This window comes from Meriones unguiculatus, chromosome 7 (genome assembly GCF_030254825.1).
Source record: "Meriones unguiculatus strain TT.TT164.6M chromosome 7, Bangor_MerUng_6.1, whole genome shotgun sequence".
Lineage (NCBI taxonomy): Eukaryota > Metazoa > Chordata > Mammalia > Rodentia > Muridae > Meriones > Meriones unguiculatus.
The window spans coordinates 52,823,241-52,895,329 of NC_083355.1; the positions used below are offsets into that span (position 1 = coordinate 52,823,241).

The 72,089-nt window shown below is 40.1% G+C and overlaps 1 long non-coding RNA gene and 2 pseudogenes across 1 annotated transcript; 2 read left to right on the plus strand and 1 right to left on the minus strand.

Moving 5' to 3' along the window:
- Window positions 1-10,118: 10,118 nt before the first annotated feature.
- On the plus strand, window positions 10,119-54,536 carry LOC110539610 (DNA-directed RNA polymerase II subunit GRINL1A-like; annotated as a pseudogene).
- A 2,498-nt stretch (window positions 54,537-57,034) lies between these two features.
- On the plus strand, window positions 57,035-58,951 carry LOC132655416 (uncharacterized). The gene is made up of 3 exons (XR_009593222.1): window positions 57,035-57,230; window positions 58,391-58,461; window positions 58,856-58,951. It is a non-coding gene; the product is annotated as an uncharacterized LOC132655416 (long non-coding RNA).
- Window positions 58,952-71,179: 12,228 nt separating this feature from the next.
- On the minus strand, window positions 71,180-71,264 carry LOC132655676 (small nucleolar RNA SNORA17; annotated as a pseudogene).
- Window positions 71,265-72,089: the final 825 nt, after the last annotated feature.

Sequence of the window (72,089 nt, forward strand, 5' to 3'; positions counted from 1 at the left end):
TTGAGTTGAAGATACAGAAATAAACCCACACACTTAAAGACATTTGATTTTTGACAATGGAGCCAAAAGGATACAATAGAAAAAAATATAGCATCTTCAACAAATGGTGCTGGTCTAACTAGATGTTTACACACAGAAAAAAGCAAATAGATCCATATTTGTCACCCTGCACAAAACAAAAGTGGATCAAAGACACACTAAATGTACTAGAAGAAAAAAATGTACTTGAACTCATTGGCACAGCAGACAACTTCCTGAATAGAACACCAACAGCCCAGGCTCTAAGATCAATTAATAAACAGAACCTTTTGAAACTGAAAAGCTTCTGTAAAGCAAAGGAAACTGTCAATAGAGAAAAGTGTCAGCCTTCAGACTGGGAAAAGATTTTCACCAACCCTACACACTACAGAGAGCTAATATCTAAAATATATAACGAATTCAAGAAATTAAATACCAATAAACATAAACCCAAGTAAAAAATGGAGCACAGAGCTATACAGAGAATTCTTAATAGAGGAATCTCTAATGGCAGAAAACACTTAAAGAAATGCTCAACATCCTTAGTTATCAGGAAAATGCCAATCAAATCTGAGATTCCATCTTACACCAATCAGAGTGGATAAGGTCAAAAACTCAAGGGACAGCACATGCTGCAGAGGTTGTGGAGAGAGGGGAACCCTCCTCCACTGCTGGTGGGAATGCAAACTTGCTCAATCACTTTGGAAATCAATCTGGCGCTTTCTCAAAAAAAAAAAAATTGGAACACCTCTACCTCAAGACCCACCTATACCACTTCTGGGCATATACCCAAAATATGTTCCACCATTTAACAAGGATACTTGCTCAAATATGTTCATAGTGGTTTTATTCATAAAAGCCAGAAACTGGAAACAACCCAGATGTCTCTCAACCAAATAATGGATGAAGAAACTCTGGTACATCTGCACAATGGAATACTATTCAAGTATTAAAAACAAGGACATCAGGGAGAAGTGATCAAGGAGCAGACAACCAAGTTATGTCAGAGACTGTCTCTTCTCCCCTTACTAGGAAACATGGAGAGTGAGCTGTCTATGTGCTACATGTGAGCAGAGGGTTTAGCCAGCTCCCAGAAGAAGAGGATCCAGGCAGTCCTGATGGGACCTGATTGGTTAGGGTCAGACAGTAGGGGAGGAAGACTTCCCGTATCAGTGGACTAGGGAAGAAGAGGGAGGTAGGGTGGGACTGGAAGGAGATGGGGGAGGGGGCTACAACTGGGATACAAAGCAAATAAGTTGTAAATAATATTAATTTAAAAGAAGAAAAAAATAATCCCCCCCCAAAAAAAACAAGGACATCATGAAACTTGCAGATAAATGGATGGATCTGGAAATGATCATTCTGAATGAGACTATGCAGCCCTAGAAAGACAAGCATGGTGGTATATAATCACTTATACGCAGATATTAGCCATATAATACAATGTAACCATACTATAATCCATTGACCTAAAAAAGGTAAGTAACAAGGAGCACCCTAGGGAGAATGATTAATTCTCATTTAGAAGGACATGAATAGACACCACAAACTTTTAGAGAGAGAGAACAGGACAGGAGCCTACCAGAGATGTCCTCTGAAAGAATCCACCCAGCAGGGCATTGAAGCAGATGCTGAGACTCCCAGCCAAACTTGGGCAGAGTTCAGGGATCCATATGAAAGAGTTGGATAGAAGGACCCTGAGACGGCAGGAGCTCCACAAGAAGACCAACAGAGCCAACAAATCTGGCCACATGAGGGCCTGCGGAGACTGATGCACCAACCAAGGACCATGCATGGAGAGTACTGAGGCCCCCTACTCAGATGTAACCGTTAGGCAGTTCAATCTCCACGTGGGTTCTCTAGTAATGGGAAAAGGGAGTGTCTCTGACATGGACTCTGTTGCCTGCTCCTAGATCACTTCCCCCTGTTGGGTGGCCTTCACAAGCCACAGAGAAAGAATATGAAGCCAGTTCTGGTGAGACTTAATAGACTTGGATCAGTTGATAGGGAAGGAGGGCTCCCCTTTCTGAGGGGAGGGTAATGTGGGTGAAGAGGGAGAGAGGGTGGGGCCCGGATGAGGTGACCAGGGGGCTATGATCCAGATGTCAAGTGAATACATTTTTTTAAAAGAAAAAAAAAAAAAAGAAATTTCTCCAAAAAGTCAAGGGTACATTTATCCATTTTTTCTTTCATTTGCTGTCATCTGGGTTGGGACCCAATGAGGAGCATTCTGGATTTAAATGATTATCACATTTACCACTTTGTAGCAAATGAGTATATATATATATATATATATATATATATATATATATATATATAAATAAAAATTCAAGTGTGATTGTAATGTGCTATTCCAATGGGTTCATGTTTTTTTTTTTTTTCTTAAATGGTTACTGTAATAAGTGTATTTGTGTGAGAGGAAAACCCTTAACAGGCCACCTGGTTAAAGAATGACTTTATTAAAGGAACACTTTGGCTTTTTTGGATGATACCATTAGCTTTTCAAGTAAGTTTCTAAAGAAGATAACACAGTTATTGGAAGGAGAAGCCTACATTTCCATGGATGATGGAATATTGCTTGAATTAATCATATACCTGTTGCATGAATTTATCTTACACAAATAATTCATTGCAATATTCTACAAGAGGAAAACCAAGAAGAGGAAAGGTGTACAGATGTATTTTCAAAAACAGGCTGCAGACAGGTTTGACCCGCAGGCTCCTAGAATTTCATTCCCTGGTCTAGAAGGATGAAGAAAGACAGAAAGAGACAATGATGTGAAAATTCTGCACAACTTGATTTTCAGAATTCATTTATGTATTGTCCACACGTGCATATAACTAGTTATGTATCCATAACAAGACTGTATGTTCCACAAAGCTAAATTCTAATGCTATGTCACTTCACAGAGAATGCTTACCATCCTCCATCCTGAAGCAGTGGTTCTCAAATTTGCAACCATTTGACAGTATTGCATTAATTGGTCTGTGGAGACGCGGATCACATCAGGATACATGACACTTGCACCCTCCTTCCCGTGATCCTGAGCAGTAGCCAAAGTTAGGAATAGCTGGCATGATATTCGACATGGTCTTGTGCAGCCCAAGCTGGCATACAACTTGCTAAAGTAGCTAAGGATGACCTCTAACTTATGCTCTTCAATATCTAATTTTATGTAGTGACAGGAACTAGGGCAAACATGATTCTTCTGGGACAGCAGGGCAAGGAGCCTGGGTTCGTTCTGTCACACCCACCGTTTTTTTGTCTTTTTTATGGCTGTCATGGGAGAAAGGGATACTTAGTCCTAATTCCTTACCTGGCAAGCTGGTCAATGACAGGGAGAGGGGGTTCTGAAGGGCCCAGAGCACCTCCATGCCATCCCCATTCTGCCACCTCCATTCGGCTAGGTGCCCCCTACTCTAGATTCTCCCTAGTTACAGGAAAAAAAACAACAACAAACAAACCTGCATTAGCCCATACAGTTGAGATAAACTGCCGCATTGTTAAAATAGCTTTGAGCTAGCACACTTTCCCTCTCTTTGTGCTCCCTCTTGCTATGGCTAGCTTCCACATCCTGAACAGGCCTGTTCTCAAGGAGAGTCCTATCAATTTAAAGAATAACTAAATTCTTTCCTAATGGTATCTTAACATTCCTTTCCGTTTTTTTTTTTTTTTTTTTTTTTTTTTCTCTTTAAAAACTCCTGCTTGCTCCAGCTAAGGATGCAGCTTCAGCCTTCGAGAGTCTGCCTGTGTTTATAGGCTGCTAGTAGCACTCCCCACAAAGAATAAAGTTGCTACCTGGTTTACTTTGAATTTAGTGGTCCTGTCCTCATATTTTCACTACCTCAAGATGAAACAGTGATGGATGGACAGCTACATCTTGTAAACCAGTGAGCAAATGTTAGATCATTTTACCCTGTCATGTGAAGATAACATTTCTCTGCATCTGTAGAACCTAAACTCTAGTGCCATCTGAGGGACCTCAAGGCTGACTCCCTTTGGCAATTTCTAGGAATCTTTGGCTTGGGAAACCAACAGCAGACTATACTGATAGGTAGCAATGGTTTATTTAGAGTTGGGTTTTGGTCTTTAGAATCTTCTTTCCATTTTTCTTCCTTTGTTTCTTTTTTGAGATAGGGTTTCTCTGTGTAACAGCTCTGGCTGTCCTGGAATTTGCTTTGTAGACCAGGATGGCCTTGAACTCACAGAGATTTGCCTGCTTTTACCTTCCAAGTGCTGGGATTAAAGAAATATGCTACCACTGCCTGGCAAATCTTCATTTTGTAAACAAAATATAAACACCTAAATGTGCAAAGAATGTGTCATAGTAAAGAATCCAGATACACTTTCATGGCTCTGAATTTTTTATGTGAAATTTAACTTTTCCTGGGAAACTATCTTTTTTTAATTTGTAAATCATGCTCTATGAACAAACATTAGTAAATAAAATAAAATTTAAATATGTTTGCTAAATAGCTTATACCAAAGAACAACTCCAACCATTTTCCTTTAATATTTCCAATAAAATGATTCTCTTGTGTTTATAAAAGGGAAGATGTTACTGTATCGTACTAAAATGTGAAAGTTGAGGACTAGAGTAGCCAGACTATTATTCTTGAAGTTCTAGCTAGAGCAGTAAGACAAGTAAAGGAGATCAAAGAGATACAAATCAGAAAGAAGCCAAAGTATCACTGTTCACAGATGATATGATAGAATACATAAGCGACCCCAAAAGTTCCAGCAGATAACTCCTGAAGCTGATAAACTACTTCAGCAAAATGGCTGGATACAAGATTAACTTAAAAAAAAATTAGTAACCCTCTTGTATACAGATGACAAATAGGCTGAGAAAGAAATGAGGGGAACCACATCCTTCATTATACCCACAAATAATATAAAGTATATAAGGGTAATTCTAATCAAGGTCAAAGACCTGTATGACAAGAACTTCTAGACCCTGTAGAAAGAAACTGAAGAAGATACCAGATGATGGAACGATTTCCCACGCTCATGGATCCATAGGATTAACATAGTAAAAATGGCCCTCCTACCATTGAATCTATGGTAATTGCATTGGTATTTTGATGGCAATTCCCATCAAAATACCAATGCAATTTTTCACAGACCTTGAAAGAACAATTCTAAACTTCATATGAAAGAACAAAGGGAAGTTCAAAGATGGTGGCAACCAGTGTGTTCCATATGTGAGGGACAGAAGATCAGAAACTGTGAAACTGGTGAGTTCAGGCAACTGGATCCAAAACACCTACTTTGGTGCTTCCTGGACCAGAGGAGACACCCAGAAAGTTGGGGATGACAGGATCCAGACCCCCTGTGACTGTCTCCCCAGTCCTGGAGTCAGGAACTCTCAGACCGTTGTCCTTTTTGCATACTCTAGGAAAATGCAAGCAAATTGAATTAATCCAGAGTTCTTTACCAGATCACCAGGAATTAAAGCTAGACCTTAACAACAACAGACACAACAAAAAGCCTACACACTCATGAAACTGAATGATCCCTGCTCAATGATCACTGGGTGAGGGAGAAAATAAAGAGACAAAGACTTCCCAGAATTCAATGAAAATGAGGGAACAGACTTATGGGACACCGTGAGAGCAGTGCTAAGAGGAAAGTTCTTAGCACTAAGTGACATTGTAAAGAAATTGGGGATATCCTGTACTAGCAACTTAACAGAACACCTGAAAGCTTTAGAAAAAGGAGGTGGAGGAGGAGGAAGTGGAGGAGGAGAAGAAGCAAACATCCCCAAGAGGAGTAGACAGCAGGAAAAAAAAATCAAATTCAGGGCTCAAAATAATAAATTAAAAACAAGGAGAGCAATACAAAGAATCAATGAAACCAAGAGTTGGTTCTTTGAAAAAAAATCAACGATTTTGTCTGTAGTTCAGCTGGAGACCTCTTCTGCTCTGCTCTGTGTTTGAATGCTTCTGCATACAAGTGAAATCAAGCCACCTACCCACTTGTCTGCTAAAAAACTGGCTACTACAGGTGTTTATGTAAAGAAACTATTTTGCTGCATTTCAAGGGCTCTCTAATTTGGCCAGTGAAATCCTAAATCTGCCAGGTCATTTATACTCATATACTAAGAAGCACACAAAAGGAAGATTGTGTGTGTGTGTGTATGTGTGTACATGTGTGTGTGTGTGTATTAAGAGTCAGATGTAGTTCCATAATGAATTAATTTTCCTTTGAATCTTGAGAGTATGAATTTCCCTTCTGGCCACTCACACAAGAAAGAGGCTTTAAACTAAATCTTCCACAGAGGTCAGAGACAGAATTAGGTTGAAACTTGAGTCACCTGCCCAGTGGCAAGGACACAATCCTCTGATGAAAGTAGGGACAAGGTCAACAGAAGAAGCCCCTGGCCAACACTTCTGTGGTTCTTTCAGCTCCTCGTGTTGACAAGTCCACAATGCCATTCTTCCAATCAGCTCCACATGCACATGTTTCACAGAAGAAACAATTCATTTTCCTTTAAGTCCGGAGAGGATGAGATTGTGGAACACACCCACAAAGGAATTTTATTGAGCTATAAAGAAAAGCAGAATTATGATATTTCTGGGTTTATGGATGAAAACAAGAAAATATTATAAAGATTGAGGTACCAAGGCCCAGAAGTCAAATAGAAAAGAAGCATTGGCTAGGGAAGACTAAAGAGAAACAAGAAGCTACAGAGGCTCACTCTGGAACCAGCGGAAGTTACAGCAAAACAATTTAGTGCAAAATTTGAAAGAAGTCTTTAGTAGAAGGAACAATGAATGATTTTCTGTCAGGAAAGGTGATGACTTTGCAAAATGAACAGCATTAAAAACAATCTTATAGACATTATGTTAAGAGAGAGAAACCAGAACTTAATAAGGAAATATAAGATTGTTTAAATACATTAACACTAAAGACCTTTCACAAAAAGTCACTTGGAAATATTCTCTGGAGAAGCTACCTAAAATGTATATACATGTAAAAAGATTAAGTAGGATTAATCTATAATAGGGTGACAATGTTCCTGCTACATATGACAAACAAAAAGTCCAGTACAAGGAACAGGTGACCTCCTTTAGAGTTGATGGCTAGTAAGCATAGACCTCCAAACATTACAACATATTAGCTCTTGATTATTCTCCAAAACTTTTGAGTAAGTCTCCATTGCTGAAGACATTGCATACTTGATTCATAGAAATGAATAGATCAAGCTTGTATTGACTTAGAAGCTTCCTAAGTCATGGCTTAGATTTTCTTAGTGTTGAAGGTGCTATGCATGCTGTAGGAGGAAAAAAAAGTAACCATTATTCTTTCCACTTGTGAGCCATGGAAGCTACAATAATGATTGGCCCAATAAGACATGTCCACTGATATATAATGGTGTGAACATCATGGAAGCAACCAACCACTTTCTGGTTGGATTTAAGGCCAGCTGGACAAGATGAAACTCATACCTGATACTGTGTTCAGGCCAAGAGCTTGTGGATAAATGATAGGGAAGAACTTACTACAATTATGCTGCATATTGGACATAGTATTAAACTGACTCCTAATGATGTATCATTATACCCAAAGATTAACACATCTCTCAGTCTTGATCAGAGAAGCTTCTATTTGCAGTAGATGATAGTTAACATAGAGACCCCCAACTGGTGAAGGTGCATAGAGTGAGAGACTGCAGAGTGCTCAGCTCTTAATGGGACATCGATAACACACCTTTCTTTTTCCAAGGCTCAGGAATCACCATAGAAGAGGGGAAAGATAATAAGGGACAGATGCAGTAGATGATTAGAGCGAATTAGTGTTTTCCATACACAACAGGGTAGTTGCACATATGAATTCACAGTGGTTGTGCCAACGTGCACAAGACCTATTGACTCGAGCTAGACAAATCCCAAAATGGAGATAGGAAGTAGACAGGAAGTCCTATGCCTAGCTGAGGAGCTTCTGGCAAGTGACAGCTGTTGGAAGATGTTGAAAAAAGATGGTCTCTTGAAGGGTGTGGCCCATGGTGGTTTGGACACACTTAAGTGGATGTCCAGAAAACCAAGAGTACATGGGTAGCACAAACTGGACACAAAGTTGGGTACACAGGGAAGGTGGAGTGCATCTGCAAGAAGTTGGGGGAAGAGATGAATGTGAAAAAAATGTATGAAATTTTCAAAGAACTAATGAATAAAAAATAAAATATGGAGCAAAAACAATATTTTTATAAATTAAAAGTAACTAAAGTCACTACTAAGCTAGAAAATTCTATGATTTCTTTAAACAATAGAAATAGTCCACTCTATATATGTTATGTTTTCAAGTCTACAGAGCTTAAATAAGAAGATACAATTATAGTTAAATATTTGATGCCATAATATATAATAAATATTAATATTTCAAATGGCTAGATAATTTGGGAGTGTTTAAAATAAATGCAACAGAGGTCATCAATCACAAAATCTTAAGGTTAGAGCAAGATCAACCAACGAACAAACAGTCACCACCACTTACAGCACCTTTGCTGGTCATCAGTACTTTTGTTTTGGAAGTGTGCACATACTGTGACAATGGCAAAGACAACAATGACATGCACAACATTAACCCACTCTAAATTATGAACCGTGCAGAAGTTTAGATTAAGTGATAGTACTAAGGAGAGCTTTCTTTTGGTCAGAACTATTTACTGGTTAATAGTAACTGAGGGAATGGTAGTGCCATCCCTTAGGATTCAAACTTGGGAGGAAACAGCCAGGAGAAGGAAGTCATTTTCCAGTATGACCCTGGTGAAATGCTTGTTTAAACCACAAGTAGATGATGCTCATCTAATGTGCAAATAATCATAGACGCCCACGGGCGCCTTCAAGGAGAGTGCTGGGAACGTGGACGGGGCTCCTCTACTGTGGCTCACAGTGAGAGTGCCAATACTAGCTTCCTGTCCTGCTCTGTGGCTCCGTGACTACACTGACAAGAAGCAACGCGGAAAGGGTTTGTTTCCGTTTACAAGGGAAGCCAAGGCATGAGCTGAAGGCAAGAAGTTGGAGCCAGAAACTCAAGCAGAAACTATTACTTACTGACTATATCCTTCCAGGCTAATGTTCAATCACATTTAAAATTGACATAATTTCCCAGAGAAAAAAATGAGTTCTAGGGTCCATGAGAAGTAAAGGAGGAAAAGTTAAAATGTTGAAGATATTCCTAGCTCGAGGAGACACATCTGACACCATGGTGACAGCAAAGGCAAGACTGTTCCACAGCAGAAAAGGAGATAGGCATCATTGGTCACTACAGCTTCACATTTCATCAGGCAAAGAGGTGCACGTATTTCCACTGAAAAATATTACAAAGATAGCTGGGCATGGCGGCACACTTCTTTAATCCCAGGAATGGGAAGGAGAAGCAGGCAGATGGCTGAGTTCGCGGCCAGTACAGGACAGCCAGAGCATGATTTCACGAAGAAAGCCTGTCTTGAAAAACCAACCAACCAATCAAACAAAAACAAAACCAAAAAAATCAAAGATGTCGCTCTAGCCACTGCTTCCAGATCACCGAAGTCATCTTCCTTGCCTGGTGGCACCCACCAGGTTCCCATAGACATTAGTGGGGGCTCAGTGGCATTTGCCTTGGAAGCTAAGTCAAAGGGTAGTTTGACTTACAGGTTTTAGTAACCTGCTCCAGGAGCCGAAACCACTGCAGTCTCCAGGTTTCCAACAAAAGCTCGGCTTCCAGAGCCTCTGCTGTTTGAAGACCAGGACAGGTTGAGCTATTAAGCTGATTTCCCAGGTCACGTCTTGCGCGTGCGCAGTAAGCACGCTGAGAACCACTGACCTGTCACAGCTGTTTGACCCAGGGTGTCCTATTGGCGGGAGAGCTCGTGTCTGTGTTTCCATACGTTGCTTGGCGACAGTGGGATTGACTTCAGTTGAAGCACCTGTGCTGCTTGGGCTCTGTCCTACAGAGTCCACTGTGGGTGCTTCGCCGTGGCCCTGGGGGGAGTGGCGAGACTCCCTTGGCTTCCTTTCAGATCTACAGCACTGTGTTGGTTCTGAGGGGGGCCAGCAGCCCACGGGGAAGGCCAGGGGCTTTGGGGTGCCGGGGATGTGTGGGGAGCTCCACCATGGAGAAGTTCTTGGGCTTCTGGAATCAAAGGCAGTCTTCCTGGGGCTCATCCGCCAGCCGGAGGGAGCGCTTCCCAGGCCCTGGGGGTCAGTGTTGGAGTGCTACTAGCCTCTGCTCCCATCGACAGCTCAAAAGCTACACAGCCTTCGGAAAGATCCACAAGGCTGCGAGCCTGGGTGATGCTGCCATGGTTCAGTGCAGACTCAAACGGGGGAAAAATGGTGCCAATGACCGAGACAGAAAGAACAGGTGACCGGGCTTGGGGGTCAGAGGCAAGGGGCAGGCTGGGCGGCATGTAAAGAACTAAAAGAAAGCATCATCTTCCCTAACTAGCCCGGAGGACTCGGGGAGGAACTGTCATCACATTCAGTGGCGGTGTCTAGTAGTTGACTTTGTCAACAAAGGCGGGACTTCCCGTGCTTGTCTGTTATTCTAGTGTTCCCTGAGGAGGGCAGGGCCACTGGCAGTAGAATGTTCACCATCCAACTCCCTTGACACTTGAGTTTCTTTCTTTTGTCCTCTTTTTTGGTTTATATTTTAGAAATTACAGTTTCTTCACTTTGTATCCCCGATGTAGCCCCCCATCCCCTCCAAATCCCACCCTCCCTCCCCGACACTTGAGTTCCTTAATGTTTTAATATCTAGCCCTCCTCTTTTCTGTGACTGCCTGATGCACGTGTTTCTCAACTAAGCAATATAGTAGGTTGACCTCATGCTCACACACTTGTCATTAAATTGTCTTCTTTAGATCCCCCAAAGAAACTCAGTTTAGAGCAACAGGAACCTTTCAAGATGGAGCCCCAGTACAGCCATGTGAAGAATACAGAGAACCAATGTGGACGCCTTCAGGGCTAACTTCACTCTCTGGAGTCATTTTCAAAGGAAATTTTCAGCTAGATTTCAGGATTGTGGGAATTCGGCTTTATCGTGTGGCACAGGCAGACTTCCAGGGCCACATGGCTTATCTTTTAGAGTCTTAGTTCTCCTTGGCCAGGGGGAGAGACCCTTAGCTGCTTCCTCTTCACTGCTACCCACCTTTCTATTTCTCTGTGCTTATCACCATCTGAACGCTCTACTGTGTTTTCAGTGTTTCCCCCACCTCTCTCTTTTGCATACAGTCTTTGATTCATTAACAAAGAATTCACTTCCCATATGCCATTCTTGTAAGATGGAAGCTTCCTTTTTTCTTGTCTATGATTTCTGCCATGAACACATGAAGTATTATTACACACACACAGTCACATACACACAGTTGTACACGCACGTGTGTGTGTGCACACACACACACACAAACACACACACACAAATGACTTCAGTTCAGAGAATCACTCTAGAGAAAAAACAAATGCTAACAGAGGTTTTGCGTTTAAATTCATGGACTCCTTTGTGTATGTCATTTCTTCACCTTAAGGGAAGAGAATGATTACACACAGTATGTTACCTTATACCTCATATGGCCTGCTGATAACATATGTACAATTGTTATCTCACTCACTCCTGATTTATTATTTGAGTTATAATTAATAAAAATTTCAAATTTACTTAAATTATTACAATCCTTAAATACAAAAATGTTGAACTCTGCAACTTTATCAATTTTTTACCCACTAGTTCACCAAATACACTTTGGTTCTTCATTACACAGCACATTTAAGTGCCTCTCACACTTAAAGTGTTCGCATTTTCCCTTGAGTAGAAAGTTTAAAGATATAGGACTCAGGTCCAATTGAATGTCACACTCTTCCTTTCAAATAACAATATTCCTGAAATTAAACTGTAAAACGTAGCTATTTTGAAAAATTATAGCACTATCAGGTACTCGTATTAATTATTGAAACATCTTATTTCTGCACATTATATAAATCTAAATATTAAATGAAATGGACCAAACTCTGTCACTCGAGTGCTGATTTTTTTTAGCTAAAGATCATAGAAATCAAAGAAAGAGTTAGTTCTTCAGATATAATTTTATTAATGTCATGCCCTCATTACCTACCACACTTTTCACATAATATTGAAATAGTAATATTTAAATATTTAAATACTATTTAAATATTATGACTAGAATTTCCGAAATCCTTTAGACTACACCATGTGTGATGTAATACAGGCACCATGGGTTGTGAAACCCACCTACTTTCCGCATTATGAAATCTGCTGTCAAGCAAAGCTTATTACATCATGAATGGAAAGTGGCATTCTAATGCAGTGTGCGAAGAAGCACGTCAGAAGCCAGGCACAGTGTGCTCACTTGCAGCGCCAGGTACCAGTTGCCTAAAGTGGGAGGACTGCAAGTTTAAAGCTCCTGAGATAAGTGGTGAATTCAAGAGCAGCCTGTACTCTGTAGCAAGACCATGTCTCAAAGCAAAATACTGAAACATCTAAGTTCTCTGAAAACTTGTAGTACAAACTGTTCTTAATGCTTTGCATGTGTGTTTGTTCAACTGTCCCATAATGTCCTCTGAGATGGGTATATTTTCATCCTCATTTTATGAATGTGGGCTTTAGGTGTAAAGAGAGTAAATAATGATAGCAAAAGACTTTAAGGTAGGATTCAAATCCAGGTTAAGTTCAGAAAGGTTGCTTTGGCTAAGTGTGCTGCATAGTTGCAGGTCAACTTGACATAAGCTACAGTCATCTGATAGGACGGAATCTCAATTAAGAAAATGTCTTCATAAGATCTGGCTATGGTAAACCTACAGGGCATCTTCATAATTGCTGACTGATCGTGGAGGCCCAGCACATTGTGAGTGGTGCCATCCTTGGGCTGCAGATCCTGGATTCTGTAAGATAGCAGGTTGAATAAGATTTGGGGAGCAAGCTAGTATGCAGCACTCCTCCTTGGCCATGGCATCAGCTCCTGCCTCCAGGTTCCTGCACTGCTGGAGTTTCCTGCCCTCAGTGCTATTGGTGATTAAGTGTTATGTGGAACTGTGAGTGAAATAAACAAATTGCTTTGGACATAGTTTTTCATCAGAGTGATGGAAACCTTAAGACAAGTTGGTACCAGCATAGTGGAGTATTGCTGTCTGTGGGAGGGTTGTGGAAGGACTTTGGAACACTGTGCAATAAAAGCCACTGAATGTTCAATGCTTGGTGAGCCTTTCTGAAGGAGCTGGGACAGTAAGAATGTTGAGGGCAGTGCAGAAGATGGAGGTCTTATGAGGTTTCAGAGGGACGTTTAAAGACTACCAGGGCCATTTGTTATTTTCCTCCACATGTTCATTTGGTCAAAGTGTTTCATTGTGGCAATGGAAATCTAACTGGGATAGCAAGCATGTAGCCCAATGGTGGCACTCTTGCTTCCCAGGCAGAGATGCATGTACCATGTGTCTAGCACTGTGAAAAAAATTCCCTTAATTACTGGGATGTGTGGTAAAGGCAGATATATATTTTATCAGTACATCAGAAGAAAATTACTTACATGCTAATAATATTTACATTTTGACTTAGTCTTGTAAACATTCTTTAAAAGTCTCATTTTCACAGAACAATTCTGCATTATGCCTGTGCATATGGCCATCCTGATGTGGTGACCCTCCTAGTGGAGTGGAACAGTGACACTGAAGTCCGTGACAGTGACAACAGCACAGCACTAATTAAGGTAGATAGTAGCCAACAGCATGACAGGGATTTGCTATAAGTGCTGAGAAAAAAAAAAAAAAACATGATCTCAATTAAATGGAAATAATTAGTGAAATCCATGGATTGCTTGTTTTCAGTTTCCCATCTCTAATCTATTTCTTGATGTAATAACCTCAGGCTTCACAATATGAGCATGAAGAATGCATGGTCATTTTATTAGAACATGGTGCTGATCCAAATGCTATGGACAGCAGTGGGAACACGGCTCTGCACTATGCTGTTTGGAATAACAACGCCTCAATGGCAAGAAAACTGCTGACATACCATGCTAACATCTGTGTAAGGAACAAGGTAAAGACTTTGATTTCCAGATTATTTGCACAGGAGTTGCTTTACAATTACTTATATGCATACAGTTTGATTCCCAAAACCTAATAAGGGTTGCACATGGATATTTGAAAATGTCATTGGGATTCTTATATAGCTCTGACAGAAGAATCTCTGAAAAGATAAATATAATATATGAATTCTCAAATTTCACAAACCTAAGACATCTCTAAAAGAGTTGGGTTTGATGGGAACACCTTCCTTCCAAGCTCTCTTTCCCAAAGATGCTGGACTGCCTTTCTTATCTTTACTTTCCTAATGAACATTATAAAGAGAATTAGTGCCTTCATTCATGGCAATTCCAATTTCCTCATGGGTACTCTTGTAACTACAGGCTTTCAGGATTTCGTGTTGTCTCAGTGCATTTGATGAACAAGCATCAATAGCATAGGGTTTCTACATTACATTTCTGTAAATCACGAATCTTTGTCAGTTTTACCCACATGGTATCCATCTCAGCCTGTTAAGTTTGTAGAGCCCTGGCAACACCAGTCTGGCAGTTGTAAATAGATAACCACAGAGTTTGTCTATTACTTATTTTATGAGACAGGATCTCATCCAGTTCAGGTTGTCCTTGAAGGTTCTATGTAGATGAGGATGACACTGGACTTGAATCTTCTTGCTCTCACCTCTGAAGTACTGGGCTTATGGGCATTCACCATCATAGTTTACCTTGACATCAACTAAATCTCAGTGACAGCTGAGGATAATTCAATATAAGGGGAATATGAAGAAGTGTTGGAGAATTTGTCCAAGGGCATATTTTCAATTTACTACATTTTATGTAGATTTTTATTAGAGAATTATTGTAAGAAAACTTGAAAGAAAAAAGTCAGACACTGAAATTAACCAGACCATGAGTCTGAACATCGCAATGAACTCCTGTACAGTGACAAGTGCTGTTCTGGAGTTGTAGAGCTTCACATTAGACTTGAACTTTTACTCTAAAGCATATTTTCATGCACTTATTTATCCACCACGAAATGATGAAAGTAACCTGTGGTAGATTTTTTGTTGTGGGTAGTTTTGCTTTCAATTAAACAATGTTAAAGAAAGATTTCACATGTAAATACTTGCTTTGTTGCCAACCAATCCGAGAGCACACTGCATTGTAAAACTCGGGTGCTCTGCACTCGATGTGGCCCATAGAGACACTTGGTGTTCTCTGTGAACTGGATCTACATTTAAAGTTCAGGAGACCTCTGCAGGAAACTGCTTTGAAAGAGAACTGCACCAGTTGTTGTTTCAGCCCCTGTACACGAGGCCCACGTGTGCTTCAGTTTTCCAGGAACGGACCCCGTATTCCCTCACACCATCAGCCTTACTGCTGGAAGTTTTTGAATCCACAGCCTCTCTATATATGGGGTATATTGTCAAAACACTGACAGGAGTTTTAAAAGTGCATTATTTGATAAGAAAATGTTGTGCAATTTATAATGATCTTATAAATGGCATTATATTTTAATAGTTATAACATGGTATTTTTAAAGACTTTTATCTCTCTTTTTAAATTTTTCTTTATTATTATTATTAATTACAATTTATTTACTTTGTATCCTGGCTTTAGCCCCCTCCCTCATCTCCTTCCAGTCCCATCCTCCCTACCTCTTCCTCCCCTCTATCCCCGCTTTGTCCACTGATAGAAGAGGTCCTCCTCCCCTACTATCTGGCCCTAGCCTATCAAGTCTCATTATGACTGTCTGGATTCTTTTTGAGGGGCCTAGTTAGGTTACCTCACCAGGGGTAGGTGATCAAAGAGCTGGCCACTGAGTTCATGTCAGAGACAGCCCTTGTTCCCTTTACTAGGGCACCCACATGGAGACTGAGTTGCCCATGGGCTACATCTGAGCAGGGCTCTAGGTCCTCTCAATGCATGGTCCTTGGCTGATTCATCAGTCTTTGCAGGACTCCCTGAGCCCAGAGTTTTTGGCTCTGTTGGTCTCCTTGTGGAGCTGCTGTCCAATCCATCTTTTTCTCTTTTCTTGTGTTTTTTATTTTTATTAATTACAGTTTATTTTCTTTGTATCCCCCCTCTAGTTTCCTCCCTCTTCCCTTCCCAATCCACCCTCCCTCCCCCTTCTCCACCCATGCCCCTCCCCAGTCCACTGATAGGTGAGGTCTTCCTTTCATTCCTTATGATCCTAGTCTATCAGGTCTCATCAGGACTGGCTGCATTGTCTTCCTCTGTGGTTTGCTAAGGCTGCTGCCCCCTCAGGGGGAGGTGATCAAAGAGCAGGCCAATCAGTTCACGTCAGAGACAGTCCCTGTTCCCATTACTAGGGAAATCCACTTGTACACTGAACTGTCATGGGCTACATCTGTGCAGGGTTTCTAGGTTATCTCCATGAATGGTCCTTGGTTGGATTATCAGTCTCAGAAAAGACCCCTGTTTCCAGATATTTTGGTTCTGTTGGTGTCCTTGTGGAGCTCCTGTCTTCTCCAGGTCTTACTATCTTCCCCTTCTTTCATAAGATTCCCTGCACTCTGCCCAAAGTTTTGCTATAAGTCTCAGCATCTGCTTTGATACCCTGCAAGGTAGAGTCTTTCAAAGGCCCTCTGTGGTAAGCTCATGTCCTGTTCCCTGTTTTCTCCCTCTTCTGATATCCATTCTCTTTGCCTTTCTGAATGGGGATTGAGCATCTTAACCATTCTTCCTTCTTAATTAGTTTCTTTAGGTGTATAGATTTCAGTATGTTTACCTGTATTATATATCTAATATCCACTTATAAGTGAGTATATACCCTGTGTGCCTTTCTGCTCCTGGGATACCTCACTCAGGATGATCTTTTCCAGTTTCCACCATTTGCCTGCAAATTTCGTGATTTCCTTGTTTTTTTATTGCCGAGTAATATTCCCTTGTACCACAATTTCTGTATCCATTTCTCAACTGAGGGGCATCTGGGTTGTTTCCAGCTTCTGGCTATTACAAATAAAGCTGCTACAAACATGGTTGAGCAAATGTCCTTGTATACTTGAGCATCTTTTGGACGTATGCCTAGGAGTGGTATAGCTGAATATTCTTTTTCTCAGTCCAAAAAAGCATCAAATTTATTGTAACACAATCTGTGCTTCACTAAACTACATGTTGCTTTTGCAGATTAAGGTTGTAAATAATTGTTAGTTACTAAAGCTAACACTGTCAATTAATAATAGTGAAAATACACTTTGCCACTAGCAACAGGGTAAGTTCAGTATTGTTATCAAAGCATATAAACTCAAATTACAAGAATAAATTTAAAGAAGCATTCATTATTCACTGATCATAAAAATATGATCTGGAATTTACAGAAATTCATGAAGAATATGAAATATGACCCTGTAGAAATGCATGATTAGATCAGCTGAAAGAGTTCTTTAAGTAAAGATTTTTTTAATTTTTATTTTTTTTATATTACTTACAGTTTGTTAACTTTGTACCCCTGCTGTATCCTGCTCCCTCTTTCTCTCCCAATCCCACCCTCCCACCCTCATCTCCTTCCTGCCCCTTTTCAAGTCCACTGATACTGGAGAATCTCCTCCCCTTCCATCTGATACTGGTTTATCAGGTGTCTTCAGGACTGGCTGCAAAATCCTCCTCTGTGGCCTAGCAGGGCTGCTCCACCCTGTGGGAGGGAGGGAAGAGTTCAAAGAGCCCGCCATTGAGTTCATGTCAGAAACAGTCCCTGTTCCCCTTGTTAGGGTACCTCAGATGTAGCTACCAAGGGCTACATCTGAGCAGAGGCTCTAGGTTGCATCCATACATGGTCCTTGTTTGGAGAAACAGTCTCATAAAAGATCCCTGTGCCCAGATATATTTGGTCCTTGTGGAAGGAATTCTTGTCCTCTCCAGGTCATATTAACTCCCCCCCCCCCTTTTTTTTATTCCCTGCACTCTGACAAAGGTTTGGTTATGAGTCTTAATATCTGCTTTGATACACTGCTAGGTAGAGTCTTTCAGAGACCCTCTGTGGTAGTCTCCTGTCCTGTTACTTGTTTGCTCCTACATCCAATGCCCATCCCATTTGTCTTTCTAAGTGATGATTGAGCATCATACCCTGGGTCCTCTTTCTTGTTTATCTTCTTTTTTTAATATTTTTTATTTTTAAATAATTTTATACATTCATTTGTATCCCAGCTGTAGCCCTCTCCCTCTTTCCCTCCCAATCCTCCCATCCCTCCCTCATCTCCTCCCTGCCCCCTCCGAGTCCACTGAGAGGGGGTGTCCTCCTCTCCTTCCGTCTGGCCCTAGCTTATCAGGTATCTTCAGGATGGTTGCAATGTCCTTATCTGTGGCCTAGAAGGCTGCTACTCCCTCAGGGAGGAGGGGAAACTCATGAGTTCATGTCAGAAACAATTCCTGTCCCCCTTACTAAGGAACCCACTTGGATGCTGAGCTACCATGGGCTATGTCTGAGCAGGGGTTGTAGGTTATATCCATGCATGGTCCTTGGTTGGATAAACAGTCTCATAGAAGATCCATGTGCTCAGACATATTTGGACGTTGTGGGGCTCCCTGTCCCCTCTAGATAGACTAATTCCTCCTTCCTTCATATGATTCCCTACACTCTGCTGAAGGTTTGGTTATGGGTTTCAGCATCTGCTTTGATACACTGCTAGGTAGAGTCTTTCAGGTGACTTCTGTTGTAGGCTACTGTTCTGTTAATTGTTTTCTCCTATTTCCAATGTCCATTCCCTTTGTCTTTCTAGATGAGGATTGATCACCTTACCCCTGGACCTCTTTCTGGTTTATCTTCTTTAGGTGTACAGATATTAGTATGTTTACCCTATCTTATAGGTCTATGTAAGTGAGGACATACCATGTGTGTCTTTCTGCTTTTAGGATACCTCCCTCAGGATGATTTTTTTCTAGATCCCACCATTTGCCTACAAAATTCATGATTTCCTTGTTTTTAATTGCTGAGAGTATTCCATTGTGTAAAAGTACCACAATTTCTGTATCCATTCCTTCGTTGATGGACATCTGGGTTGTTTCCATGTTCTGGCTATTACAAATAAAGCTTCTACAAACATGGTTGAGCAAATGTCCTTGTTGTGTACTTGAACATCTTTTGGATATATGCCTAAGGAGTGATATAGCTGCATCTTGAGGTAGCACTATTCCTAATTGTCTGAGAAAGCACCAGATTGACTTCCAAAGTAGTTGTACCAGTTGACATTCCCACCAGCAATGGCTGAGGGTTCCCCTTTCTCCACAGCCTCTTCAGCATGATTTATCTCTTGAGTTTTTGATCTCAGCCATTCTGATGGGTGTCAGGTGAAATCTCAGGGTCGTTTTGATTTGCATCTCTCTGAAGGCTAGGGATGCTGAACCTCTCCTTATGTGTTTCTTTGCCATTCTATATTCTTCTACAGAGAATTCTCTGTTTAGCTCCATACCCCATTTTTTAATTAGGTTACTTGAATTATTGCCTTTTAACTTCTTTAGTTCTTTATATATTCTGGATATCAGACCTCTGTCAGATACAGGGTTGGAGAAGATCCTTTCCCAATCTGTAGGCTGTCGTTTTGTTCTAACGACAGTGTCTTTTGCTTTCCAGAAGCTTTTCAGATTCATGAGGTCCTATTTATTGATTGTTGCTCTTAGGGCCTGTGCTGATGGTGTTCTGTTCAGGAACTTGTCTCCTGTGCCAATGAGCTCTAGGCTCTTCCCCACTTTTTCTTCTAACCGATTTAGAGAATCTGGTTTTATATTGAGGTCTTTGATCTAGTTGGACTTTAGTTTTGTGCAGGGTGATAAATATGTATCTATTTTCATTTTTCTGCATGTAGACATCCAGTTGGACCTGCACCATTGGTTGAAGATGCTGTCTTTTTTCCACTGAATGGTTTTGGCTTCTTTGTCAAAAGTCAAGTATTCATAGGTGTGTGGGTTTATTTCTGGGTCTTCTATTTGGTTCCATTGATCCACCTTTCTGTTTCTATGCCAGTACCAAGCAATTTTTATTATTATTGCTATATAGTACAACTTGAGATCAGGGATAGACATACTTCCAGAGGATCTGTTGTTATACAGGATTGTTTTGGAAATTCTGGGTTTTTTGTTTCTCCATATGAAGTTGAGAATTTTTCTTTCAAGTTCTGTAAATAATTGTGTTGGTATTTTGATGGGAATTGCATTGAATCTGTAGATTGCTTTTGGCAGGATGGCCATTTTCTCTATGTTATTTCTACTGATCCATGAGCACGGAAGATCTTTCCATCTTCTGATGTCTTCTTCAATTTCTTTCTTCAGAGACTTGAAGTTTTTGTTTACCTTCTCTAGGTGTATAGATTTCAGTATGTTTATCCTATCTTATAGGTTTATATAAGTGAGTATATACCATGTGTGTCTTTCTGCTTTTGGGATACCTCACTCAGGATGATCGTTTCTAGGTCCCACCATTTGCATGCAAATTTCACAATTTTCCTGTTTTTTTAATTGCTGAGTGGTATTCCATTGTGTAAATGTACCACAATTTCTGTATTCATTCCTCAATTGAGGGACATGTGGGTTGTTTCCAGGTTCTGGCTATTACAAATAAAGCTGCTACAAACATGGTTGAGTAAATGTCCTTGTTGTGTACTTGAACATCTTTTGGATATATGCCTAGGAGTGGTATAGCTGGGTTTGAGGAAGCACTATTCCTAATTGTCTGAGAAAGCACCAGATTGATTTCCAAAGTGGTTGTACAAACTTGCATTCCCACCAGCAATGAAGGAGAGTTCCACTTTCTCCACAACCTCTCCAGCATGTGTTGTCACTTGAGTTTTTCATCTTGGCCATTCTGGTGGGTGTCAGGTGAAATCTCACGGTCATTTTGATTTGCATCTCTCTGATGGATAAAGGACGTTTAGCATTTCTTTAAGTGTTTCTCTGCCAGTCTGTATTCCTCTACTGAGAATTCTCTGTTTAGCTCTGTACCCCATTTTTTAAATCGGATTGCTTCATTTGCTGCTTTTTAACTTCTTTAACTCTTTATATATTCTGGATATCAGCCCTCTGTCAGATACAGATATAGAGTTGGTGAAGATCCTTTCCCAGTCCATAGGCTGTCGTTTTGTTTTGATGACTATGTCCTTTGCTTTACAGAAGCTTTTTAGCTTTATGAGGTCAATTGTTGATCTTAGAGCCTGTGTTGTTGGTGTTCTGTTCAGGAAGTTGTCTCCTGTGCCAATGAGTTTCAATGTCTTACCCCCTTTTTCTTCTAATTGATTTAGTGTGTCTGGTTTTATGTTGAGATCATTGATCCACTTGGACTTTAGTTTTGTGCAGGGTGATAGTATGGATCTATTTTCATTTTTCTACATATAGACATCCAGTTGGATCAGCACCATTTGTTGAAGATGCTGTCTTTTTTCCACTGAATGGTTTTGGCTTCTTTGTCAAAAATCAAATATCCATAGGTATGTGGGTTTAATTTTGTGTCTTCTATTTGCTTCCAATGATCCACTATTCTATTTCTATGCCAGTACCATGTCGTTTTTATTACTATTGCTCTGTAGTACAGCTTGAGATCATGGATGGTGATGCCTCCAGACAATCTGTTGTTGTACAGGATTGTTTTGGAAATTCTTAGTTTTTTGCTTCTCCATATGAAGTTGATAATTTTTCTCTCAAGATCTATGAGGAATTGTGTTGGTATTTTGACGGGAATTGTGTTGAATCTGTAGATTGCTTTTGGGAATCTTTCCATCTTCTGATGTCTTCTTCAATTTATTTCTTCAGAGACCTGAAGTTTTTCTCATACAGGTCATTCACTTGCTTGGTGAGAGCCACTCCAAGGTACTTTATGTTATTAGGGGCTATTGTGAAGGGTGTTGTTTCCCTAATTTTTTTCTCAGCCCTTTTGTCTTTGGTATACAGGAGGGTTTCTGATTTTTTTGAGTTAATTTTTGTATCCAGCCACTTTGCTGAAGGTGTTTATTAGCTGAAGAAGTTCTCTGGTTGAATTTTTAGGGTCATTCATGTATACTATCATATCTGTGAATAGTAAAACTTTGACCTCTTCCTTTCCAATTTGTATCCTCTTGATCTTCTTTAGTTGTCTTATTGCTCTAGCTAGGACTTCAAGTCTATGTTAAAAAGATATGGAGAGAGTGGGAAGACTTGTCTTGGTCCCTGATTTCAGTAAGATTGCTTTAAGTTTCTCTCCGTTCAGTTTGATGTTGGCTATGGGCTTGCTGTATATTGCCTTTACTATGTTTAGATATGTGCCTTGTATCCCTGATCTCTCCAATACTTTAAACATGAATGGATGTTGGAATTTGTCAAATGCTTTTTCGGCATCTAAGGAGATGATCAGTTTGTTTATGTGGTGGATTACATTGATGTATTTCCGTATGTTAAACCACCCTTGCATGCCTGGGATGAAGCCTACTTGGTCATGGTGGATGATATCTTTCATGTGTTCTTGGATTCGGTTTGCAAGTATTTTATTGAGTATTTTAGCATCAATATTCATAAGAGAGATAGGTCTGAAGTTCTCTTTTTTGTTGGGTCTTTGTGTTGTTTAGGTATCAAGGTGACTGTGGCTTCATAGAATGAGTTTGGTAATGTTCCTTCTGTTTCTATTTTGTGGAATAGTTTGAGGAGAATTGGTGTTAGTACTTCTTTGAAGGTCTGGTAGAATTCTGCGCTGAAACCATCTGTCCCAGGGCTTTCTTTGGAGGGGAGACTGTTAATGACTGCTTCAATTTCCTTGGGGGATATAGGGTTATTCAGTCTTTCTACCTGATCTTGACCTAATGTTGGTAGATGGAATCTATCAAGAAAATTGTCCATTTCATCTAGATTTTCAAATTTTGTGGCATATAGGCTTTTGTAGTATGACCTAATGATTGTCTGAATTTCCTCTGTAGTTATGTCACCCTTTTCATTTCTCATTTTGCTGATTTGGATAGATTCTCTCTGCTTTTTAGTTAGTTTGGCTAAGGGTTTGTCTATCTTGTTGATTTTGTCAAAGAACCAGCTTTTTGTTTCATTGATTCTTTGAATATTTTTATTTGTTTCTAATTGAATGATTTCAGCCCTGAGTTTGATTATTTCCAGCTGTCTGCTCCTCTTGGGTGTATCTGCTTCTTCTTTTTCTAGGGTTTTCAGTTGGGCCATTAAATTGCTTGTATGTGATGTTACAAATTTCTTCTTGAAGGCACTTAGTGCTATGAATTTTCCTCTGAGAACTGCTTTTAATGTGTCACCCATAAATTTGGGTATTTTGTGCCTTCACTTTCATTCAATTCTAGGAAGTCTTTAATTTCTTTCTTTATTTCTTCCTTGACCCAGCTGTCATTGAGTAGTGAGTTGTTCAGTTTCCATGTGCGTGTAGGCTTTTTGTTATTTCCATTGTTGTTGAGGTCCAGCTTTAGTCCATGGTGGTCAGATAGAATACAAGGGATTATTTCAATCTTCTTGTATCTGTTGAGGCTTGCTTTGTGACCAACTATATTGGAGAAGGTTCCATGAGGTGCTGAAAAAAAGGTATACTCTTTTGAGTTTGGGTGAAAAGATCTGTGGATGGCTATGAGGTCCATTTTATTTAGGGACATTGTAAGTGTCTTTATTTCCCTATTTGGTTTCTGTCTAGTTGATCTGTCCCTTGGTGAGAGTAGTGTGTTGAAGTCTTCCACTATTAAGGTATTAGGATCAATGTGTGATTTAAGCTTTAATGTTTCATTTACAAATATAGGCACTCTTGTATTTGGGGCATAGATGTTCAAAATTGTGATGTCCTCTTGGAGGATTTTTCCTTTGATGAGAATATAGTAGCCCTCCTTATCTTTTTTGATTAATTTTGGTTATAAGTCTATTTTATTAGATATTAGGATGGCTACTCCAGCTTGTTTTCTGGGCCCATTTGCTTGAAAAACATTTTTCCAGCTCTTTTCTCCGAGGTAGTGTTTATCTTTGTTGCATAGGTGTGTTTCTTGGATGCAACAGAATGTTGGATCTTGTTTCTGAAACCATTGTGTTAGTCTGTGTCTTTTTATTGTGGAGTTGAGTCCGTTGATGTTGATAGATACTAGTGACCAACAATTGTTACTTTCTTTTGATGTGGGGTTGGTGGTGTTGCTGAGTTTCATTGCTTATATTCTCTTGTATTTTGGGGTTTTTGTTGTTGTTGTTGCTGTGTAGTTATCTATTTCCTCTGTTTCCTTAGATGTAGTTGTTTTCTTTGGTTTGGAGTTTCCCTTCTAATAACTTCTGTAGAGCTGGGTTACTATGTAGATATTGTTTAAATTTGGTTTTGTCATGGAATATTTTGAATTCTCCGTCTATGTTGATTGAAAGTTTTGCTTGGTATAGTAGTCTGGGTTGGCATCTGTGTTCCCTTAAGGACTGCATGATTTCTGTCCAAGCCCTTCTGGCTTTCATAGTTTCTGTTGAGAAATCTGGTGTGATTCTGATAGGTCTACCTTCATATGTTACTTGGCCTTTTTCCCTTGCTGCTTTTAATATATTTTCTTTGTTCTGTAGGTTCAGTGTTTTGACTATGATGTGATGTGAAGTATTTCTTTTCTGGTCTAGTCTATTTGGTGTTCTGTAGGCCTGTTGTATGTCTATGGACATCTCTTTCTTTAAGTTGGGAAAATTTTCTTCCATAATTTTCTTGAAAATATTTTCTGGACCTTGGAGCCTGATGTCTTCTTTTTCATCTCCTCCTATTCTTAGATTTTTTCTTTTCATGGTGTCCTTGATTTCTTGGATGTTTTGTGTTTGGAACTTTTCTGATTTTATTTTTTCTTTGAGAGGCATGTCAATTTCTGCAAGTGTATCTTCAGCACTTGAGATTCTTTCTTTGATCTCTTGTATTCTGTTGGTGATTCCTTTGTGGTTCTTGATCTTTTCTCTATGTTCTTCTGCTCCAGGTTTTTCTCTATTTGTGTTTTCTTTATTGATTCTAATTCTGTTTTCATGTCTTGCACCATTTCCTTCATCTGTATGAATGTGGAGTCCTGATTTTCAATGATGGCTTCTATTTTTTGTCGTTTCCTTTCTATATATCGCTAATTGTGCCTCTACTTGTTTGGCTTTGTTCATTTCTTCTTTATTTGCCTTCATTTGTATAGATATTTCTTTGAGAGCTTTGTTCATTTCCTCTTTGTTTGCCTTATTTTTCGTGATCATTTCTCTGAGAGCTTTATTTATTTCCACTTTGTTTGTCTTGATTTCTGTGGCTATTCCTCTGAGGGCTTTGTGCATTTCATCATTATGGGCCTTTAATAGCTGGAAAAAAACATAGTTTTAAATTCGTTTTCTTGTGTATCTAGTGAATTGAAGTGTCCATTGATTTGTGGGGTTGTTGGTGAAGCCATAATGTCCTGATTTTTGTTGGGTGTGTCCTTATGTCTGCCTCTGGTCATCTGGTTATCTATAACCCTCACTGTTTGCTCCTGGTGTTTGTAGTTCAGGCTCAGATCGTCTCTTTCTGTTTTCTGGACCGTTTTTTCAGGAAGATGAGAGAGGTTCACTGGTTTAGGAGTGTGTGTTGTGGTTTCATTTTTACCTCGGTTAGGAATGTGATGCTTGCGCTATTCGCACACACTTTTAGAGGGCGCAGTGTGCATTCGCTTATTCCCTGACTATTGCAGTGACCTGCAGGCCACTAGTATGCAACTCTGTCTGGGATCCAGGGATTGTTTGCCTGGTGGCTTGCGTAGAGAGGCCCTGGGTCTGGGGCAAACTCTCTCTAGAAGGCTCACTCCCTTGCAGGACCAGTTGGAATGCACAGGGGTTCCCCTTACTATCTACTCTCCGATTTGATCCTGCTGGGGCAAATGTGGGTGTAGGCTAACAGTAAGCTCAGTGGCGCTGTAGCAGCAGAACTTGGTGTCCACTGCACTCTCTGACCTTCCCCTCTTCCAGGGAAGGCTTATGGTGGCTGATCCTAGGGTAGCACCCGAAAGAGTTGGGTTGAGTGTCTTCAATCCCAGATCCTGGGCCCAGATCTCTCTGCCAGAAGCTGCCAGGCACTAGTGCATATGTCAGCTGGTTCCAGGGGAGTACCAGGTAGGGTTGAGTGTCCTCTGATCCAGAATTTTGGTTTCTCTGCCAGAGGCCACTGGTGTGCTGGAGAGGAGATACTGTGGCCTGTGGCTGGCCGCCTCTCTGTCCTTCCCCTCCACTAGGGCAGGCTTAAGGTGGTGCTCTCAGGGGAGTGCCAGGAGGGGTTGGGAATTCTCAGTCCCCATCCTGAGCTGGGGGTTTCTCTGCCAGGGGTCGCCAGTGCTAGGACTTTGTGCTAGACCTTATTGCACTGGACCCGGGAGAGTGTCAGGACGTGTTGAATGACCACAGTCCCAGATCCCGATCCAGATCCCGATCCCAAGCTGCAGTTTGTTTGCTAGGAGCAGCTGGCAGCACTGGGGTCCAGGCACTGTGAAGCAGCTGTGCGCCTCTCTATCCTTCCACTCTGCCAGGACAGGGTTATGGTAGTGTTCTCGTTCTCGGGGGAGTGCCTGAAAGGATTGGTTTTCTCAGCCCCAAATCTCGGGGTTTTTTTGGTGGAAGCTGCAGCTCTTGCTGGGGCTGAGGTACAGACAGTGTGGTCTGTGGCAGATTATGTTGGCCGCCTCCTGCCTCCTCCAAAGAGGGAGTAGGGTGCAGGGAAGTGCCTGGGGCACCTCCTGGAGGAGTCTGCCGGTGACCTGATTCTAGAGGGACTCAGTTCATGGTTAGTCTCTTTCTTCCTGGAAGTATAGATAACTCTGTTCTGGGTTGATTAGCCCTTTCACTCACCAATTTCGGTGTTTCAGGTCCTTTGCCCTTCAGCTAAGGTGCACACTAGCCACCGCCATCTTCCCTCTCTCATAGCTGAATCTTGAGGAAGCGTTGTCTGGAAAGTGCCAGATTGATATCCAAAATGGTCATACAAGTTTACATCCCCACCAGAAGTGGAGAAGGGTTCCCCTTTCTGCACATCCTCTCCAGCATGTGTTGTCACTTGAGTTTTTTTAATTTTAATTTTTATTAATTACAATTTATTCACTTTGTATCCCTCCTGTAGCTCCCTTCTTCTGCCCCTCCCAATCTCACCCTTCCTCCCCTTTCTCCACTCATGCTCCTCCCCCAGTCCACTGATAGGTGAGGTCTTCCTCTCATTCCTTATGATCCTAGTCTATTGGGTCTCATAGGACTGGCTGCATTGTCTTCTTCTGTGGTCTGGTGAGGCTGTTCCACCCTCAGGGGGAGGTGATCAAAGAGCAAACCAATCAGTTCATGTTAGAGACAGTCCCTGTTCCCATTATAGTCCCTTTGAATATCTATAAACCTGGTGACATTAATCATGGGAATCTGTGGAAAACTTAAGCTTATTAACTTTCTGGGCAACATTGTTCTTTGAACATGCAAGCAGTTTAGTGCCGCTGTCTGTCTCTCTGTCTCTCTGTGTCTCTGTCTCTATCTCTCACTCTCTGTAGCTTTTGTTGTTCTGGAATGCTGCCATTGCCTACCAAATGCTGGGACTAAATAGATTCACTCCCACCCTCATTCGGTTAGTGGTTTTCATTGTCCTAAAGTGACACACATGGGTGATTATCAGACTTTGTATGAATAAATCAGTTACATATGAACTTCTGCTTTATATTGTTCCTAAAAAGAACCTTAAGAAGTAATTTAAAAGGAACTAGACTAAAAAAAAATTTTTAAACAGATGTGTATCAGAGTCAGGAAAATTCTTAAAGATAAGAGATTCATCTTTTTGTAGTTGGAAAAATAACACAGATCTTTTGTTCATAAGCCATCAGAGTACAACCGATACCTGTGTCATTTAATTCACAACCCATGTCTTAGTGAACCACTCGAAACAGAGTGTCTGCCCTGGGTTCCTGATACCATCAGTAGAGTCTAATGAGTTTTTCACGGTCTGGTGAGAATGCAGGTGCTTCTCTAATGCTGTCAGTTGTGTGTCACTGAAATATGAACATTTGTCACAATAGCACGTGTGCGAAGGATTAGGCATGCCATGATATTTCTTCCAAATTGAGCATTTTCTGCTCAGGCTCATAATATTTCTCTAACAGATGAACATGGTGTTTATGTGAGGCATGGTATTCTGGAAAAGTAAATATTCCTTGGAATATGGAGGATTAAATCCTGCTCTAGAGTTTACCTCATCACAAAGGGAAATACTGAAAATTTTTACTACTGTGTTGTGGGTTTTTAATATTTATTTATCTTTTAGTTAAACAACAGTTATTCTTGAACCAGCTATATACCCAAACCAATACACAGGGATTAGGATTTGTTTAATTAATCCAGAGCACAATGCTGGGCAATAGTTATTCCTTCTGAAACCTCCAAACCCACATTGTTTCCTCCCATTCAGATTTCCCACTTTATACTTGCTTTTAGTTACATCTTAGGTCCCTTTCATCTCTCCTCCTGGTTCCAAGCCCTCCCTTGCAGATCTCCCATCACTGACTCCTCCCACTTGCTTCCTTCTCCTTCCCTCTCAACAAGGATGACCTACCCTATTATCTCCATGCTCAGCATTGGCTGGTTGTTTTATTGAAAATACAGAGAACAAATGGTGGCATATTTACACAAACTTGAGACAGGGTGCTTAGAATAAACATCACAATGCAATGTGCAGATTCAAACCAGAGAGTGGGGTAGAGAAATCAGCATTTTATTGAACAAGGGTAAATTGTACACATTCCATAAGAACATTATACCAACATTTCCCCCTTTAAGTCCAATAAAAGGCTCATTTTCTTTCAATACAATAATAATTACAAAATAGATATGAAAACTATTAGGAAAGATTTACATGTGCAATGTCCACTCTATGTTGCATTTGGCAACTTAGGAGAAATTATTTGTTTATCCTATCTTGACAAGTTTAGAGTTCTATATCTAAATTAACTTTTATCTTTATTGGTATTATTTATATGAAAACCTTTTCTTAAATTCTAAACAACTTAAGCTTAATTGTGGAAATATGACTATTTGGCCTTCAGCCCCACCAGAGACTTGAGAAGGAATAAAATTAATTACTGGAGTAAACAGGAAGTACATGTGAGCAGCTTCTAAAAATAATAAAAAAAAATGATAGGGACAGTTTGCTGCCTGAACTATCACCCAAAACTCCCTATAATGTTGGAGCATCATCTTCAGCCTTCTGGCTCAATACAGTTGACAGACATATATGTGAAGCAGAAACTATTTAAGACTTGCTTACGCTGTCTTGGCAGAGTTTGGCAGTGGACTTGTCCTGCATTAAAGGTTGCCCATTTTTGACAGAAATCTGTCTGTTGAGAAACAAGGGTGTTTTCTTTTTGCCTAGTTGGCTCATTTGCCAAATTTGAAGCCATCTCCATATGGCGTTTCATCTTCTTTGAGGTAGGCTGGGTGCTGCCAGGAGATGACATGTCCTATTGTCAAAGAATCTTTAAAACAATGAAAACATTTTAAATGCCATATTTTATAGCTCTCCGAGGTTTTTGAAGACTTATTTATCTTTATATCATGGTTATGAGCTGATTAACTAGCAACTAACAGTTTGTAATAGCAGTTTAAAAGTATTGGAAGTAACCTTGAGTTTGTATCAATATACCAAAATTTACCAATGTATTAAAAATAGACTTATTTTGCATCAATATACAAAATTCTATACCAGAGTTAAAAATAACCTTATTTGAGAATGACAAATAAAGCCTTAAGTTGAGTAGATTCAATAATCTACCTTTTGTCTTATTATTCCAATAAGACATCCCTGTATTCCCCTTTCTTTCTTCTCAACCCCCTTTCTCCTTATCTAAGAAAGAAAGATAAAGAAAAAGAGAGAAATCTCTGAGTCAACCTTGTTTTCTCTCTGAATAAGACCATTAATAATTTATAACCATCTCCCAATGACAATAAACATTCATAACCATAGAAAACTACTAAAAACCTATCTAACTCCCCTTAAAGGAAATTGGACAATGTTCTCATGATTTTTTTTTCTAGCTGACTTTTTGGATCTGCAGAAATCCTGTTAGGGAGCCCAAAAGAAATTGGGAAAAATTGTTAATTATGGAAGCATTAACATTTGTGGTCCAGTCATTGAATGTTGAGAAATTTTAGACTTAATAGAAGTCCTGTTTAGAACAGGCTAAAATAAGCTGGACCAATTGAGATTAGTAGCTTTCTTCAAAGCTCTCTTGGGAGCAGGCTTTGAAAAGAAACAGCAATTGAAGCAGTTGAGGAAGGAACAAGCAGAATGCTGGAACATGCAAGATGCTAGAACAGCTGTGTCAATGTCTCAGTGTGCTGGAAGGAGGATTCTGTCAGGTTTGACCCATTGTCCCCAGTGTCTAGTCCTTTTGTTCTGCAAACATATGATTTTTTTTACAAGCATTATACAGGCCTAAAATTACAAATGTATGAGATGTGCAGGATGAAAGCAAACTGTAAACCAATTTTATCTATTTAAAAAATGGCACAATAAAATCTGAGGATATTGTAGCCAAGGATTTATTGGCTATGTAATATTGAAGTTCTGGCTGGAGACATTTTTTATGTCTCAGTCAGTTTCAGAGTTTGTTCCCATTTGAAGGGATCAGCAATTTATGTTACTTGTTGTGTTTGGTCTTCTTTATTTCTCTCTTTTTGTGTGTGGCCAATATCTTCAGGTGGTTTTCCCCTGTCATTTTTTATTTTTATTAGTTTTGATGGAATCCATAAATTCTCTTCTCCTGTATGAATACACACAAAACCTCTTTCCCACTGTAACATATTCCCTGTTCTCCATTTTGGAATTAGGACTTTTATATGCTGCTCTAATTTAGCAGTCCTTTCTAAATTCCATTGCTTCTTAGCAGATGTGCTACTTATTTCATTTAAACATTTTAAAATTGATAAATAATTATTTAATCTATTTTTGGGGATGTCCCTTCTATTTTATGACCATCTTTTTAAAAGTACTGTTACATATTTTCATAATTGTTTGACCTGTAAGATTATATGTTATATCTGTAACAGGCTTCATGTCATAATGTCTAAATATTGTAGAATTCCAATGGATATACATGCTGAAGCACCGTCAGTCCCAATTTGCAAGGGCATCTCCAAAACATACATCATCTCTTAACAAATGTGTAACCTTAGGATCATGCTCTCCAGAATTTAAAGCAAAAGCCCATTGGAATTCTGAATATGAATCTATGGCATGGTGCATGTATTTCAGTCCTCCAAACTTGTAAAATGACTGGAGCACACCAGTCATTGTATGATCTTATTTCAAGGCAACATGAAACAGGATCTGCATTTCTACTTTAGCATATAGATCTTCATCTAGTAATTGAACCTTAAGAATACATATATAATATCCAGTCTGACAAAGTTGGCTTATAGCTGAAGACTTTCTCTCCAGCATCTCAATGGGCTGCCATTTTGCAATGTCTTCAAGCCTCTGTGGAATTTTCTCATCTGGAACCACCTGTTTCAGTGTTATTGTAAGTATCAGATTGGATTGCTCTGAAGACTCTCTATTTTGATTCAAGGATTCCCCCAACTTCTGTTCTATGGCCTTTAATTTTTCCTTTCTCCAAATAGGTTAGTCAGCCAGCCACCTTAGTGGTATGTCTGTGGCTCTTTTATCAGCAGTGTCTTCCCAACATGAAGTTGAAAAGATGACCTCTGCTGTATTTTTTTGTTTATGAACAGCCTGGACAGTCTGTAACTGTTTTTAATGGCATTTTAAAATAATTTTTAACTTCTTTTTTTTTTTTCAATGCAGTTTATTCAGGAACCTTGAACAATCATCTGACCTGGGGAAAGCCAGCCCACAGCTTAAATAGCCTCTGGGTAGCCAACGCCAGCATGCCATGTGGGCAATGCAGATAGGTCCACATACATGGAAGCAAGCCAGATCCTCAGCCTTAGCCAAATATGGAGTTGTTTGTGACAGAGAGCACTCACCATCAGGAAGGTGGAAGGCGGAAACCAGCTCCATCTTTAAGGCACGGCATTAGGCAGCTCTCTACAGTTCCCCCTTTTTGTTTTAGATGCATCAGGCAAGAGTAGAGGTCTGATCTCTGATATTAGAAATAAATTGGGACTTTGTACCAATGTTCATTTAGGTGTCATCCACCCAAAGAGCATCAGACCCGTCAGATACCTTTTTCTCAGAGGCGGGACCTGGGGCATCAACCCGCATGCAATCAGACATGCTCTTCTCTGGGTCGAAAGTGGCTGACCCTGAGTGCAGTGCTTAGCCTCGCATCCTGAGCGTAACATTTTAGCTCCCATGCTTGGGGAGACTGTCCTGCTTCAATGGCTATAAAGGCCTGAATGGTCATGGCTGTGTTACGCTGTTGTGAGACTCTAATCTTGCATATATACCACAGGCAAACCAAGGAGACCAACACCAGAAGGCCTTCTAACGCTCCCATGCCCGTCCATTCCTTCAGATGATTCATGGCTGCAGCAATCCATGATGATAATCCTGTGGCTAGTCCTGCATCCACTCTGGTAGAATTTACTGTGACAATGGCCACTCTCAGCTGCTCCATCGTAATATCGAATTCTCCAGTCCAATTACCTAAAATATAGCTAGACAATTGTTTAGACAGATTTGCAGCACAGGAAAAATTCTCATGTTATATGCTAGTGACTCAAAGTCCAGCATATTTTCATTGACAGCCAAGTTGAGCGATTCGCCATAGGGTATCAATTTGCTCCTGCACGAGGTCAATCCTCTGACTGAACACCATCAAGCTTCCTTTTAGTTGAGCATTAATTCCTTTTTGTACAACTAAGCCATGAGCTACATTGGCTAAATGATTATTCAGGGTCTGAGCAGTCTGCATCATGGCTAATGCCGCGGTGGTAGCTCCAACAGCCACCAATGAGATGGCAGTAACAATGGCGGCTGTAATTCCAAGATCCCTTTTCTGTCTGAAGAGAGTCATAGCGTGAGGGGCATCAACGGGCACAGGCACGCAGCGAGGCATGCGAGTAACCAGGGCATACCTAAATTTACTAGCATTCCAGCATTGGGCAAAAAAGCAAGTATCATTACCACAATTACTTGGCTCTATCTGGCTAATAATGAATAAAAATGGGGGATATAAACAAACAGGTGTGGGCTTATAGGAAATATTATGAGAAGCCTTAACCCCCTCGTTGGAACATCCTGCATCAGTTCTAGAACTAGCAGTGGTGGTGTCCGAGGTCTGAGTAGGTTCAGGAGACCATTGCCCCCAGGGGCGAGACGTGCTCCATGTAAATTGACTAACTCCATGTTTTCCTCCACTTTTGAAAGTCATTTAAGGTTGTTAAATTATCTTTTTTTTCCTTTTTTTTTTTAAATTTTTCATCAATTACACTTTATTCATTCTGCATCCCCCCATAAGCCCCTCCTCCTCCCCTCCCAATCCCACCCTTCTTTATCAGGAGTATTACCTGATTTTTGGCTTGCCTCTGAAATTGGGCGGGGTGTTAATATGGGTTTTTCATTGTTGTAACAGATCTCTTCCCCATAAGTTTATGACTATCTCAGCCATGTATGGCCTTAATTTTCCTGTTTGACCTTCTGGTCCTGTACATTTAAGCCATCTGACATTTTATTTTATTTTAGATAAAGTTCCAACTCCTTGGAATTGGATATCCATCTCCTGAAGTGGCCAATCTGGGGGCCGGGATTTTGGAGTGATAATTGTGACATCAGCCTCAGTATCCACCATCTTCAATTTCAATATTATTTAAAATTATCTTTAACTTTGGCTTTTGTTCATTTATAGAGGTTTGCCAATATATTTGTCTTTTGTTCCCTTCCTGTTTTTTTTTTTTTTTTAATCTATAGAACTTGCTCTGACCTCACTGTCTAGTTTTTTAATGTTTACTCCTAAAGCAGAGGTGTTTAATTTTTTTGTTAAGGAGTATCCCTGTCCTGTATTGGGGCTTTTGAGAGGACTCCTTGGGAGTTTTTTGGATAAAGGATTACCCCATTTATCTGTTTCTGCTCTACATTCATTAGGCCAATGTCTACCTTTACCATATCTTCTGCATATTCTAGGAAGCATAGGCTCCCATTTTGAATTATTTTGCTTTTCCTTGTAATTTCCTTCATTGTAACTTCACCCACCATAATTAAGACATTTCAAAAAATCTTCAGGGGTAGTTTCCCCTATTAAGGTCATACTGGGTGAGTGAGGTCTGATGTCAATCATATTTCTTTTTTTATGGTTAAATTACTCCAATTTGCTTTTATTTATAGTTGTATACTTTCTGAGAATAACGTTTGAGCTGAATGCATTTTGACAGCTCAACAATGCAATTTCTGTGTTTGGTGTGAGATTACATATGCCGTGCAGATCTATTTCCTGTTTTGTATGCCTTTCCCCACATCTGGGTATCCACTTTTCACCATCCACTAGATAATTCATATCTTTTTTTAAATTTTTTATTTTTTTAATATTAGTTACAGATTGTTAACTTTGTATCCCTGCTGTATCCCACTCCCTCTTTCCCTCCCAATTCCACCCTCATCTCTTCCCTGCCCCTTTCCAAGTCCACTGATAAGGGAGAACCTCCCCCCCCCCTTCCATCTGATACTGGTTTATCAGGTGTCTTCAGGACTGGCTGCAAAGTCCTCCTCTGTGGCCTAGCAAGGCTGCTCCTCCCTGGGCAGGGGAGGGGGGAAGTAAAAGAGCCCGCCATCGAGTTAATGTCAGAAACAGTCCCTGTTCCCCTTATTAGGGTACCCATTTGGATACTGAGCTACCAAGGGCTACATCTGAGCAGGGGCTTTAGATTGCATCCATACATGGTCCTTGTTTGGAGAAACAGTCTCATAAAAGACCCCTGTGCCCAGATATATTTGGTCCTTGTGGAACTCCTGTCCTCTCCAGGTTGTGTTAACTCTCCCCGCCTTCAGTCATATTTCTAATCCATTCATCTATTGGTGCTGATATTGCTCTTAAAGCCTTATTGCCTCTTTCCTTTCATAATTAGCATTTTCAAAAGCTAACAATTTTATTAGTGCCTTTCTAGCTAGTGGATCTATATACTTCTATCCACAGCTGAAGTCAATCTTTGCAAAAACTTAGTGAATGTTTTACTTGGGCCTTGTATGACCTGAGAGAATGGCTCAAGCCTTTTCCCTGTTTCCTCAACCTTGTCCCAGGCATTTAAGGCTGCTAAGCGACATAATGCTAAGGTTTCTTCGTTATATACAGCTTGTATCTCTGTGTCAGCATACTGCCCATCACCAAGCAGCTGTTTCTTAGAAACACCAGCATCTTCAGTTCTATTTTTATGTGCTAGCTCTTTAGCCTCTATTCTCCACCATGAAAGCCATTGTAAATATGGCCCAGGTTCTAATACTGCCTTTGCCATATCCTCCCAGTCCTTGGGGATTACTCTACTTCTGACTGACCAGGAAGTCAGCGTTTGTTTTACAAATGGTGAATGCATTCCAAAATGAGTGACACGTTACTTAAATTTCCTCAGATCTAGCACTTCCACAGGGCGCCATCCAGCTTCATGATAATTCAGTGGATGATCATCATCTGCTGGTCTCTGTTGTATACTGACTGGATAAGCCAACATTTGTTTTCTAACTACCTTTATTTGAATTTCTTTATTTATTTTTTTATTTTTTATATTTTTTTATTTTTTTCCATCAATTACACTTTATTCATTCCCCCCATGAGCCCCTCCCTCCTCCCCTCCCAATCCCACCCTCCCTCCTCCCTCTGCTTGCATGCCACTCCCCAAGTCCACTAATAGGGGAGGTTCTCCTCTCCTTTCTGATCTTAGTCTGTCAGTTCACATCAAAAGTGGCTGCATTGTCCTCTACTATGGCCTGGTAAGGCTGCTCCCCCCCAGAGGGAGGTGATCAAAGAGCAGGCCAATCAGATTATGTCAGAGGCAGTCCCTCTTCACATTACTATGTAACCCAATTGGACTCTGAACTGCCCTGGGCTACATCTGTGCAGGGGTTCTGGGTTATCTCCGTGAATAGTCCTTGGTTGGAGTATGAGTCTCTGGGAAGTTCCCTGTGTTCAAATTTTCTTGTTCTGTTGCTCTCCTTGTGGAGACCCTGTCCTCTCCAGCTCTTAACTATTTCCCAGTTCTTACCTAAAATTCCATTCACTCTGCCCAACAGTTGCCCATCAGGCTCAGCATCTGCTTTGATAGTCTGAAGGGCAGAGGCTTTCAGAGGCCCTCTGTGGTAGGTTCCTAGGTTGTTTCCTGTTTTCTTCTTCTTCTGATGTCCATCCTCTTTGCCTTTCCGGATGGGGATTGGACATTTTAGTTAGGGTCCTCTCTCTTGCTTAGTTTCTTTAGATGCACAGGTTTTAGTGGGTTTGTCCTATGTTGTATGTCTATATGAGTGAGTATATACCATGTGTGTCTTTTTGCTTCTGGGACAACTCACTCAGGATGATCCTTTCCAGATCCCACCATTTACCTGCGAATTTCATGATTTCCTTATTTTTCATTGCTGAGTAATATTCCATTGTTTAGATGTACCACAATTTCTGCATCCATTCTTCAGTTGAGGGGCATCTGGGTTGTTTCCAGCTTCTGGCTATTACAAATAAAGCTGCTACAAACATGGTTGAGCAAATGTCCATTTTGTGTATTTGAGCCTCTTTTGGATATATGCCCAGTAGTGGTATGGCTGGATCTTGAGGAAGCGCTATTCCTAGTTGTCTGAGAAAGCACCAGATTGATTTCCAGAGTGGTTGTACAAGTTTACATTCCCACCAGCAGTGGAGAAGGGTTCCCCTTTCTCCACAACCTCTCCAGCATGTGTTGTCACTTGAGTTTTTGATCTTGGCCATTCTCATGGGTGTAAGGTGAAATCTCAGGGTTGTTTTGATTTGCATTTCCCTAATGGCTAGTGAGATTGAGCATTTCTTTAAGTGCTTCTCTGCCATTCGGTATTCCTCTACAGAGAATTCTCTGTTTAGCTCTGTTCCCCATTTTTTAAGTGGATTACTTGGTTTGCTGCTTTTCAGCTTCTTTAGTTCTTTATATATACTGGATATGAGTCCTCTGTCAGATAAAGGGTTGGTGAAGATTCTTTCCCAATCTGTAGGTGGTCGCTTTGTTTTGATGACGGTGTCCTTTGCTTTACAGAAGCTTTTCAGTTTCATGAGGTCCCATTTATTGACTGTTGCTCTTAGAGCCTGTGCTGTTGGTGTTCTGTTCAGGAAGTTTTCCCCTGTACCAATGAGTTCTAGGGTGTTTCCCACTTTTTTTTCAAGCCGATTTAATGTGTCTGGTTTTATGTTGAGGTCTTTGATCCACTTGGACTTCAGTTTTGTGCAGGGTGACAAGTATGGATCTATTTTCATTTTTCTACATGTAGACATCCAGTTAGACCAGCACCATCTGTTGAAGATGCTATCTTTTTTCCATTGTATGGTTTTGGCATCTTTGTCAAAGATCAGGTGTCCATAAGTGTGTGGGTTTATTTCTGGGTCCTCTGTTCGGTTCCATTGATCCACCATTCTGTTTCTATGCCAGTACCATGCAGTTTTTAAAACTGTTGCTCTATAGTACAGCTTAATTAAGATCAGGGATGGAGATACCTCCTGAAGATCTTTTATTTTTTTTTTATTTATTTATTTTTGACAGAGTTAATTTTTTTTATTTTTTTTATCAGTTACATTTTATTAACTCTGTATCCCAGCCGTGTCCCGATCCCTTATTCCCTCCCAGTCCCTCCCTCCCTCCCTCATCTCCACCGTGCCCCTTTCCAAGTCCACTGATAGGGGGGACCTCCTCCCCATTCATCTGATCCTGTTTTATCAGGTATCTTCAGGACTGGCTGCAAAGCCCTCCTCTGTGGCCTAACAGGACTGCTCCTCCCTTCGGGGGTGGGGAGACCAAAGAGCCAGTCATTGAGTTCCTGTTAGAAATAGTCCCTGTTCCCCTCACTTTGGGAAACCAATTGGTTACTAAGCTACCACAGGCTACATCTGAGTGGAGGTTTTAGGTTATATCCATACATGGTCCTTGGTTGAATGTCAGTCTCAGAAAAGACCCTGTGCCCAGATATATTTGGTCCTTGTGGAGTTCCTATCCTTTCCCCAACAGACTAACTCCCCTTCTTTCTTATGATTCCCTGTACTCTGCCAAAGGTTTAGTCATGAGTCTTTGCTTTGAAAACACTGCTAGTTAGAGTCTTTCAGATGCGCTCAGTAGACTCTTGTCATACGTTCAATGCACATCCCATCTGTCTTTCTAAACGAGGATTGATCATCTTACCCCATGTCCGCTCAATTGATTATCTTTTTTAGGTGTATAGATTTCATTATGTTTATCATATCTTATAGGTCTATATAAGTGAGTATATCCCATGTTTGTCTTTCTCCTTCTGGGATATTTCACTCAGAATGATCTTTTCTAGATCCCACCATTTGCCTGCAAATTTCATGATTTCCTCCTTTTTGATTGCTGAGTAGTATTCCATTGTATAAAAATACCACAATTTCTGTACCCATTCCACCGTTGATGGACATCTGGGTTGTTTCCAGGTTCTGGCTATTACAAATAGAGCTGCTATAAACATGGTTGAGCAAGTGTCCTTTTTGTGTACTTGAACAAACATTGGGTATATACCTAGCAGTGGTATAGCTGGGTCTGGAAGAAGCACTATTTCTATTTGTCTTAGAAAGCGCCAGATAGCACTAAGTGCCTGCAAGAAGAAATTCGTAACATCACATACAAACAACTTAATGGCCCAACTGAAAACCCTAGAAAAAAAAAAGAAGCAGATACACCCAAGAGGAGCAGATGGCTGGAAATAATCAAACTAAGGGCTGAAATCAACCAACTAGAAACAAATAAAACTATCCAAAGAATCAATGAAACAAAAAGCTGGTTCTTTGAGAAAATCAACAAGATAGACAAACCCTTAGCCAAACTAACTAAAAAGCAGAGAGAAACTATCCAGATCAGCAAAATCAGAAATGAAAATGGGGACATAACCACAGACATTGAGGAAATCCAAACAATTATTAGGTCATACTACAAAAGCCTATATGCCACAAAATTTGAGAATCTAAATGAAATGGATAATTTTCTTGAAAGATTCCATCTACCAAAACTAAGTCAAGATCAGGTAGAAAGACTGAATAGCCCTATATCTCCCAAGGAAATCGAAGCAGTCATTAACAGTCTCCCCTCCAAAAAAAGCCCTGGACCAGATGGCTTCAGCGCAGAATTCTACAAGACCTTCAAAGAAGTGCTAACTCCAATTCTCCTCAAGCTATTCCACAAAATAGAAACAGAAGGAACACTACCAAACTCATTCTATGAAGCCACAGTCACCTTAATACCTAAACCACACAAAGACCCAACAAAAAAAGAGAACTTTAGGCCTATCTCTCTTATGAACATTGACGCAAAAATACTCAATAAAATACTTGCAAACCGAATCCAAGAACACATCAAAGATATCATCCACCATGACCAAGTAGGCTTCATCCCAGGCATGCAAGGGTGGTTCAACATACGGAAATCCATCAATGTAATCCACTACATAAACAAACTGAAGGAGAAAAACCACATGATCATCTCCTTAGATGCCGAAAAAGCATTTGACAAAGTCCAACACCCATTCATGTTTAAAGTCTTGGAGAGATCAGGGATACAAGGCACATACCTAAACATAGTAAAGGCAATATATAGCAAGCCTATAGCTAACATCAAACTCAATGGAGAGAAACTTAAATCAATCCCACTGAAATCAGGGACAAGACAAGGCTGTCCATTGTCCCCATATCTCTTCAACATAGTACTTGAAGTCCTAGCCAGAGCAATAAGACAACTAAAGGAGATCAAGGGGATACAAATCGGAAAGGAAGAGGTCAAAGTGTCACTATTTGCAGATGATATGATAGTATACATGAGCGACCCCAAAAATTCAACCAGAGAACTCCTTCAGCTGATAAACACCTTCAGCAAAGTGGCAGGATACAAAATCAACTCAAAAAAAAATCAGAAGCCCTCCTATATACCAAAGACAAAAAGGCTGAGAAAGAAATTAGGGAAACAACACCCTTCACAATAGCCACTAATAACATAAAGTACCTTGGTGTGACCCTAACCAAGCAAGTGAAAGACCTGTTTGAGAAAAACTTCAAGTCTCTGAAGAAAGAAATCGAAGAAGATATCAGAAGATGGAAAGATCTCCCGGAAGATCTTTTATTGTAGAGGATTGTTTTAGCAATTCTGGGTTTCTTGTTATTCCAGATGAAGTTGAGAATTTTTCTTTCCAGGTCTGTAAAGAATTGTGTTGGTAATTTGATGGGCATTGCATTGAATCTGTAGATTGCTTTTGGTAAGATGGCCATTTTTACTATGTTAATCTTGCCAAGCCATGAGCATGGGAGATCTTTCCATCTTCTCATATCTTCTTGTAATTCTTTCTTCAGAGATTTGAAATTTTTTTCATACAAGTCTTTGACTTCCTTGGTTAGGGTTACTCCAAGGTACCTTATGTCATTTGTGGCTATTGCGAAGGGTGTTGTTTCCCTAATTTCTTTCTCAGCCCTTTTGTCTTTTGTATACAGGAGGGCTACTGATTTTTTTGAGTTAATTTTGTATCCGGCCACTTTGCTGAAGGTGTTTATCAGCTGTAGGAGTTCCCTGGTAGAGTTTTTGGGGTCACGTATACTATCATATCATCTGCAAATAGTGATAATTTGACTTCTTCCTTTCCAATTTGTATCCCCTTGATCTCCTTCAACTGTCTTATTGCTCTAGCAAGGACTTCCAGCACTATGTTGAAGAGATATGGAGAGAGTGGGCAGCTTTGTCTTGTCCCTGATTTCAGTGGGATTGCTTTAAGTTTCTCTCCGTTCAGTTTGATGTTGGCTATAGGCTTGCTGTATATCACCTTTACTATGTTTAGATATGTGCCTTATATCCCTGATCTCTCCAATACTTTTGAACATGAATGGATGTTGGATTTTGTCAAAGGCTTTTTCAGCATCTAGGGAGATTATCATGTGGTTTTTTTCTTTCAGTTTGTTAATATGGTGGATCACATTGATGGATTTCCGTATATTGAACCACCCTGCATACCTGGGATGAAGCCTACTTGGTCATAGTGGATAATATCTTTGATGTGTTCTTGGATTCGGTTTGCAAGTATTTTATTAAGTATTTTTGCATCAATGTTCATAAGGGAGATTGGCCTGAAATTCTCTTTCTTTGTTGAGTCTTTGTGAGGTTTAGGTACCAACGTGACTGTGGCTTCATAGAATGAATTTGGTAATATTCCTTCTGTTTCTATTTTGTGGAATAGTTTGAAGAGAATTGGTGTTAGCTCTTCTTTGAAGGTCTGGTAGAATTCTGCGCTGAAGCCATCTGGTCCTGGGCTTTATTTGGATGGGAGACTTTTGATGACCACTTCTATTTCTTTGGGGGATATAGGACTATTTAGTTGATTTACCTGGTCCTGATTCAGCTTTGGTAAGTCAAATTGATCAAGAAAATTGTCCATTTCATTTAGATTTTCAAATTTTCTGGCATATAGACTTTTGAAGTAAGTCCTAATGATTGTTTGGATTTCCTCAGTGTCTGTAGTTATATCCCCCTTTTCATTTCTGATTTTGTTGATTTGGGTGGTGTCTCTCTGCCTTTTAGTTAGCCTGGCTAAGGGTTTGTCGATCTTGTTGATTTTTCAAAGAACCAGCTCTTGGTTTCATTGATTCTTTGAGTTGTTTTATTTGTTTCCAATTGATTGATTTCAGCCCTGAGTTTGATTATTTCTAGCCGTCTACTCCTTCTTGGTGTGTCTGCTTCTTCTTTTTCTAGGGTTTTTAAGTGAGCCATTAGGGTGCTTGAATGAGCCGTCTCGAATTTCTTCTTGAAGGCACTTAGTGCTATGAACTTTCCTCTTAGCACTGCTTTCACTGTGTCCCACAAGTTCGGGTATGTTGTGTCTTCATTTTCATTGATTTCTAGAAAGACTTTAATTTCTTTCTTTATTTCTTCCCTGACCCAGTTGTCATTTAGTAACAAGTTGTTCAGTTTCCATGTGTATGTAGGATTTTTGTTATTTCTGTTATTGTTGAGGTCCAGCTTTATTCCATGGTGATCAGACAAGATACATGGGATTATTTCAATCTTCTTGTATCTGTTGAGGCTTGCTTTGTGACCCACTATATGGTCTATTTTGGAGAAGGTTCCATGAGGTGCTCAGAAGAAGGTAAATTTTTTTGTGTTTGGGTGTAAAGTTCTGTAAATGTCTGTTAGGTCCATTTGATTCATGACCTCTGTCAGAGACATTGTTTCTTTGTTTAATTTCTGTTTTGTTGACCTGTCCTTTGTTGAGAGTGGGGTGTTGAAGTCTCCCACTATTAATGTGTGGGGATCTATATGTGCTTTAAATTTTATCAATGTTTCTTTCACAAATTTGGGTGCCCTTGTATTTGGGGCATAGATGTTCAGGATTGTGATGTCTTCCTGGTGGAATTTTCCCTTGATGAGTATGAAGTGTCCTTCCCCATCTCTTTTGATTAATTTTGGTTGAAAGTCCATTTTATCAGATATTAGAATGGCTACTCCTGCTTGCTTCTTGGGTCTGTTTGCTTGGAAAGTCATCTTCCAACCCTTTACCCTCAGGTAATGTCTATCTTTGTGTCTTAGGTGTGTTTCTTGTATGCAACAGATTGCTGGTTTTTGTTTACGTATCCATTCTGTTAATCTGTGTCTTTTTATTGGAGAGTTGAGTCCATTGATGTTGGGAGAGATTAATGACCAGTGACTGTTAGATCTCTTGATTTTGATGTTGGCTGTGGTCATCAGGTTGTGTGCTTGGTTGCTTTTTGTTTTACTGAAGTGAGGTTATTTATTTCCTGTGTTTTCTTGAATGTAGCTAGCTTTCTTGGGTTGTATTTTCCCTTCCAGTGTCTTCTGTAATGCTGGATTTGTTTGTAGGTATTGTTGAAATTTGTTTTTGTCATTGAATATCTTGTTTTCTCCATCTATGAGGACTGAGAGTTTTGCGGGGTATAGAAGCCTTGGCTGACATCTGTGTTCTCTTAGGGTCTGCATGATATCCGTCCAGGCCCTTCTGGCTTTCATAGTCTCTGTTGAAAAGTCAGGTGTGATTCTAATGGGTTTGCCATTATATGTTACTTGGCCTTTTTCCCTTGCAGCTTTTAGTATTTTTTCTTTGTTCTGTATACTTACTGTTTTGATTATTATGTGGCGGGAGGATTTTCTTTTCTGGTCAAATTTGTTGGGTGTTCTGTAGGCCTCATGTATTCTAATTGGCCTCTCCTTTAGCTTGGGGAAATTTTCTTCAATGATTTTGTTGAAAATATTTTCTGGGCCTTGGAGAAGGGAGTCTTCTTTTTCCTCTATACCTATTATTCTTAGGTTTTGTCTTTTCATATTGTCTTGCATTTCTTGGACGGTCTGTGTCAGGAATTTTTCGGATTTAACATTTTCTTTGACAGATACATCGATTTCTTCCATTGTATCTTCTACACCTGAGATTCTTTCTTCCATCTCTTGCAGTCTGTTGGTTATGCTTACCTCTGTAGTTCCTGTTTTCTTTCCTAGATTCTTCCTTTCCATTATTTCTTCCATTTGTGTTTTCTTTAATTTTTCCAATTCTATCTTCAGGTTTTGAGTTGTTTTGTTTACTTCCTTCACCTGTCTGATTATACTTTCCTGTTTTTCTTTTAGTTCCTTCAACTCTGTTTCTATCATTTCATTCAGTGTTTTAAGCATTTCCTTTCTAAAGGCCATAAACTGTTTGGCTGCAGCTTCCTCTATTTCTTTACGGATGGCAATATTCTGTTTGAGTTTATCTTCCTCTATGTCTTTACGAATCTTATTTGTTTCCTCTGTTATCATCTTCATGAGCATACTTGTTAGGTCATCTTCTTGGATTTCAGTTATGCTGGGGTGTCCAGGGCTACTTGCCCCTGGGTAACTGGGTTCTGGAGATGCCATATTGCTGTGTCTTTTGTTGCTTGAGCTTTTACGCTGGCCTCTACCCATTGTGTTATCTTAGGTGTTTGGGGTTATTTTCTGGTGGTTCCTGGGGATCCTGTGGTGGAGAGAATCCCCTTTGCAGAAAGCTGGTTTTTCCTGAAGGATGTCTTCTCAGCTTTTTGGGTATAGTCCCTGGATGGCTGGTGTTTTTTCAGGAGTTGCTCACCTCAGGGATATAGACCTGAGTGGTAACTGTGGTCTTTGTTAGTCGAGAGGGTTCTCCTCTCACCCAGGGAAGTCCTGAGGGCAGCTGCCCTGTTTCTGGGTTTCTTGTTGTAAATTTAATGATCAGCTGCTGTGCCCCAGTTGGACATCAGGCGCGCCTCAACTGTTTGTGCCTGTGTCTGGAGCACAGCTGAGTGCTGGCGCCTCGGCCCCACTAGACTGCTAGACTTTTTCTAGGGAAGGATTGGGTGATTTAGGTCAGTAGTTTCCTTCCTTCCCCGTGGATTCTCTGGAGACACGGACTCCCAGTGTCTTTTTTTGCCCTGGTGCACACTGCTCAGTGTCCGCCAGCTGGCTGGCCGCAGAAACTGCCTGTGCCTGGAGCACAGCTGTGTGATGGCGGCTCAGTCTCTGCCAGCTGTCTGGTGCGCAGAAACTGCCTGTGTCTGCCTTTGTGGCTTTTGGGAGCCTGAGTGCCTCCCTAAGCTGGGTAATTTTCCGGGGACCTTTTCAGGTTGGGGGGAGCTGAGTGCTCTGAGATCAGACCTGCTGTTTCTATCTCCAGCAGCGAATCAGGCGCGCAGGCAGGCAGGGCTCTGTGCCGGAACCTGGGTCCCCGGCTCTGGCTCCGGGCTGGCTCCTGGGGTGCCCGTGGAACCTGCCCAAGTCTTTTCCAGGGGATGTCTGGGTGACCTAAGGCTGGTCCCAATCGTTTCCTGTACCCTGGGGTTATCTCTCGATTGAAAATTCCAGTCTCTGATAGTGTGGTGCACACGGTTCAGTCTGGGACCGTGACCAGAGATACTGGCTTGTGGCTCTGGGCTGGGGCTGGGGCTGGGGCTGGCGGTTGGCAGCCAAGCGTCTGGCAGAACTGGGATCTCTTCCGCGGTTTAGCCAGGTGAGTTAAAAGCTGATTGAATGCCCCACCGTGGGGTATCCTCTCACCTGGGAAACACAATGACTGTGTTTTATGGCTGCGAGTTCTGATTGCTGGTCACTGTGCTGATCCTGCTGTGCTGCTGCTCAGAATGAGAGTCCTCCTGGCGCCGCCATCTTGCCCCTCCCGAATTTCTTTATTATTTTTTTTTATCAGTTACATTTTATTAACACTGTATCCCAGCCGTGTCCCGATCCCTCATTCCCTCCCAGTCCCTCCCTCCCTCCCTCGCTCATCTCCACCGTGCCCCTTTCCAAGTCCACTGATGGGGGGACCTCCTCCCCATTCATCTGATCCTGTTTTATCAGGTATCTTCAGGACTGGCTGCAAAGCCCTCCTCTGTGGCCTAACAGGACTGCTCCTCCCTTCGGGGGTGGGGAGACCAAAGAGCCAGTCATCGAGTTCCTGTTAGAAATAGTCCCTGTTCCCCTCACTTTGGGAAACCAATTGGTTACTGAGCTACCACAGGCTACATCTGAGTGGAGGTTCTAGGTTATATCCATACATGGTCCTTGGTTGAATGTCAGTCTCAGAAAAGACCCTGTGCCCAGATATATTTGGTCCTTGTGGAGCTCCTATCCTTTCCCCATCAGACTAACTCCCCTTCTTTCTTATGATTCCCTGTACTCTGCCAAAGGTTTGGTCATGAGTCTTTGCTTTGAAAACACTGCTAGTTAGAGTCTTTCAGATGCGCTCAGTAGACTCCTGTCATACGTTCAATGCACATCCCATCTGTCTTTCTAAACGAGGATTGATCATCTTACCCCATGTCCGCTCAATTGATTATCTTTTTTAGGTGTATAGATTTCATTATGTTTATCATATCTTATAGGTCTATATAAGTGAGTATATCCCATGTTTGTCTTTCTCCTTCTGGGATATTTCACTCAGAATGATCTTTTCTAGATCCCACCATTTGCCTGCAAATTTCATGATTTCCTCCTTTTTGATTGCTGAGTAGTATTCCATTGTATAAAAATACCACAATTTCTGTACCCATTCCACCGTTGATGGACATCTGGGTTGTTTCCAGGTTCTGGCTATTACAAATAGAGCTGCTATAAACATGGTTGAGCAAGTGTCCTTTTTGTGTACTTGAACAAACTTTGGGTATATACCTAGCAGTGGTATAGCTGGGTCTGGAGTAAGCACTATTCCTATTTGTCTTAGAAAGCGCCAGATAGCTTTCCAGAGTGGTTGTACCAGTTTACATTCCCACCAGCAGTGGAGCAGGGTTCCCCTTTCTCCACAACCTCTCCAGCATGTGTTATCGCTTGAGTTTTTCATCTTGGCCATTCTGATGGGTGTAAGGTGATATCTCAGGGTCGTTTTGATTTGCATTTCCCTGATGGCTAATGAGGATGAGCATTTCTTTAAGTGTTTTTCTGCCATTCGATATTCCTCTGTCGAGAATTCTCTGTTTAGCTCTGTTCCCCATTTTTTAATTGGATTACTTGGATTGCTGCTTTTCAGCTTCTTTAGTTCTTTGTATATACTGGATATTAGTCCTCTGTCAGATAAAGGGTTAGTGAAGATTCTTTCCCAATCTGTAGGCAGTCGTTTTGTTTTGATGACGGTATCCTTTGCTTTACAGAAACTTTTCAGTTTCATGAGGTCCCATTTATTGATTGTTGCTCTTAGAGCCTGTGCTGTTGGTGTTCTGTTCAGGAAGTTGTCTCCTGTGCCAATGAGTTCTAGGCTGTTCCCCACTTTTTTTTCCAATTGATTTAGGGTATCTGGTTTTATGTTGAGGTCCTTGATCCACTTTGACTTTAGTTTTGTGCAGGGTGATAAATATGGATCTATTTTCATTTTTCTGCATGTAGACATCCAGTTGGTCCAGCACCATTTGTTGAAGATGCTGTCTTTTTTCCATTGAATGGAATTGGCTTCTTTGTCGAATATCGAGTATTCATAGGTGTGTGGATTTATTTCTGGGTCTTCTATGCAGTTCCATTGATCCTCCTTTCTGTTTCTATGCCAGTACCATGCAGTTTTTATTACTGTTGCCCTGTAGTACAGCTTGAGATCAGGAATGGAGATACCTCCAGATGATCTGTTGTTGTACAGGATCGTTTTGGAGATTCTGGGTTTTTTGTTTCTCCATATGAAGTTGAGAATCTTTTTTTCAAGGTCTGTAAAGAATTGAGTTGGTATTTTGATGGGAATTGCATTGAATCTGTAGATTGCTTTTGGCAGTATGGCCATTTTCACCATGTTAATCCTACCAATCCATGAGCACGGGAGATCTTTCCATCTTCTGATATCTTCTTCGATTTCTTTCTTCAGAGACTTGAAGTTTTTCTCAAACAGGTCTTTCACTTGCTTGGTTAGGGTCACACCAAGGTACTTTATGTTATTAGTGGCTATTGTGAAGGGTGTTGTTTCCCTAATTTCTTTCTCAGCCTTTTTGTCTTTGGTATATAGGAGGGCTTCTGATTTTTTTTTGAGTTGATTTTGTATCCTGCCACTTTGCTGAAGGTGTTTATCAGCTGAAGGAGTTCTCTGGTTGAATTTTTGGGGTCGCTCATGTATACTATCATATCATCTGCAAATAGTGACACTTTGACCTCTTCCTTTCCGATTTGTATCCCCTTGATCTCCTTTAGTTGTCTTATTGCTCTGGCTAGGACTTCAAGTACTATGTTGAAGAGATATGGGGACAATGGACAGCCTTGTCTTGTCCCTGATTTCAGTGGGATTGATTTAAGTTTCTCTCCATTGAGTTTGATGTTAGCTATAGGCTTGCTATATATTGCCTTTACTATGTTTAGGTATGTGCCTTGTATCCCTGATCTCTCCAAGACTTTAAACATGAATGGGTGTTGGACTTTGTCAAATGCTTTTTCGGCATCTAAGGAGATGATCATGTGGTTTTTCTCCTTCAGTTTGTTTATGTAGTGGATTACATTGATGGATTTCCGTATGTTGAACCACCCTTGCATGCCTGGGATGAAGCCTACTTGGTCATGGTGGATGATATCTTTGATGTGTTCTTGGATTCGGTTTGCAAGTATTTTATTGAGTATTTTTGCGTCAATGTTCATAAGAGAGATAGGCCTAAAGTTCTCTTTTTTTGTTGGGTCTTTGTGTGGTTTAGGTATTAAGGTGACTGTGGCTTCATAGAATGAGTTTGGTAGTGTTCCTTCTGTTTCTATTTTGTGGAATAGCTTGAGGAGAATTGGAGTTAGCACTTCTTTGAAGGTCTTGTAGAATTCTGCGCTGAAGCCATCTGGTCCAGGGCTTTTTTTGGAGGGGAGACTGTTAATGACTGCTTCGATTTCCTTGGGAGATATAGGGCTATTCAGTCTTTCTACCTGATCTTGACTTAGTTTTGGTAGATGGAATCTTTCAAGAAAATTATCCATTTCATTTAGATTCTCAAATTTTGTGGCATATAGGCTTTTGTAGTATGACCTAATAATTGTTTGGATTTCCTCAATGTCTGTGGTTATGTCCCCATTTTCATTTCTGATTTTGCTGATCTGGATAGTTTCTCTCTGCTTTTTAGTTAGTTTGGCTAAGGGTTTGTCTATCTTGTTGATTTTCTCAAAGAACCAGCTTTTTGTTTCATTGATTCTTTGGATAGTTTTATTTGTTTCTAGTTGATTGATTTCAGCCCTTAGTTTGATTATTTCCAGCCGTCTGCTCCTTTTGGGTGTATCTGCTTCTTTTTGTTCTAGGGTTTTCAGTTGGGCCATTAAGTTGTTTGTATGTGATGTTACGAATTTCTTCTTGCAGGCACTTAGTGCTATAAATTTTCCTCTGAGCACTGCTTTCAGTGTGTCCCATAAATTTGGGTATGTTGTGCCTTCCTTTTCATTGAATTCTAGGAAGTCTTTAATTTCTTTCTTTATTTCTTCCTTAACCCAGCTGTCATTGAGTAGTAAGTTGTTTAGTTTCCATGTGCGTGTCGGCTTTTTGTTGTTTCTGTTGTTGTTGAGGTCGAGCTTTAGTCCATGGTGGTCAGATAGTATACAAGGGATTATTTCAATCCTTTTGTATCTGTTGAGGCTTGCTTTGTGGCCCACTATATGGTCTATTTTGGAAAAGGTTCCATGGGGTGCTGAAAAGAAGGTGTACTCTTTTGAGTTTGGGTGAAATGATCTGTAGACGTCTATTAGGTCCATTTGATTTAGGGATTCTGTGAGTGCTTTTATTTCCCTATTTGGTGTCTGTCTAGTTGATCTGTCCCTTGGTGAGAGTGGAGTGTTGAAGTCTCCCACTATTAAGGTATTAGGATCAATGTATGATTTAAGCTTTAATAATGTTTCATTTACGAATGTCGGTGCTCTTGTATTTGGGGCATAGATATTCAAGATTGTGATGTCCTCTTGGTGGATTTTTCCTTTGATGAGAATATAGTGGCCCTCCTTATCTTTTTTCATTAACTTGGGTTGAAAGTCTATTTTATTAGATATTAGGATGGCTACTCCAGCTTGTTTTCTGGAACCGTTTGCTTGAAAAACAGTTTTCCAGCCCTTTACTCTGAGGTAGTGTTTGTCTTTGTTGCATAGGTGTGTTTCTTGGATGCAACAGAATGTTGGATCCTGTTTCCTTAACCATTCTGTTAGCCTGTGTCTTTTTATTGGTGAGTTGAGTCCATTGATATTGATAGATAATAGTGACCAATGCATGTTAGTTCCTTTTGTAATGGAGTCGATGATCTAACCCTGATTCATTGCTTGTTTTCTTTTCATTTTTGTTGGGATATTATCTGTATGCCCTGTTTTCTTGGGTGAATTTGTTTTCATTGGATTGGAGTTTTCCTTCTAGTATCTTCTGTAGGGATGGTTTGCTGTGTAGATATTGTATAAATTTAGTTTTGTCATGGAATATTTTGTTTTCTCCATCTATGTTGATTGAAAGCTTTGCAGGGTATAGTAGTCTGGGTTGACATTTGTGATCTCTTAGAGTCTCCATGATACTTGCCCAGGCCCTTCTGGCTTTCATAGTTTCTGATGAGAAGTCCGGCGTGATTCTGATAGGTCTACCTTCATATGTTACTTGGCCTTTTTCCCTTGCTGCTTTTAATATCTTTTCTTTGTTCTGTAGATTTCGTGATTTGACTATGATGTGACGTGATGTGTTTCTTTTCTGGTCTAGTCTATTTGGAGTTCTGTAGGCCTCTTGTATATTTATGGACATCTCTTTCTTTAAGTTGGGAAAATTTTCTTCTATGATTTTCTTGAAAATATTTTCTGGACCTTGGAGTCTGGAGTCTTCTTTTTCGTGAATTCCTATTATTCTTAGATTTTGTCTTTTCATAGCATCCTTGATTTCTTGGATATTTTGTGATTGGAACTTTTCTGATTTTACTTTTTCTTTGAGAGAAGTATCCATTTCTGCAAGTGTGTCTTCAGCTCCAGAGATTCTCTCTTCCATCTCTTGTATTCTGTTGGTGATGCTTACTTTTGTGGTTCCTGATCTTTTCTCCAAGTTCTCCAGCTCAAGGGTTTTCTCATTTTGTGTTTTCTTTATTGATTCTAATTCTGTTTTCATGCCTTGCACCATTTCTTTCATGTGTTTGAATTTGGATTCCTGTCTCTCTACGATGGCCTCTATTTCTTTTTTCATTTCCTTCTTATATGCCACTAATTTTTCCTCTACTTGTGTATCTATTTGTTTGGCTATGTTTGCCTGTGTTTCTTTAAGGATATTGTCTATTTCTTCTTTCTTTGCCTCCAATTGACTGGCCATCTCTTTGAAAGACTTGTTCATTTCGTCCTTATGAGCCTCAAATAATTGGGCAAGCATGGCTTTAAAATAATTTTCCTGTGCTTCTGCTGAATTGGTGTATCCATCGATTTTGGGGTTTGCTGGTGAAGTCATGATGTCCTGATTTATGTTGGAAGTGTTCTTTCGCCTACCTCTGGCCATTGGCTTATCTGAAACCTTCCCTGTTTGTTTTTGGATTCTGCAGATCAGACTGGTGCTGTCTCTCTCTGGTGTCTGGAGAGTTCTTCAGGAAGCTGAGCACTCTCAGCGTGTGCTGAGGACTAGCTGTACAGGCCGGTCTCTTGGCCGAGATCGTGGTATCCGGGGCTCTCTGCTCTCTGGTTTGGCCCTGCTTCTTTGATGTGTTCCGCCAGTTCTGTGCTGCTGTCACTGCCAGGTTCTGAGGTCTTGCTGCAGCTGGAGATTTCAGGGTGGTCACTTCAGCAGGGATGGGGTAACCAGGCTCTCTGTTCTCTGGTTTGGCCCTGGTTAGTCTTAAACTGGAGGGCTGTGGTGCCCAGCCAGTTCAGTACTGCTCCGCTGCCACGTCCTGCTGTAACTGGAGACTGGCTTGCTAGTCCCAATGCTTTCTGGGAAGTCCTGGGATCTCTTCGTTGTGCTCTCCAAGCTTGGGAGGCCCAGTGCCTGGTGTGTCCAGGTTGTATGACGTTTCTGCCTGGTTTCGGTGAGTATATAGTGTATTCTCTGTCACTGTGGGATTGGGCGGGTCGTAAGTCAGTGATGGCGATCCTGTGGAGCTAGTATGGTGTCTAGCAGATTCGCGCCCTGGGAGGATGGTGCAGCCGCTGCGCGAATCTGGGACTCCGGGGTACGTACTGCTGGCTTTTGTCTGCCGCTAAAGTGGTTGGGGCTCCGTCTCAGCGGTTGTATACCCCAGGCAGTTAGGTCTGCGCTGAGAAAGATGAGTCTGCTGTGCCGCTGTGCCGAGGAGGAGGGAGGTCTGGGGGAAGGGAGTGCAGCAAGAACAAAGGATCTTTTCTCTCCTTCCCCAAGCAAGTCTCCGGGTGACCGGAGGCCAAAGTTTTCACCTCCTGCGATGTTCTCTGGTGTTCAGAAAGCCTCGCTGTGGTTTTCCTGGGTTAGGGGTCCTTCCATTCTCCAACTCAGAAGATCAGGTATCCCACTGCTCAGAAACTGTGTGTGCTAGTCGCCATCTTGGCTCGAATTTCTTTATTTTTATCTTTAGCTTCTGCCCGAGTATTTTCTTAGTATTCCAAACTTTTCTCTTAAGGTCTGTACCCATATTTCACACCTATCTCTCTGTTGTTTGTTTTGAATCTCTTGTTTTATGCCTCACTTTCAACTTTGAATTTTTCTTTATATTGTTCTAGGTGTTCTCTGTGCTGTTCCAGTATCTTTTCTAAAATCTCTGCCCTATCTTCCCGTTGTTTATTCTGTGCTGTCATTTTTTGTCTCTTGTTTTATGTCCTGTTTCCAACCTTCATTTTTTTCTTTATATTGTTCTACTTGTTCTTTGTGCTGTTCCAGTATCATTTCGAAAGTCTTTGCCTTTGATAAGACATAAAATGCTAATCCAATGATTAAATTTAAACTGAGAAATATGAATGTATAACCATAGTCATAATTTCTAAATTTTCCTTTATTTCAGTCTTAAAATGTAATAGCAATTATCAGCCAAGCTCTAAGAAGTCTGTTTTATTGTCTCTCCCAGCCGGTTCACTTTGTTTATTTAAAATTTGTACATAGCATAAAAGTGTGATTATTAAACAATTTATCTGACCATAAGTTCTATTCCCAGTCTTGTTCTTTTGAGCTGAGCTGTGTCTCACCACACTCCTGTTTATCAGCTCACAAAAAAAGAGTCATGGTTTTGCCTTCTACCTGTAACTTGTATACATTCCTCAAGAACACTGTACCAGCAGTACCATGATTTAATGTTTGGGGCAGTAACGGTAAAGGACACAGCTCCATCCTCAAGAAGCTTTGGTTAGCCCAGAGCAATCACATGACTCAAACACCATGTGAATGCCAGGGTAGATACGAAGCGCAGGCATCCAGCTCATGCTTGAGTGAGTGTCAGGAAGACATGGTTGGGGGTGGCTCAAGGCAGGCATAGGCTGTGCAAAGGCTGAGCAATGTATGGGAAAGGGTGAGGCTGGGGCTCACTGAACCTCAGCAGACGTGAGCTCCACTGCTTCTTCTATGTGATTTTCCACTAAGAGAGTTCAGAGAGTTATAATTTTTTTTCTCTGCAGGATGGCTTTACACCACTTATACTGGCTCTAATGGAAAACAACCAGAACCTAGCAAAAATGTTAATAAGCCAGAGAACAAAGATACAAAAAGTTGATGAACTGGACAGGTACAGTTGTTAATTCTTGTTTTTGTCTTCGTAGTATTCTATTGTGAGTACAATCACTCAACCCTGACCCATTAAATTGGTATAAAGAAAAAAAATAAACATACTTATTAGGATATAAAGACATAGTTTCAATTAGACAGAGAAGCAATGATTCAGGCTGGGCTACCCCCCCCCCCCAAAGTATAGCAGGCTTCTGGAAAACTGGTAACTCCTGCTTGTGTGCCAGAGTGGCTGCTGGCCATGGCGTGTACTCCGCAGGTAACCCTGCCTGCTTGCTGCCTCAAGGCTTCGAGACCCCCACCCCTGAAGACTTGGGGAGGCGCAGTTCGTTAGAGCTCCAGGAGAGGTTGAGGAGCCAGGAGAGACTTTTGTGCCATGCAAAATTCATTTGCAAACTGCCCGACAAACGTAAAAAGATCTCAGACACCATTGCCAAACTGAAGGCTGCCAATGCAGAACGTGAAGAGTTGGAGGGAGAAGGAAACTGTTTCTTCCTGTGAGTGTATACTGTAACTTGAGGCAAAAGCAACCACAAGAGTCCATACTGATGTAGACAAGGCCCAGAATTCTGACCTGATATTTGATACTTCATTATTAGTTCCTGAATGTTCCTCTGCAGACATTAAATCATCTAAAGCAACCTCAGCAACCCTTGGACCTGCACATCTCACTCACAAAGGGAATGAAGAGACTTTAGAGGCTGGGTGAACCGTGAACACAGGGCCAGCTTCTAGCAGCAGACTGAGGGTGTCCTCTTCTGAAGGTAAGTCTCTCCCAGTGCCCTGTTTCAAGTTCAGCGGAAGATATTTTCAGCAACATTAACAGTCTGTTTATCACTAAATTGCAAAAGATCACAATCGCAGACCAGAGTGAACCCTCAGAAGAAAACACCAGTGCTGACAACCTTCCGGGACTCCAGAGTGAGGCTCCTAAGAAGCCTCATATGGAAGTGCTAGAAATGCGAGCCAGAAACCCAGTGGCCCCTCCTCATAAGTTTAAGACCAATGTGTTTCCAACTCAACAGAGTGACTCACCAAGTCATTGTCAGAAGGGTGAGTCTCCTGTTTCCTCAGAAGACGCGGGGTTAGGCAGCATCTTGAAGACATGACAGCAGCACATTTCTTCTCCACCATCTGCCTTCACAGCTGCTCTCTATAGAGGAGTCTCTGGCCCTGCCGAAAGAGCAGAAGCAGAATTACGAGGAGATGCAGGCAAAGTTCGCAGCACAGAACTAGCCGAGAAACTGAATCTTAACATATAGAGCTACAATCCAGAAGGGGAGTCTTCAGGGAGACACGGAGAAGCGGGGGAAGAGGATGGTGCTCAGTCCTCGGATGAGTGCTGAAGATAAGCACGGAGAGAGCAGAAGCTGTTACGTTACTGTCTCACATCCAACTTCCTAACAAGTATCAAGATCAGTGTCACACCTTGTTGAGAGACAGCGGTTTTTTTGTTTGTTTGTTTTAATTTTTATTTTTCTTTATTAATTACACTTTACTCACTTTGCATACCCCCCGTGGTTCCCTCCCTCCTCCCGTCCCAATCTCTCCCTTCCTCCACTCTCTGCATGCATGCCCCTCCCCAAGTCCACTGATAGGGGAGGACTTCTTTTCCTTCCTTCTGATCCTAGTCAATTAGGTCTCATCAGGAGTGGCTGCAGTGTTTTCCTCTGTGGCCTGGTAATGCTGCTTCCCCCTCAGGGGAAGGTAATTAAAGAGCAGGCCAATCAGTTCAGGTCAGAGACAGTTCCTGTTCCTATTACAATGGAACCCACTTGGATACTGAGCTGCCATGGGCTACATATGTGCAGGGGTCTTAGGTTATCTCCATGCATAGTCCTTGGTTGGAATAGCAGGAGAGACAGCGTTTTTAAAGCTACACAAAAGTAGCTACAAAATAAGAGCCCAGTTTGTCTTTCAGAAGATGATCTTCATGTGCTTGAACAGTTTAATATTTGAACATTGTGTGATTGTATTGTTTTACAGTTTTGCAGTGTGTTGTGCACTGGTCTGATATTTTATGTGAGTAGAGCACAGTTTTAAGATAATTGTGTTTTTTTTTTTTTCTTACTCATATCAAACAGCATTGCTTACATTCCTTCTGGTAAAATACTTTGTAATGCCAGGCACCTAAAATAAACTAGTGGGACTTGACCTGGTTCCCTCTCTTTGGAAATGGAGGGAACAGTCTAAAGAATGGCCCCCACGGTTGCGTGGAGTTCTGAGATGCTGGATGTGGAATACTGTGGGAGACACTCAGAAATATACAAGGGTATATTTGTTCCTGTCTTCTTTCGGGGTTCCTGCTGTCTTCCTGTGATGAGGATGTGTGTTCCTTTGAAGCAGTGCTGGATGGGGGAGGGTCTTCTGAGCTTGTATGGGAGCTACTCTTGGCTCACCCTGGCTTGAGCCCGTTGCTACCTTGGATGATAGGTCCCTGTACAGAATGCTCATGTTTGGTAAGGTGTTTTTCTAAACTGGTATTTTTCTAAGAGTTACAGTTGATTTGTCAGTATATTGCTCTTTTCCTTTTTAAACCCGAAGAGGTGTTTATAGGCTACAGAAATGTCACTATCATGTATGTACACATTTGTATTGTTTAAAATGATTATATGATTGTTTCCAGAAAAGATAACAATATGTTATTTAAAAAAACCTTTGTCTATTGTGAAAGAGAAATAAAATACCAATCAGAGAAAAAAAAGGCTTTAGCAGAATACTGGTTACTTTTTAACATGAGTCAAAGATGACTATTTCTATTCTTATTTTTGGTTATATTATCCTAATATTACATGATGATGTTTAATATTAGAGTTTTTAAAGTATATACTTAAAAGCTAAACCTTAATATATGGTTGAAAATGAACAACTTAGCCATTTCTTTTTTGTTTATCTCATATTCTTATATAAATTTCCTTGAAAATGCTATATTAAATGAGAGTACAATTTGAATAGTAATTTCTCTTCAATAATTGTTTTCTTCAAAGTGTTTTCTTTATCTGGGTTTGATGGTGAATGCCTAACATTCTCAACACTCATAACATTGGCAAATGGGAATTGCTTTAAGTCTTTGGTCATCTGAGTGAGTACTAGGACAGCCTGTGGCAAGGCTACACAGAAAACCCATCTATCTTCTCTCTCTCTCTCTCTCTCTCTCTCTCTCACACACACACACACACACACACAGGGAGACAGAGACACACAGAGAGGGATTATCTTGGTCATTAGCCTACCTTTATTTCAAGAGTCTGTGCCTTTATAGGTTGTATAGGTTGAGAATTTAACTGTGAAAACCATTAAAGAAGATAGCTTAAAAACAAACAGGACTCTGTTTCTCCCATCCTCTTTCCACTTTACTGCACACTGTGAATGATTAAGTGTTTGCTGTTTAATATGGATCAAGAGATAGGATCTATATATAAAAAAGCTGAAAGCAGTTTGTAAATTTAATTATGATATCCATTTGTTCTTTAAATTTTGTACATCTTATTTTGCAAAATTTTCAGCTGTCTCATGGGACTCCCTGTACCATTTTGGACATATTCTTTTTACACACAAGCTCTGAAGAGTGCAGATGGTTAAGTCTGAGTTGCACAGCTTAGTCTTACACCAGGGAGATTAGGTGGTGCATCCCTCTGCCTGTGTCTATCAGACTTGTTTCAATTCAGGTAGCAAAATTATGGGTGTCATTAATGGGGCATCAGTGCAGCCTTCTTGTCTGTGATTTTGCAAAGATTTTCTTCTATGCTCTGCTAGTACATTGCTGTCACTCTCTGAACTAGAACTGTGAGTGAGGCTGACTGTTTTCAATTTTGGGAGAAGTGCAGGCAGAACATGATACAGAAAAGCTCATTTAAGCCAGAAGTGGAATCACGCCAGTGAAGAACCGTCATTTCACACACAATAGCACAATGCACATGAGTGTGTTAAATAAACAACTCAGCCATGACTGTTCTGCGTTTTTCCTCTGAAGGACATCCAGTGGCCCCAACTCGTGTGGTTTCTGTTTCGGTCATTCATCAGAAGAATGCGATGACAAGGTAAAGTGCTCATCGGTTAATTTCTCTGCTCTGAACTGCTGTGTGCTGTTTACTCTTCAATGTTCTGATGGCTTACCTGTCACCATTTTATTTGGATATTTTGTTGAGAAAAAGTATTTTATGGAACTTTGGTTGATTTTACTTTCCTGGAATAAAATTGTTATGCTGTGAGCTAATTATGTTGAGTCAACTATTATTAATATTAATTTAACTATTAATAATACATTATCATTATTAACCATAATCATTTGATTATGTTAATTCACCTTTCCCTGTGCTATTCTTTATGTTCTTTTTCTTCAGCCTTTACTGATTTATTTTTCAGAAATTGTGTATAGTTGCTTCTATATCTGATTATTTCTCTGATTGTTCTGACTCATTGTGTTTTGTCTTTTCAATACTTGTCTGCTTAAAACAAGTTATTTCTCAGCCAGGAGTATTGATGCATCTCTTTAATCTCAGCACTCAGGCGGAAGAGACAGATCTCTGAATTCCAGGCCAGAATGTTTACAGAGGGAGTTCCAGGACAGCAAGGCTACACACACACACACACACACACACACACACACAACCTCGTCTCAAACAAACCCCTCCAGTCTTCCAAACAACTTAGCCCTTCAGTTTACATTGCCTTGGTTATTTGTACACAAGGGAAAATAATGTCTGCATGTGAAGTTACACATGGATAATGAATATCTTACAGATATGTTACTTATCCCCAAATAGCTCTTACTAAACAGTTATTAGGATTATTTACTAAAGAACACATAAATAATACATTCTTGGAGGGATAATTATAATATGTAATATATAATAATAGATTATATTTAAAATTATAATCATTGAAGTGGTGCTTGAGATACATAAATATAAATTATTTCCTTGAATAATTTACTATTTTCCCCATTTTGCCCATTATGACAATTTCAGTAACAGATAAAACATAACTTTAAAGAAAAATAATATATTTTGGTAGTAAAATTGTCAGCCATTCTCATTTTAGGCTTTCGGGCCACAAGAGCTCAGCTGTGATAACTGTTAGCTGCAGTTCCTGCAAACTAAATGCATGCAGAGGAGGAAACATGCTTATTTCCTCAGAAAACTTGAGGACTGCAAAGCTTTGTGCTAGTATATGACTAACATTTTTGTCTCTCTTTTAGTACCAAAAACTCCTGCAGCTTCTCCAAGAAGATTCAAGGAGAGAAGATAAGATGCAATTTCAGTTACAGAGGTACAAATGAAAGGAATATGGCAAGGAATTTGAGTGGCCATAGAGGAAATAATCAGTATAGTTTGAAATTATATAAATTCTGATGAGCAAACTCGTGTGAAGCCATTGAGATATTTTTGCCTGAAGTTATTTGAATTATGTAACTTTGTATTGAGGTAGAGCTCAGCAGCATAATGCATGCTTTGCACATTCATGACCCACATACACAAAGATAGAAATGCATCCTTTTAACCTTATCTGAAAACATGTGTGGATAGCACAGCACACCTAGGAGAATGATGGTTACCAAGCCATTTACTGGGACAAATTTTAGATATACATGAATATTTCAGGGACTCTGTGTTATTTTAAAAATTGATCTTTGAGAATAATGATTTTAACATATAACTTTCAGACTTGAACTTGAAGACCCCGAGCTAAAACTTAAAACAGAACATCAAGCAGAAGAGATAGAAGAGCTTCAGCAGACCTTGGTTGGCACAAGTTTGGTGAGTCAGCTATACTCAGAACACTATTTTTTTTTCAAGTCATATTTTATAGGAATACTACAGGCAACATGGAAAAAATCTCACGCATAAAAGCAGTTGTGTTCATACTGCAGACATACATGCAGGCAAAATGCAAACACATGCAAATGAATAAATTTTAATAATTTAAAAAGTAATGCATTTTAAAATATTTCACTAATCTGCGTGTTGTTGCATGACTGTCTTAGTGAATATGAAAACCAGAGAACAACTGGTGATACTTCTCAAAATGTGTGTGTTCTGAGAACTGAACTCCAGTCGTCAGGCTTGGGATCAATCACCTTTATGCATGGACCTATCTTGCCTGTTCTAAAAATATATATACGTGCATAGATAAATGTGAAATTTATATCTATCCTGGTAAAACTATCATAACTTTAAAATAATGTTATTTATTATTTGAGACTCTCACGTGCACTCTAATTTATTTTAAGCATGTGCTCCCATTTTTCTCTTCCGCCATCTCCTGGAGCTCCCGCACAACTTGCTCTCCTCCCAACTTCCTGTCTCCTGCTTCTTCTCTCCCCCCTCCACTTGTTTCTTCTTTTTTATCTCCACATTCTCCTCCATTTTCAATTATCCACTGAGTCTAGTTGTTGCTGTTCATATTTTTATGGATGTGAATTGTGATCAACCTACCAGAATTTACACTTCCAAAGAAAAACGTTCATCCTTCAGCAGCAGCCATCAGCTACCAATAGCTCCTCACTGAAGGCTGGGCCTTATGAGCTACTGAACATTCTGGAATTCTAACTACTTTTATTTTCTTCAAGTCAGGTGCAGTTAAGCATAGCTGCTATGAGTTCATGGGTAACAGCAACATTGTGTCCAGAAGACAGCATTTCAAAGCATTCCTCCCTGTTCCCTGGATCTTGCATTCCCCAACCCCAGTTTTCCTCGGTGTTCTCTGAGCTTGGAGGAGCAGCTGAGTTTCTTCAGTAATTGCTGCTCCTGCAAAAAGAAGCTTATCAAATCAGAGGCGTGAACCTGGGAGGGTGGGGCCTAAAAATGAGGTGGACAACAGTCTCATGCAATAAAATAGAACACTTCCCAAGAATGATTCCGTGTTTTGAGCAAGCTGAGCTCAGAAGGCTCTTGTCTTGTTTTCTTGGAGGTTTCTCTCAGGCACTCAATTCTCACACGACTCCATTCTCGGGCTGTGTTCTGCCACTAACCAAGCCTGAGAGCAGCACAGATCTGTGGGTATAAACACAAACGTTTAGAAGGTTGTTTGACAACATGACTACTAGAAATAGTAGGTCTCCTCCTTTCCAACCAAACAGAATGAGGCACAATTATATAAGAATTATGTCATTTAATGATGCAGTTAAACTCAAATGAATTTTTGTTTCTGTTTTTTAAAATGTGTACCTGTGTGCCTGCCTGTCTTCCACATATGTGTGTTCCTGAGTGGGACAGAAAAGGGAATTAGAGTAACCCTTGAGGGCTGGGAAACCAAGACTCTAGAAAAGCTTTTAAGCCTCTTAACCATTGAAGGTCTCTTTAGCTCTCTAGTAGGTTTTTTTTTTAATTTATTACAGTTTATTCACTTTGTATCCCAGCTGTAGCCTCCTCCTTTGTTTCTTCCCAATCCTACCCTCCCTCCTACCTCTCCTCCCTTGCCCCTCCCCTAGTCTACTGATAGGGGAGGTCCTCCTCCCCTTCCATCTGACCTTATTCTCGCAGGTCTCATCAGGACTTTCTGCATTGTCCTCCACAGTGTAGTTTTTAATAAATGAAAAACATGAAAACTAATGAACCAAGTAGTAATGAAAAATGTTTTTATATTAAAAAAAAAACATCAGTCACTGAGGCTGGAGAGATGGCTTAGCAGTTAATAGCTCTGGCTGCTCTTCTGGATGCCCTGAGATCAATCCCCAGCATCCACCTACAGACATACATGCTGACAAGACACTGATACATTTAAAATATATTAAGAATTTTAAATCGTTATTTTTAATATCAAACTTTCATCAAAGGCCACAGAACAAACTCAGAAGCACACACTAAATGTGCAAGCATCAGAAAACCAGAATCACAGTGCTGCAGCTCTAATTCTACACAGAGAGGATGGAAAAGCTGAAGAGCAGCAGACTCCCGTTGAGGAGAAGCAAGAACACGATGGGTAAGGCCACGGTGATGTTCAATAGCAGATGTTACTCTCCAGTGAAGCTCATATGAATGATGAGCATGGTCTGTACTTCTTAAACCTGGGACAGTTTTATGTGATTATAAGAGGCTAATAAACAAGCAGATGCTATTGTTTCTAATTCTGCTGACAGTTTGCAAATGTGAGAATAATGCATTGGTTAGCACTGTTAGCAAGTGAAATCAGTAAACAGAACTCGAAGGGTAGTTGAGTGTAGAATGTGTCAGATTTTAAATATTTAACTCTTTTAACCTAATCCTTTACTCTAGAGGTTGATTGTTCTTAGAAAACTACTTGTGAAGATATAACTGCACATGAGGTTAGAGACATTTATGTGTTTTCTATCTAACATACCACAGATGTGCCTATTATGGGCATACCAAGGGTATGTAATATAGACATTAAACATAGTTATAGAAATATGTTCCATATGCAATATGCTTAGTCTTCTGCTACCCATGGTGAAATCATAAATTTTGTTGGTTCTCTAAGCAGTAATCAAAATATTACCACATCCTTAAAAGAATGTATTTTAGAACTGTTACATGAAATCCATTAGAATACAGTTGCAAGTTGTCAGGTTGGCCCAACAGGAAAGAGCAAGTTCATTCAATTTATTATGTTTTAATATTTAAATATTGTAAATCTTGATATATTATCTTGGGAGATTTACACTAGACAAAGTCTGTGGAACCTATTCATAACCATATTTCTATGGTAAGAGTTTATTTTTCAGGTGGAACATTTTCATCTAATTTAATAAGGAAGCTATAATTTAAAAGATGAACTGTCACAGATAGCATTTAAAAATTACAAAATCCTATGTTTTCAGGCTGCCCACTGTTAAAATTTGAAATAATAGGCTTAATTTAAAAATAAAAATCAAATTTATAGTAATTGCAAAATTATGCAATAGGAAACATGTGCACTGTTATTGCAGAATAAAATTTAATTACTCATTAAGAGATTTCATAGTACCATCATGAAAAGCTATAATTTAATCAGAAGTGAAAATTAATGGTGTAGACACTGGAGAAAAGGGGGAATTTTGATTGTAAACACTAGAAGAGTAATTGATGTTTTGACAATGTACTACAGAGTTATTGGAGTAGGGTTATAAAGTTCTAAGCATAAAAGCCTTGCCTCTCTCCACTTTGTCATTGACATGAATCTTTTCTTATTATTTGTTGAATGTCAATGAAGGTGAATATCAAATGACACCTATTGAAGAATATTTACAAAATGTGTTTCATTTGTTGAGTAGGTGTCCAGAATTGCCTACGTATAAAGCGTTCTTGTGTTCATGAATTGTGAGACCAGGACAATCAGCTATCAGAGCTCAGGCACCATTCACCATGTTGTTTCAGAGTCTCTTGTTTGCCTGGATTTGGCCAGGAAGCTTCCTGCTTCTGTCTCTACAGGGCTGTGATTACAAGTGTACATGGCAACACCCAAATTTCAAAAAATATTACATTTTAAAACTTTTTTGTATGCACAGGTGCATGTGTGTGTCAGAGGGCAACTTGTGGGAGTCACTTTTCTCATTCTGCTGTGGAAATCCTGAGTATCAAACTCAGGTCTTCAGGGTCTCACCCAGCCAACACCTGAGTTTTTTATTTCTTTTAGAGATTTTAATATGGGTCCTCAGGCTTGCAAAGGAAAAAATTATCAGCTGAGCATTCATTAACTCCATCTTTTAGTTGGTGAAACGATAAATTTAAGATGGGCATGGTGTTTTGGTGTTCTTTTTTTCTGCTTTGTTTTTTTTTTTTTTTTGTTTTGATTCAGGTTTGGTTTTTTTGTTTTGTTTTGTTTTTGTTTTTGTTTTTGAGACAGTGTTTCTCTGTGTACCATTGGCTATCCTGGCACTGACTCTGCAGACCAGGCTGGCTTCAAACTTGGATGTCACCTGCCTCTGCCTCTTGAGTGCTAGGATTAAAGACATGGTTATTCCTTTTTTTTAAATTTTTTTAAATTGTATTCTTTTTTTAAACTTTTATTTTCTATATTAATTACAGTTTATTCACTTTGTATCCCAGCTATAGCCCCCTCCTTCCTTCCCTTCCAGTCCCACCCTCTCTCCCTCATCTCTTCCCATGTCCCTCTCCAAGTCCACTGATAGGGGAGGTCCTCCTCCCCTTCCATCTGACCCTACCTTATCAGGTCTCATTAGGACTGGCTGCATTGTCTTCCTCTGTGGCCTGGTAAGGCTGCTCCCCCACCCCCACCCCAGAGGGAGGTGATCATTCTTAATTCCAAAAAGCTGAGGTAGAAGAATTGGAAATTTCGACTACACAGACACTTTCTCAGACAAACGTAAGATAAATTAGTTTATGGCCAGACCACTCAAAATGAGCTTCATTTTATCTGATCTCAAAAGCCAAGCAGGGTCACCCTGGGTTAATACTTGGATAAGGAATCCCCCAAATTACCTGTGATCCAATGTTGTTAGTTATAATTATTATAAAATGATTATGTGTATTTATCTTCTATTATTAAATTTAAAATCATTTGAAGATGAATATTACTCTCCAAACTATAGTATGAAATATGTGTGGCCATAACTTCTGCATGTGAATTCTAAATCTTCCGCTCAGCCAGCTGCCTGGACTGAAGTAACTAAGCCAGTCACCTGTAAACAATACCTAAGAGGCTGTGAGGATTAAAGTAAGTTTAATACAAGTTCAGTCCTTAGAACAGTGAGTGACAACTAAGCTGGAGTCCTGAGAAGACTGTCCTACATTCTGTCACCGAGTCTTCACCACATATAAGGAGTAAAGTACTATTCAAAATGAGATTTGCTGACCACAAAATTTGTTTTTGTTGACAATGACAATAGAAATCCTTGTGTATTTACTTCTATGAAATAATACATATGTTTGCCTTAACTGTAAAATGATGGATATAAAACTGTTCTTTTTATGATTGTGGTAGTGATAATGAATTTCTGATTCTGGTTTCTCTTCCTGTTAACACTTCAATTCTCTCTTATTAAGTCATTGTAATTGAAATAGCCAATACATTTTATAGTTAGCAGAAAAAAAATCAGAATTCTTTTTAATATATTTAATACTTTACTGAAAAGATTTCATGCTTTTGTAGGTCGATAAAGAAAACTTTCAATGTAAAGAACATTGAAAAGGTAAGGGAAAAATTAAAATATAATTATTAAAACATAAAATGAAGTCAAACCAATGCATCATTAATCTAAACTTATATTATGAAAGTAAAATTAAAAATTCAGGGTTTTTCAGGTGTATGAAAATATTTTTTAAAAAAATCATTAAGAAAGAGTAGCCAAAGTAAAGCTATTTTATATGAAACTTATTTCCATGATTTTGTAGTTGATACAAGGTCTTCCTATGAAGCCCTGACTGTGCTGAAATTCACTGTTTAGACCAGGCTGGCCTGGAACATATAGAGACTCACCTGCTTCTTTCTCTCTCTTGAGTGCTGAGATTAAAGGTGTGCACAACCATATCTAAACTACTTGTTTGCTAACATTAAAATTGGGTTCCCTAGTAAGGGGAACAGGGACTGCCTCTGACATGAACTCAGTGGCTGGCTTTTTGACTACCCCACCCCTGAGGGGGAAGCAGCCTTACCAGGCCACAGAGGAAGACAATGCAGCCACTCCTAATGAGACCTGATGAGCTAGGGTCAGATGGAAGGGGAGGAGGGCCTCCCCTATCAGTGGACTTAGAGAGAGGCACGGGAGGAGATGGGGGGAGGGGGGTTGGAGAGAATGAGAGAGGGGGCTACAAAGTGAATAAACTGTAATTAATATAAAAAATAAAAATTTAATTTAAAAATGTGGATATTTACTACATCTTTAGATTCAGGGTTTGGCAGAAATAATGTGAGGATATCTGAAATTTCTTTTACTCACTTTATAGGTCAAAGAACAAGAAAATGACATGCTTGACCATAATGAACTACTCCCACCATTCGAAAGAAACTCAGAGGACTCTGAGATGTTCAGTTTTAGTACTGCTTTGGCTCTTACTGAGCAGCTCAGGAGGCAGAGCAAAGGTAGGAATACTGCATGCAGCCTCTGTATGTCTGTAGTGATGTGTTCACATGTGTCTTAGCACCGCCAGATAGGACAAGTGTGCACTGGAGGATTGTTCGTATCATAAATGTGCTTAACATCAAAGGAGAGCGAGAACTAGTCTCAGCAGGCGCGGCACCAAGGCCACTGAGCTTCAGTGAGCATGCGCTGTACAGCCAATCTGCTCCTCCACCTCGCTTCTTCCCTGTGCTCTTGCCAGAGCACCTCTTCATTGTTTCTGAGCTCTAGAGTGACACTGGAGTTTCCCCTGCCACTTCCCTCAATTCTGGAAAGCATGGTATACTGTGCAGCTATTATTAAAAACTTCTTACGAGAATTTCATGCATGAATACTGTAGTAGTTCATTTAACCCTTTCCACCTTTCTGCAAGCCGTACATGCCACCGGTGTCCTCTACATGCACTCAAATGCAGACCTTCTCTTCATTATCACTATTCACAAACACATAAGCACACACGCTGCACACACACACTTCGTACTGACTCCATTTAGTGTTGCTTCTATGCTCATATGTACAAAACTGACAAGTCTATATCTGATGGCTAATAAGGGGCCCATCTCTAGAGAAAACTAATTCACCCTCTCTTAGCAGCCATTGATTTCCTTTAGTTCTTCCTTTAGGTGTTCGTTGTCCATGTTGGCATGTCAACTAGTGTTGTCATTATGCAGGTCTTGTTCAGGCAACAGTAATGTTGAGGTTTTGTGGGTGCAGCTTTCCTGTCTTGTCTAAAAGACATCATCCAGCAGCAGGCATCCTGGCCACTTGGCTCTTACAACTATTATGCTCCATTTTCTGTAATTTTCCTTGAACCTAAGGGGTAGTTGTTACATTGTAGATATATCAATTGGCAATATGTACTCCACAGACACCTATTCTCTGCATGTTCACCAGTTGAGGAGCTAGTTACTATGTGCTGCAAATAAGCTTCTTTAATGAGAGGTGATAGCTACACTTATCAGTGGGTTATGAGGTTATATGGGTTCAGGAAATTGGCAATAATAGCTTTTCTTTTAAAGGACTATAACCATTGTACCCAAACGGGAAGTTGGCCATGTTTATATTTCCAGTCATATATTCTATCTTCTTGAGCAGGCTGATGTCTTACCACACAGCTGTCTTACTCCCTAGATAAATGTGCTTGTACTGCTTCATTGAGGTTATCTCTGCAGGCTGCGTTCCACAGGCTTTACAGCTAGGTAGCACTATTGATTGCTTTTCTCATGAGGTGTTCAGATACTATCAGAGCTAGTCCTCAGGAAGGAGACTTTGGGATTAGCTCCAGCTCATTTTCTCCACATCGTTCTGAGTCTTCAGTGGGTTCTAACCTTCAGTCTCTGGGAGACAGAACATCAATGTTAACAGCCTATGTTGTTTTAGGGGTCTCTTGCACTCTCCTGAGCAATAACTCAAAGTGATATTTCCATGTCTGGCACTATTTGTTACGTTATTGTTAGTCTATGGCTGTTGGAAAAGCCTTATCACCACATGTGGTACATCTCTCTGTCTCTCTCTCTCCATATATATATAATATATTATTATAAATATAAATTATACAATAATAATTTACATCAATAATTTATATTATAAATTAATATTTATTATATAATAATATACAATCATTATTATATCATTAATATGTAAATATTATTATATTATATCTAATATATTATATAATAATAAATTATAATAAATATATAACTTTTTTTTATAAGTTAACTTTTATTTTCCTGATAGAAGCCATTTGTCTTCTCAGTCACATCATTTGTTGCTCAGATTGTTTCAAAATCACAAGTCTGGTTTTGACATAGCGCTGAGACATTAGAGATTACAATAACATAGAAATTGGGTTGCAGTTATAAAAACGCAATTTGGGAAATCACAGGGTTCTAACTTCAATCTCCAAAATCCACATAAAAATTACCTGTTGTGGTAGCATGTGTCTATAATCTCAGTTCTAAGGAGAACCAGACAGGAAGATCCGAGGGCTCATTGGCCTATCCACTGAAACAAATTAGTAAGCTTCAGGTTCAGTGATAGACAATTTCTCAAAAAATAAGGTGAAGTGTGATCAATGGAGAAACCTGACATAAATTTTGGGGTTCAATATAAACACACACAAGAACATGTTTGCATGCTTATGCTCATATATGCACACACACTCACACAAAAGAAATAATACACATTCAAAATCAAGTTCACTAATGGTGGTATTAATGCTTTTCAAATTTTTATCAAGCGACAAAGCCCACAAAATGTTTATGCCAGCAAAATCCAGTATTTAGAAAATGACTACATCTAGACCTGTTTATTTTCTTTTCCTCCTTATTCTTTTCACTTCTCCTCTGGGATCTTTTTTTTTTTTCAATGCAGTTTGTTCAGGAACCTTGAACAATCCTCGGACCCTGGGGAAAGCCAGCCCACAGCTTAAATAGCCTCTGGGTAGCCAACCCCAGCGTGCCACGTGGGCAATGCAGATAGGTCCACATACATGGAAGCAAGCCAGATCCTCAGCCTTAGCCAAATGTGGAATTGTTCCTGACAGAGAGCACTCACCATCGGGAAGGTGGAAGGCGGAAACCAGCTCCATCTTTAAGGCATAGCATTCCACAGCTCTACAGTTCCCCCTTTTTGTTTTAGACGCATCAGGCAAGAGTAGAGGTCTGATCTCTGATATTAGAAATAAATTGGGACTTTGTACCGATGTTCATTTAGGTGTCATCCACCCAAAGAGCATCAGACCATTCAGATACCTTTTTCTCAGAGGCGGGACCTGGGGCATCAACCCTCATGCAATCAGACATGCTCTTCTCTGGGTCGAAAGCGGCTGACCCTGAGTGCAATGCTTAGCCTCGCATCCTGAGCGTAACATTTTAGCTTTTTATGGTAGCCAACCATGCTTGGGAAGACTGTCCTGCTTCAATGGCTGTAAAGGCCTGAATGGTCATGGCTGCATTACGCTGTTGTGAGACTCTAATCTTGCATATACACCACAGGCAAACCAAGGTGACCAACACCAGAAGGCCTGCTAACACTCCCATGCCCGCCCATTTCTTCAGATGATTCATGGCTGCAGCAATCCATGATGATAATCCTGTGGCTAGTCCTGCGTCCACTCTGGTAGAATTTACTGTGACAATGGCCACTCTCAGCTGCTCCATCGTAGTATCGAATTCTCCAGTCCAATTACCTAAAATATAGCTCGACAATTGTTTAGACAGATTTGCAGCACAGGAAAAATTCTCGTGTTATATGCTAGTGACTCAAAGTCCAGCATATTTTCATTGACAGCCAAGTTGAGCGATTTGCCATAGGGTATCAATTTGCTCCTGCACGAGGTCACTCCTCTGATTGAACACCATCAAGCTTCCTTTTAGTTGAGCATTAATTCCTTTTTGTACAACTAAGGCATGAGCTACATTGGCTAAATGATTATTCAGGGTCTGAGCAGTCTGCCCAGTATGACTCATGGCTAATGCCCCGGTGGTATAGCTGATTGAATCCCCCACCGTGGGGTATTCTCTCACCTGGGAAACACAATGACTGTGTTTTATGGCCGCGAGTTCTGATTACTGGTCACTGTGCTGATCCTGATCCTGCTGCTGCTGCTCAGAATGAGAGTCCTCCCGGCGCCACCATCTTGCCCCTCCAATATATAACATTTTTATAATATTATTTTTAGAATATTATAATATATAACACATAATAACTATTATATATTATATAATAGAATTGCATAATATATTATATAATTATAATTAAATTATATAAAGTATATATTATCTATTATAATTATATTAAAGTATATAATTATAATTAAATGATATATTATATAATTATAATTGATTATATATTAATTATATATATGAATTATTCTACATATATATGAATTATTTATCTCTCCTTATTTTTCTGTGTGTTACTTTGCTCACCATCCCTGGTTAAAGTCATCTCCTCCTTTCCCCATATCCCTTTTCATAGAACGCACATCTGACTGTCCCCTTCTTCAGAACTTGTAGCTCCACACCCTCTCGGCTTTCCTGCCTCTGGAAGTTACTTCATGTTGTATGCACTCGCCTGAAGATCCTGAAATGCCAGTAGGAGAGGACATGCGGTGTGGAACCTTCTAGTCTAGTTTACCTCACTGCATGTACTGTTCGTTCCTTTCACCTATACACAAATTTTATGACTTCAGTTGTATTAATAGCTTAATAGAATTTCACTGTGTATTGGTACCATGTTGACCCTCTCCAGTCATTAGTTGAATGAGTTTTAGCTTGTTTCCATTTTCTACCTATGGTTAATAGAGCATCAGTGACCATGACTGAGCACATACCTGTGGAATATGATATAGAGACTTTGAACATAAGCCAACATATTCATATGTGTTGATTTATCACCTAAGGTGTTTATCTTTTTTCAGATCTTAACAGCATTCTGATAATCTGGTATGCAATTCTCTCATATAAAAAAACAATGGAACTTCAAAATCATAAATTTGAACTGCTTTCTGAGAACAATAAAAAAATTAAAAATCATCTTAGTTTACTACAAAAGAAGCTTTTAGAATCAAAAGAAACACAATTACATCCAGGGTTTGTGAATCCTCAACTGCAGAGAGAAATGTTTAACTTGAGGTATGGAATCCCAATTTTAAAGACATATTTGACCAGTTAATTTTAAATGATACCATCTAGAATTCTCTGTCATATTTTACTTACCTTTGAAGAGTTTTGCAGGGGAGAAATTTTATCAAATTTGGGCTATTATTATTATCTGTCCCTTGGCAGCAGTCCTTTGTATTTAGATATCCACTGGCTCCATCTCCTCATCCCAGATTCCCTTTGAACTTCATTATTTCTTCTACATCACCTTCTTCCTCCACCTCCTCCCCCTTCTTTAACTCTGGGTTCAATTAGTTAGTTCTCCAGAATGCCATCTACTGGTGCATGCCAAACCTACTGTGTTCCACATCGCTGAAGTAAACTGACTCTCCCTCAGTAGCCATCAAATGCCAATAATGCCTCAGAAGAAGGCAGAGCCTCGTTCCCCCTTCCCACTCCCTGCCAGGGCTCCCTGGCTTGATCATGGGCAGATCTTGTGCCAGCAACCACAGCTGCTACCGGTCCTTAAGAGCAATGGCTCTCTAACATCCAGAAATATCCCCAACCTCTAACCCTTATGACATTTCTTTTCTCTTGTTTGATTTTTACTGAGACTTGAGCATTCAAGGTATAATATAAATGTTCTATTTCATGCTCAGCATTCCACAGTCACATATTCTTTGTATTTTGACAGTTTATTTCTGTAAAAGCCACCATCTGCTGCATTATTTTTTCCTGATCAGAAGTGAGAATGGACAAATCTATAAGTATTAGCTTAAGTGCTTAGAAGACAGTTACACTATATTTCTCTAGTGAAAGAATCACACTAGGGCCTGTGACATCCCCAGCCATCCCAGCCACAGATTGTCTATTTCATTTAGATTTTCAAATTTTGTGGCCTTATAGGCTTTCGAAGTAAGACCTAATGATTGTTTGCATTTCCTCAGAGTCTGTTGTTATGTCCCCCTTTTCATTTCTGATTTTGTTGATTTGGATAGTGTCTTTCTGCCTTTTAGTTAGTTTGGCTAAAGGTTTGCTAGTAAGGGGAGCAAGGGCAGTCACTGGCATGAACTCAGTTACCTCCTCTTTCATGACCTCCCCCTGGTGAGGTGGCCTAACTAGGCCACAAAGAAACAGGATCCAGACAGTCCTGATGAGACCTGATAGGCTAGGGTCAGATAGTAGGGGAGGAGGACCACCCTATCCGTGGACTAGGGGAGGGATTTAGGGGAGGAAGAAGGAGAGAGGGTGGGCTGGGAGGAAATGAGGTAGGGGGCTACAGATGGGATACAAAGTATATAAATTGTAATCATTAATAATAATACTAGAAAAAAAATAGCTTCTCTCCTCTCTGCCATCTACTGACACACATGTAACACAGTAGTCTCTTCTCTCTGTCACCTACTGACACAATATGACACAGCAGTCATACCTGCAATGCCTCTAAGGGCAGGTTTTATTTTTTAATTAATCAATTAATTGAGTTGTGTTTGGAGAAAGGGTCTTACTATTTTGCAGCTCAGGCTACTGTGGAACTTACTTTGTTGAGCAAGCAGGCCTTGAACTCAAAGAGATCCACCTTATTAAGAATTAAAGGTACCACAACGCCTGGCTAGGTTTTATTTTTTGACATATCTCACCCTAGACAGGGCTTAAATTAACAACATTCTGGTCTCACACTCTTGGGTGTTGAGGCGACAGGGTGTGTATACTACACCCACTGGAGAAAACTGCTCCGTTCATGGAGTATGAGATGACCTAAGTAATAATTCAAGCTGACTATGATCATTTTCACAAATGTGTGTTCTTCCAAATCAATGTTCATGACTATATAGAAATCTTAATATTTGTGAGATAGTAAGCATAACTTTAAAAAAATAAGTTATAGTACAATTATCCTGCAAGGAACATTATTTTCTTCATGTTGGACTATTTATTTTTAATTCTTCAATACGGAATCACCTGGTTAGAGGAAAGAAACTTTATATAAAGGATTTGATCAATATATTTAAATTGTTCTGAATAAAATGTGTGTAAATTCAAAATTCCAAAAACAGAATATGAAAGGGCAGTTTTCTTCAGCTGGATATATATATATATATATATATAATTCATCCAGGATTTGTAGTGCTGTTTGTCAAACATGTTCCAAAGACTTCATAGTTTGAACATTATACTCAAGTACAAAGTCTATTCTGAAGCTCACCAAATTTTTAGCTATGAGCCTCTATAAAGAAGACAAATTCTTCTAATAGACAAGGGACAGCATAACTATCTAA